The 72089-nt window shown below is 37.5% G+C and overlaps 1 long non-coding RNA gene across 1 annotated transcript; it reads left to right on the top strand.

The window, feature by feature from the left end:
* The first annotated feature begins 47200 nt into the window (after positions 1-47200).
* LOC146545706 (uncharacterized) lies at positions 47201-50337 on the top strand. The gene is made up of 3 exons (XR_014881274.1): positions 47201-47283; positions 48939-49013; positions 49848-50337. It is a non-coding gene; the product is annotated as an uncharacterized LOC146545706 (long non-coding RNA).
* The last annotated feature ends 21752 nt before the right edge of the window (positions 50338-72089 follow it).

Here is a 72089-nt window from a genome sequence, read left to right as displayed (position 1 = left end):
AGTAGAAGCAGCTGCAGAGTGAATAGGAGCTCTGAGAAGCTCATCAGCACAGCTGTTCCCCTACATTTGTTTCCAAAGCAAAAAGTCTTTTGTGTTTGTATTAGGCAAGGAAGTGTACTATTTGTGCCTATGAGAATTTTCATTAAAACTTCTGAAAGGTAAAGAAGGCAAAAGATGTGCTTAAGGGGTGGAATTGCATAGGAGTATTAGACATTTTATTAACTCTGGATAAGGAGTTAATACATATCAATTAAATTTTGATGAAATAAAAATATTTTGATGAAATCAGAGTTAATTTAGCTAGCATATTAATATTGTTGAAGATTTTAGTACCATACTGTTTGTAAGGTGAATCATGGCCTGTCAGTCAAACTACCTCGTCTCCCTCTCCCTCTCCCTCTCCCTCTCCCTCTCCCTCTCCCTCTCCCTCTCTCTCTTTCTCTTTCTCTTCCTTCCTTCCTTCCCTCCTTCCTCCCTTCCTTCCTTCCTTCTTTCCTTCCTTCCTTCCTTCCTTCCTTCCTTCCTTCCTTCCTTCCTTCCCTCCTTCCTCATAGAATTGCAGAATGCTTTGCGTTGGCACCTTAAAGATCACCTAATTCCATGCCCCCTGCCATAGTCAGGATTGCCAACCTTTAAATCAAATACTCTTTCCTTCTTCCCTTTCTTAGATCTTCTGTCCTTCCCCTCTCACTCTCTCTCTCTTCCATTCTTTTTTTCTTTCTCAGGAAAAATTACACCACATAACTACATTTAGAGAGATAACACCTATACTTATCAATTAACCTATAAATGCACAGAAATCATGGTTTGGTTCTCTTCATGTGAGAATAACATTTGTCTTAAAAAAAGATAAATCACTATTATTTTTCCCAAAGTTATGAGGCATCCTTCTTCCTAATTGACTTCGCTATCTTTATTAAAAGACTCTTGATTTATGAAGAGGAACATTAAGACTTACTTCTGCAGGCAAAAGATTCATCTGATGCTGCAAAATAAAGATCATTCTCTAATTTTTAGTTGTACCAAAAAGATTACAATTTGTCTTGATCTTATTGCTTTTGCTCACATAAATTTTGCATTGATTTTCTGATGAGATTATATCTAGTGGAGTCTGTGATTTGCACTGTTTTATAGATAGATTTTGACACAGAAAGACCAGCAAGTACATGCTGCCCACCATGGATGTCCAAGAAGCTTCATGTTAAAGTACATGAAAAATCACTATTTTTATTAAAAAAAAAAAATACGTACACAGGTCAGCAGTTTTCTTTTTGTCTTCATACGTACAGATCCAGCAGTTCTTAAAAGGTCTGACCCCAAGCCACTGAAATCAATGAAAGTTTCTGTTGACTTCCAAAGGATTTGGAGTAAAATCAGTTTACACATTCATGGCTTCAAAGTAGGAGACCCATTTAAAAATGTGGTGCTTGGTGTCTAATGCTACAGTCTTTTGTGTTTTCATTACAACAATTGCAATACAAAATCTTTGTGCCAGATGTGCCAGGGTCACTCACAAGAAACATCTGTTACCAGCACACAAAACCTGGCTGGATCAGGGCCATTAAGAAAAATAAACAAAAATACTTTCTTTGTTTTCTTTACAAGAATTATTGTAATTCTCTCAAGAACATGATCTTTCCCCACAGGACTGAGATATACACAAAAAACTGAACACACTGGATCAATGCCAGCAAGAGTGTTCCTGAAAACACTCATTTGGATCTATTCTGAATCAAAGCAGAGGATCACCTTCCCTTTTCTCTGACATAATACATTTATTTTTTCCCTTCTGTCTCAAGTAAGATACCACTTTCAATGTAAGTTGTGCACAGGATAAGAGTAGGCACAATTCCTTTTCCTTCTTCCAATTTTTCTTTCTTTGCAGGGCATTTGAACTGGGGTAATGCAAGCTGTTTAGATAGTTAATTGTCTAATGAGGTGTTCAGTTTGTCTTTTAGGAAAAAACTGTGTGTCAAGTCTATTTTCAAAACCTAGCAGTCAAAGTTCACACGAGGTAGTCATACAGCCTAGAGGACAGGAAAAAGTCCCAGTGGACTTGCTTTTGGCAGAACTTATTTAATACTGCTTTGTGCTAGCAGGAGAGCTGTGGCCTGGGACACAGACCAGTGGTCTTCTCTCTGGGAAGGGTCATGTGCTATGTTGAAAACCTGGGGCTCTGCACAGCCATTCTTAGTAGCTGAGCTCTCATTTGCAGAAGACCTCTGAAAAGAACCCCCACAAGTACACAGACCAAACAAGGGAGAAAGATTAGCTTGCCTGCAAAGGATTATAGCTATTGTGCTACCAAAATATCTTTAGATATTGTTCAGGGAAGATGGGAAGTTCAAAATCAAAGGTGGTTGCACAGATACTTGATTTCAGGAACTAAAAATAGTGCCTAAGATAAAATCCACTGGAAGCAAGCAGTGGTGATGGTGGAACATGGCCAAGGGCTCCAGCCGGGTAGCGTGGGTGGGATTAGCCCTGTTGAGGAAGAAAAAGAATGGAAAGTCCTCTGCAGAAATTTTCATATAAAATATCAGGTGCAGAGAGAGGAACATGACAAAAGAAAAAATTTCTCAAAATGCATATATATATATATATATAGTTAAGATAATGGTTTTATTTCAGTGGAAAGTGTAGACTTACAGATCAGTGGTTATTCTCAGATCATAGGTGAAATTTGTAGTCATACAATTAAAGAAATGTTAAAACCTTGGAAGAGTCAATAGTTTACTGACTGCCTTATTTTACCCTATCTATATTTAGTCATAACATTTTTCTACTTGTTCCTTCCATGCTCTCCCTCCCACCCCTTTTGGGTTTGTTCTGGCACATAGAAAGGAAAGCTGGCTTCACATGTACTAACTGCCTGCTATAGTCTTGATCTTGGTCCTGTACTCACAGGTACCAGATGGATGGAAGTGCTGTTCAGAACAATATAACAGAGGAAGTTTTAGGGGGTTGTCAACCCATTCTTCTTTGGATGTGCATTTGCCTGTGGAACACAAAGCACACACTACTCACAAGGGAGGTTGCAGATATCAAACCAATATTTTTTGTGACCTTCCTTAGTATTATTCTCTGCAAAGACCTCCATGATGATATCATGAATCCTCTTAGTGAATTTTGCTTTTGCTGGCAGACATGGGCTCAGTACTATTTCCCTGCCTGGAAGGTCCTGGTCATATAAGGGAAGGAAATGCAGACATTCTCAAACTTCATCCTCCTGGAATGAAAGAAAAACATGCCTCCCTGGGAACACCTGTTACTGGTTTAAATGTCTGTTTACGCTTACCCTTAAAACATACCAAAACCCAAAAAAGGGTGGAGTTTGAGAAGGAGAAGACAGCTGAGAAAAATCTGTCCTACACAGGGTAAGGATTTTTTACTTCGGAAAAAAAAAAAAAGAAAAAGAGAGAGAGAATTCAGACGACTCTGCCTGTTGGTATCTTGATGGTGCAATAGGAAGTTGGTGGTAGAATATAACTTTTGTCTAACGTCAAGCCATTTGCTCAACAGGTGTAAATTCCTGTACATCACTGGAGATTTCTTTCTTTGTGTTAAGTTGCTTTGTGTTGTGAGGTTTACAGTCAACTCCCTGGCTGTATTTTCAAAAGGAAGTTAGAGATTTTTGTATGCCCTGCCTTCTGCTTTGTCTGTCTTGCCATTGCTGCTTCAGACAGAACTGACTCATCTGAATCACTTACTGTAACTTCTTTTGATCGGTCATTACCTCCTGTGTCTCATTCTCATGTCATTCACAGTCCACTGTTGCTCTCCTCTTCCTTCCCACTCATAAATAAGAGCATGAGATACATGCCTGAAGAGAGAAACTGATCTTACATTAGCCTGTAAGTGCAATGGACTGACAGCTGCATAACCAATTTTTTTTTCCTCGCTTCCTGGACTAAACCCGACAAGTTTTCTGCATAACCCCCTTCAAAAAAGAGGCAGATGTGGTGATGCTTGTTGAGTGAAAGCTGTCAAAAGTTAGTAATTCTGATTTTCTTCCTGAGCATTAACTACTCTGCTTGAACTAAGAATTGAAAAAAACTGCTAGCTTTTTTCCACCAAATGAAAGCTACTTGGAATCCCTTGACAGCCTGATATTATCTGTGGAGCTTTTGGAGAGGGTTCAGAGGAGGGCCACAGCAATGATCAGAGAGCTGGAGCACTTCTCCTGTGAAGACAGGCTGAGGGAGTTGGGTTTGTTCAGTCTGGAGAAAAGAAGGCTCTGGGGAGACCTCATTACAGCGTACCAATATTTAAAGGGAGATTATAAACAAGAGGGAGATCAACTTTTTTACATGGGCAGATAGCAACAACTGACAGTTTTTTTACTGAGATGGTGAGGCACTGGCACAGGCTGCTCAGAGAAACCTCATCACTGGAAGTGTTCAAGGCCAGGTTGGATGGGACCTTGGGCAGCCTGATGTAGTCCTCAATCTAGCTGTTGGCAAATCCTGCCCGTGGCAGAGGGGCTGGAATTAGATGATCTTTGAAGTCCTTTCCAACCCAAGCAATTCTATACTTCTATATGTGGAAGAGTTGAGCAGAACTTAACTTTTTTTCCTTACACATGCCTAAAGGTAATAGAGAGAACTAAATATAAAGATGGAACACTTGATCATGATAATTTTAAGATTTAATTTTACTTTGTAAGACTTGTAAAACATCTATATGACACTGTACTTCCCAAATAACAGTTTAAAACTTACTGATTCTCTAAATTATAAGGGATAGAAGCAGAGCATAATTCAAGCTCATCACTATGGCACACTCATTTATTTTTCAGTGAACAACACTTAGCCAGTGAATTATTTTAATTTCTCTTTTCAGCCTAGGTTAAGTAAAAAAGAATTCAAGCAGTTGAAATCTGATTTATTGCATGCTGAGCTCTAATAGCAGTCAAAACTTAAATTCTTGTTACCAGCTAGCTCAAACTAGCAAATGCATGGCTCCAGCTCAAGCAGGGTATGGAAATCAACTTTCAGGAAGATGTTACAAATTTAGTGTTACAAAATAAACAAATTACTTTTCTTCTTTTACCTGAAAAACTATACCTTTCATTGTAAGGCTGTTGTGTTGTAAAATCACAGAATCACAGATTGGTTTGGGTTGAAAGGGACCCTAAGGATCATCAAGTTCCAACCCGCCTGCCACAGGCAGGGCCACCAACCTCCAGATCTGCTATTAGACCAGGCCACCCAGAGCCCCATCCAATCTGGCCTTGAACAACTCCAGGGATGGAACATCCATAACTTCACTGGTCAGTCAGTTCCAGCACCTCACCATTTTCTCTGTAAAGAACTTCCCTCTAACATCCAATCTAAACTTTCCCTCCTTGAGCTTAAAACCATTCCCTCTTGTCCTATCACTATCCACCTGAGTAAAAAAGTTGATTCCTCTCCTTCTTATAATCCCCCTTAAATACTGGAAGGCTTCAATGAGGTCACCCTGCAGCCTTCTCTTCTCCAGGGTGAACAAGCCCAGTTCTCTAAGCGTGTCTTTGTAGGGGAGGTGCTCCAGCACTCTGATCATCTTCATGGACCTTCTCCAACAGCTCCTTCTCTTTCTTGTGCTGGGGGCCCCAGACCTGGACTCTGTATTCTAGATGGAGCCTCATGAGGGCAGAGTAGAGGGGGACAATCACCTCCCTGTCCCTGCTGGTCACCCCTCTTCTGATGGAGCCCAGGGTAGCATTGGCTTTCTGAGCTGTAAAAGCATGCTGCTGGCTCTTGTTTAGTTCATCCACCAGGACTCTCTGGTCCCTCTCCATTATGTTTTTATGATACATAGAAGTGTTCTCAGATGTTAGCAAGATGAAAACACTTGTTCCCTTTGGCCTGACACAATATTTGCTGAATTCAGGAGAAAACCTTCCATTGATTTCAATTCATCATCATTATATGTAGAATTTTCAGCACTTTGAATGGTGGTATTTAATTATTGCACAGTTATTGCTACCCCATTCTAACGCCAAGACAGAAAGTGATGTGTAGAGCTTTTCAGTGGTCAGTCATTAAGCACCATAATCATTTTTAGGGTTACCAGTTAGGAGAAACATGCACATTGCTGGCTAAGTAGCATGTTTTGGCAATGTTGATCAGATAAATATTTTATTTAAAAGTATAACAAGTTTACTAGCAGTAAAAAGGTTGAAAGAGGCTTTAGATTAATTGGGGTATTAAATATTGCTGAGGTGATGACTCATTACACCCTTTCTGGCACAAAGTATGCATCAGGAAAACATATGCTCATGTTTTGAAAGTCTTGCAAAAGCCTCGCTGGAATGTCAGGCCTCTTTTGATGAGATCATTTTCTTCATGCTAAGTATGTAGAACTAGTAAGCACAAGAGAAAAGGGCAAATATCAGTCCTGTAGAGGATTTAGTCAGGGCACAGCTGGCAAGAAGAACTATTTGGTGTAGTCTGATTAAACTTTGGTTTTAATTTTGGGATGAGTTCAGGAACAGGGCTACAAAAGATGATGAAAGAAAACCATATTCTGGGTCTGAGTTCCGGACTGTTGAACAGTGTAGATAAACATGTTGCCTTACAAAAAAAAAAAAAAAAAGGATTGCTCTTTAATTCTGCACAACAACAGTACCTGGAAATGGTGTTCAAAGTTAAAAACTGTATTCAGGTTTATGGTAGCCATGAGACTACTTTAGGTTTGGGACTATGAAAAATGATGGATTCTCAGCCAGAAAGAGCATTATTAGATGAGCTCTTTTTTAATATCTGTAAAATTATGCAAAGAAAAGCATAGAGAAAAGCTCATATCAACAGATACAAAACATTTTTCAAGCTATTTGTTTTAGCCTATTTCTATAGATGTTGATAAATAAATATGCCAAAATCTCCACACAGTACCATAACCTTTGATCTTCCCAAATAGCTTCCCACATACTAGAGATGCATTATAATAACAGCTGTTATCCACACAGTCTAACAGCTTCTAATTGGCGTTTGTAATCATAGATGGCGATATTATATGAGTTCAGAGTCTGTTTTTTTTGTACCTCATTGTCCTTAGCGTTGATGATCTTGATTATCTGTTGCATGTTATAAGAATTCTGTGATTAAGAGACTGGAATTATCTACTAAGTATTGTGCAAAGCATGACAGGATAAAAATGGAAAGATGTGTTTCAAATAAACTCTGATGAATAGTTTACTGAAGTATGAATAAGTGTCAACTAATAAGAACACAGACATGGTTTCCTTATGAATATGAACTAGTTAAATGAGTAAGTTTATATTTGGCAAGGCTCGTTCATTAGTCCGCAAGCAACTTCTTTTCTGCATTCAATGTAGAAGATCTGATGAGTTAATGAAATGGGGGAAAATAAAAATACCACAGAGCAATTCAAGCAGTGAAAACTAAATTATACTCTTGTATCTTCTGAGACCAAAATTTTTACTCGGTCACTTGCATTTTTTTCCCATTGACGTCAATAGGCATAGCTAAAATGTACTAAAGCACAATTTAGCAGCGGAAGTTATATTACAATATGCTGCACTGATGTTTCAGAACTGTTGATAAAAACACAACAAAGTGCGTATTAACATATTTGTCTTTAAACAGTAAGACAGGTCAGACACTGCAAATGCGTGTTATTGTCACAGCAAAAGATTATAGTCAGTGTTAACTTTTTAGCAAAATAAGCTGTAGTTCATGAGAGAGATTTCATGTTTATTATACCTTTGAGACATTACTATATTTAATCTTTTATCAAAACCATTGTGAAATACTAATCCAACTGAAATCTCTGTGAGATTTTGTACCAAATGAAGTTGAGAAACTACTCGAGATCTGCTGAGCTCAACACAGTTGGGTTATACGCCACAGTTTATTTGACTGTCGTGAAAACCTAATTCTAATTAGTTTGTATTCAAGTTCTCCAAAACACAATAGCAGAAGGATACATTTTCATGTCACATACAAGTAACGTGAGATCTTTTCCATACAGTATGGATGCTGGACTAAGGGCAATGTAAAATGTGAATGTAAACTCAGAACTTTATATATATATATTTATATATCCTCTTGAAGATTAAAGAAAATACCAACACAATACCATTAGTGACAGCTCCCAAGCTCTTGTTGAACTTTATCTCATTGGCATCAACCCATTGATCCAGCCAGTCCAGATCCCTCTGTAGGGCCTTCCTGGCATCAGACAGACCTACACTTCCTCCCAGCTTGGTGTCAACTGTTACCTTACTGAAGATGTACTCAATTTTCTCATCCAGATCATCAATACAGATATTGAATAGAATGGGCCCTAATACTGAGCCCTGGGGATCCTACTTGTGACCAGTTGCCAGCTGGATCTAACTCCATTTACCAGTACTCTCTGGTCCCATCCCTCCAGCCAGTTCTTTACCCAGCAAAGAGTGTACCTGTCAAAGCCACAGGCTGACAGCTTCTCCATGGGCATACTGTGGGAGACAGTGTTGAACACTTTGCTGAAGTCCAGGTAGACTACATCAACAGCCTTTCCCTCATTCAACAGGTGGGTCATGAGGTCATAAGAGATTAGGTTTGTCAGCCAGGACTTGCCTTTTATGAACCCATGCTTGTTTGCCCTTATCCCCTGATTGTCCAGCACATGCTGTATGACCTCACTCAGGATGGTCTTTTCTATAACCTTCCCTAGAATCAACGAACAGGTTGGCAGGCCTATTGTTTTCTGGGTCCTCTTCCTTCTTGTGGATGGGAGAGAGCCTCATTGACAAGCCTTCAATCCTCTGGAACATCTCCAGTTGACCAGAAACGCTGATGATGGAAAGCAGATTGGCAATCATGTCCACCAGCTCCCTTAGCACTCTCAGGTGGATCCCATCCAGCTCCATGGACTTGTGACAGTCCAGGTAGAGTAGTAGGTCTCTACCTGTTTTCATCTGAATCCTGAAGGTTTTTTTCTGCTTCCCATTTGAGACCTCCAGGTCAGGGAGAAGAGTACCCTGAGGATAACTCCTTTAACTATTAAAGACACATGTAAAGAAGGCGTGAAAGTCCTCAGCCTTTTCCTTGTCCTCAGTGGTCACATTCTCCACTGCATCCAGTAAATGATGGAGATCCTCCGTAGCCCTCTTCTTACCATTAATATATTTGTAAAGAACTTTTTGGTTGTCTTTTACTACAGTGGCCACGTTGAATTTCTGCTGGGCTTTTACCTTTCTAATTTTCTCCTTGCATATCCTAGCAACTTCTTTGTACTCTCCCTGAGATGCTTGTCCCTTCTTTCACAGGAGGCAGGCTCTCTTTTTCTCCTGGAGCCTCAGCAAAAGTTTCCTGTTTGTCCACGCCAGTCCTTCCCCGCTGGCTCATCTTACGGCAGCCTGCTCCTGCACCTCTAAGACTTCCTTCTTGAGGAGTATCCAGCCTTTCTGGACTGAATGCCAGGAACTTCAAGACTGAATCCCAAGGGACCCTCCCTACCATCATCCTGAATAGTTATATATCTACCATCCAAAAATCCAAGGTATCAGTTTTGCTGACTCTCCTCCTGATTTCACCAAGTATTGAGAACTCTACCATTTCGTGGTCACTCTGTCCTAGACAGCTCCCAACCTCCTCATCTCACACTAGTCCTTCCTGTGAACAGCAGCTCTAGGGGGGCACCTCCCCCGGTAGCCTCACTTACCAATTATGTCAGGAAGTTGTCTTTCACACACAATTTCTTACAAAGATTCTTCCCCTAAAAGAGAAGAGAGATTTTTCTCCACTTATTTTAAATCTCTTTCAAAATGACAAATATTAAGATGGAAAAAGATCACCTTAATCCAGAATATAGTATTGATATTTTTGAGACAGTGACAGTTTCTATTCACAATCGTTTGCAATTTTACTTCTGCAGACAGATTAAAAAATATTTTTAAATGTTCTAACTAAACGTTCACCTGCTAATTCAGGTCATCTCTACATTTTCCATGAGACAATGAATAGTATTTGTGTTTCTAGTGTGGAGCCATCTAGAAATAAGATCTCTGAAATACAGCAAAATTTGAAATAAAAAGAAAAATCAACTGTAAAATATACCCTGTTGCATTTTTGTAGTCCAAACTGCATATATTTTGGTGGACTTCAGTCTTTAGTTATCTTTGCCAACACATTTTCATTTCACAAATTCATTTTCCTTAGGAAAATATCAAAAGTGATTTCAAAGAAAGCTTATGGCATTCAGAATTGGTTGTAAGAACAGAAAACCTATGCAATACTTTTGCAATAGATCTGCATACAAATTTTGATTGTAGTGTAAAGGGACATGATATCATCACTAAGTTCAACACTGCCATTGTTCAGACATTACTACAGACAAAATTATAGAAAAGATGTGTGGCAGTTTTTCTCTGCTTGACTGGGATTACTTGCAGTAAGAAATATTCCTTTATAATTTACATAGCTAAATAAGAATAGTAATAACTGCTCGTGATCTTTTCAGTTCAGTGTGAATGGTTTTTTCATGTGAGGGATTTAACACAAGAGAAACAATATTCATTGATCATTTAGCACTGATTAGTCTGACCAGTGCTGAAGGAAGTTAGGGTAAGCTATTTATGTCTTTTTCAAGCAATGAATTTAGATGTTCTTTAGATGAAAAAAATCTTGGAGTACATATCACTAATATAGGAAGTTATAACACTTCAGACTCTTGTAATGTTTCTGAGTGCAAAGTTAGAGAATGGCAGGGATATGGATTAGCAGAGCCAAATTTACAGCTTTGTTTCTTCATGGGCATTCTACTCTCCCATTTTAAATCATGGTTGCTGTTACACACACACAAAAAACGCTTTTGTTTTTCATGCAGTAAGATTTCATTAGCCAAGATTAATGAACTAAGTGACAAAAAATACAAATGTACTTTTGGAAAATAGAACTCTTATCCCATAATCTTCTCTCTGGGCTGACTGAAGTTTGAGGAGTTTGTTTGTTTATTTGTTTCATTTGTTTGTCATGTGGTTGGTTAGTTGTTTTTTTTTATTGTTTATAGAACTATTAATTTTATAATTAATTTTATTGTTTTATTGATCTCCCACTCTTTCATCCACCTAAATTTTATTTCTAGCCATTTCTTATTTTTCCATGTTTCACACTTATGTGTTGGCTCTCTCACCTCTTAGCTTTATCACTGCTCTTTGTAGCGAAATTTCTTTTCCTGTTCTCTTCAGTGTGAGTGGCCAACATGCTCAAAGTTTCCTATGAGCTGTTTTACTTTTGGTCATTGATGATCTACCAACAAAAACATCTCAGTTTCTAAATACAGCTCATAGAAGTTTCCTGAGCTGGTGTGGTAGTGGTGAAGGACAGTACTTTACAATTATCCTTCTTACCATCAATGGTTTCCCTCAAGCTTTAGTAAATGAATCATGGGAATGTTCTAGTAGTGACTCAGAAATTATCCCACTTCATTACACAATTAATTTATATTTGATGTACACTGATGTATATTTGAGATACAAATATGAGATATTCTTTACAAAACAAAACAAGCAAGCAAACAAACAAAAAAGCCAACTTTATAAAAAATGCGAGAAAAGCTGAAAAAACTGCTTAGATCACTTGATAGAAATATTACATTCCTGATGTTTGATATTTTATCTCAAATTATTCTTTTTACAACTTTAAAACAGGAGCTGTATGAACAATATGCACAGGAACAATAGATTCAACTAAACAAGAAACTGTCATGTAAAAATGTCTTTTTGGTAGTCTATTTCACATGAATTAAAGGATCATAGAATAGCTGAGGTTGGAAGGGATCTCTGGAGGTCATTTGGTCCAAAACCCTGACATCTAGATGACCCTGTGGACATCTAAAGCATGTTGCCCAGGATCGTGTCCAGGCAGCTTTTGAAGATACCGAAGGAGGGAGAGTCTACAACATCTCGTGTTCAGTTGGAACTTCCTGTCTTTCAGTCTGTGCCTGCTGCCTTTCTTGCTACTGCTGAGCACCATGGAGAAGAGTCTGACCCAATCCTCTTGACACTTTCACTTCAGCTATTTATGCACACTGAGATCGCCTCTAAGCCATGCCTTCTCTGGGCAGAACAAGTCCAACTCTATCAAGCTTTCCTTGTAGGAGTTGTGATACAGTTGCCAAATCACTTTTGCTGACCTTCATTGGACTTCCTCCAGGAGCTCGGTGTCCCTTCTTCTACTGGGGGGCTCAGAGCTGGACACAGTACTCCAGAAATGGCCTCATCAGCGCAGAGTAGAGGAGGAGGACCATCTACATTTGACCTGCTGGCCACTGTATTTTTAATGCACTTCAGGATACCTTTGGCCTTCTTGGTCATCAGGGCACACTGCTGGCTTACGACCAAACTGTTGTCCTCCAGGACACCCAGGTCCTCTTCTGCAGAGCTCCTTTCCAGCAGGAAAGCCCTTAGCCTGTATTGGTGCATGGCGTTATGCCAGGTGCAGGACTCTGCACTTGCTGTTGTTGAATTTCAAGAGATTCCTCTCTACCCATCTTTCCAGCCTCGTCAGACCCTTCTGAATGGCAGCACAGCACTCTTCAATGTATAGATAATGGTATTTCCAAAGCAAATATTTTGAAGAAATTAATATGTTTCTTCCTTTTAAGTATACAGACCCTTCAGAAGCAAATGTGCAGGCAGTAAATATAAATTTTGTGATCAGTTTTTACTCTGTGGCATTGCCGTCTCTTTCCAACAAGAAAGATTGCATACAGAAATAAAAAGGCCACAGTGTTCACTCTTAAAAGGACGTGAAATGGAAGAGCACTCTTACTTAAATTTAGTACGACAGTCGAAGAAATTCTGTATGCAGTTGATCTAAGACTTTGTTACTCCTTGTAATTTTAAGCATTAGAGTACTCTGTACTTAAACCAGAGATAATTTCCTGACTACTATTTAACTTATAAAATCTTAACCTATTCCAAACCCAGTAATTTGAAGGCATTCAAATTCCTGGAAGTTATTATCCTTCTTCCCATAAAAAGTACAAAACAGCAACAGAAGTGAAGCTAATGATTTTTAGAAAAATGCATAAAGAAACCACCTTTCCTCACATATCAAGCTGCAGTGAAAGTTTATAGTTCAATTCAACATTTTTGCAGCACATAAAGGATGACATGGTCATATATTTTCTTTTCAAACAAACAAACAAACAAAAAAGGGCATCCATATGTACAAGAAGATTTGACTAGGAATGAACAAGACCTGAGTTCCTCAGAAGGAGCATTTGGAGACTAGTCCAGATGCTTTGGAGTGCATAAGACGGTAATAGATGCAAGCTCAGGTAATTGAAACTCATTCCTAGTTTCAGCAATGAGAGCAAAATTTCCAAATGATTCTCCAGCTTACAATAAAAAAAGTAAGGAGTCAGTCAGACTTGTACAAACACCATTTTTTCTTCTCAGTGTTCAGAGACTAAATGTCTAACCAGAACAAAATTATTTTATTTTACTGTTATCTTTCAGTATAACAAATGTTATAATAAGCTTGCCAAAATTAAAAAAAAAAAAAAGCAACCAAAAGCAACAATAAACTTTGCTTGTTTCTGTTTACAAAGAGAGAATTTCTGTAGTCACTAGTAATAGACTGCAAAATCCATTAAAAGTAAAATAATAAGCAGAGTAATGGTTTGTTTTGAACTATTGTAAACAGAAAGGCCTATATTGTCTATAAGAACAATGACATTTCATAGAGATTGAATCAAGTGATAGAAATCATAATGATTAGAATATGTCTGAATATAGTTTAACATCTATTTTAGATGGCTGTAGTGGCTACTGGTACAATTATATTTGTGAAGACAATCCACATTTGTAAAAATTTGCCAAGAATCTGTAAATAAAGAAATACAGAGGGCTGTGAGTATAGGAACTACACTAAGTTAATATCCTGTATTACACTGATAGCCAAAGTTGTTCAGAGAAAGTGTTCCAGGTAAATAATGCCAGTGCTTGGGATATGTTACTGTGAGCCTACCTGAAAAACCTGAAACATTTTCTTAGTCATCCAAAACTAAGTTTTTTTTCTTTTTTTTTTTTGTTTTCAAAAATAATATGTGACAACAATGAGACCAAGCTGTCTTTAAACATGCGAAGCAAAGAGATAGTTATTTGAAATTTGCAAATATTTAAAATACTAGTGAAGAAGAAGTATTTGAACATGAGCATTAGTTTGGGACATCAATCTCAAGTTAAAACTTTCAGAAAAGCTCAGACTAAATCCAGATTGCTTTTACTGCTAAATTAGTTTAGATTGACGTACTTGAATTAGTCACATTTTGAGTTTAAGCAGTGCAGACATACCCTTAATGGGTACAATTTTGCAACCTTTTCTCTCACATAAGCAATCCATATTCCTTTAAATAGCCTTAATTTGCTTACTTGATCCTTATGGGTTAAAAAAGCTCATAGAATCAAGACCCCTCTGCTAACACATCATAAGTATAGAAATGTTAAGGACTAATCATATTGGAGATGAGAGGCATGACAGACATTACAGTGTCAAGTAAACAAAATTCTCAGAATGAAAATGTGACATCATTTTAACAAAAGTACTGCCAGCCGTAATTACAGATCCATGTTAGGAAGTTGCTTTAAAAACATGTACTTAATGACAGGTGGTTATCCATGCAGACATGTATCAGCACTTGTATCTATTTTTGTGTACGAAAAATGTTTTGTTTATGTAAAATCTATCTGTACTTCCGTAGTATTAAAATGGTAAAGTAGGCCAGTATGGCACACTGCTCATTAGACTTTCTGCAGTAAGGGAGTTTGTTGCATATTTTTAAAGATGGCAGGTATGGTAAAAATAAAAACGTGTAGATCAGCAGCATCTGTGTATCCTAAAAAAATGTTGTTTTTTTTCCTCAAACAAATTGCACCTCAGTGCTATAAGAGCAAAGGGATAGTGTGATAGCCAAATTAAAAGTCACCGTATCACTCATTTTATTGAAGTGGCCAAAAGATGCTCTATCAAACATGTCTTTTTCTAAGTACAGAGTTTACACACAGCCATAAGTAAGTAACAAGTAATCTTGAAGAATTACTCTGTTATTATACGGAGTCAGCACTGAAAAACTAATTTTTGTCTTTCTTGGGAATTTTAAGCAAATGAGATATGGTAGAAATCTAAATCTAAATTAAATAGATAAATCAGAATCTAATTTATATTCCCATTGATCTCAAAAGGAATAGAGCACATTCAGTGCTTCCAGAATTGATTTCCCACTTAGACACTGCCTAGCATGATAAATATCACATTTTCTGTGAGCCTTTAAACTGAGCTCCAGTTTATGCACAAACTATAGAACTTCAGTTCCTGAGGTGTAACCAACCCTTCATTATACTTCTATATTAGGCAAACCATTAAACACCTTTTCATTTTAGACTTTTCTGCAGTCATTGCAGCTATTAATGTTTTGTTATGTGTTTAAATGGTCTTCTAGTTGAATGTCATACTGAGCTTGGTTGTTCTCAAAATTATTTTCGACAATGAGAACAAATGTACTGTACCCAGACTGTTTTTCACCAGCTGCAGAGAAACCTGAAGAGCATCAGATTTCCTCTAAAGACGTGGTTTCCAGATGTTTTTCAGACAGTTCTTTTGCCGCTTTCTCCTCCTCTTCGTCTTTATCCCAATTTCCACTGACAAACCCCAAACTACTGCACCTTTTCTCCTCTCTCATCCAGGCCACCAAATTTCTTGCAGCTTTATCCTTGTGGCAGCACAAACTCTAGAATGAAGCACAAGCTATTAAATCCCTTATGCTGGATTGTGTCAATAGTGAGAAATTGGTTCAAAACTGAAACCTGTTGCCAGAGTCTCACCAAGGAGTGTTTTTCCATGCTCAGACTCCAGTCTTGGCACAAATTCTTCTCACTGCCAAGCTTATTACTAATGGATAGCAATGAACGTCACCCAGTTAATCTCATCTTTACACATGTAAGACTTTTGATGAATTATTACACATTGTCATCTATTACAGGTTTTGTCCATGACAATGTATTTATCTCAAAAGATGCAAATGTAGGAGCGAGACTGGATTGATTTCACAGACTATTCTTGGTGTATATAAGCTTAGTTGTCTGATAACTAGAGGTCCCATGTAGCTTGCTACATATTGACAGGAAAAATAGTCCCTGTTGTAGCTTTTCCCACAACAAAAAGGGCATCTCTGTTTTACTTACCAAAGAGAGAAACTAATGAGCTATTTATTCTCTGTACACTTATTTAAATGTAGGTGCAAGGATATCTATCCCTTCTTCCCGAACAAAAGGACAGACAACCTCAGGACAGAGCTATATCACTTCTTTTGATGCAATTGAAGTGGAAACGTTCATCTGCTTACATTTTTAACAGGCACCCAATATCACATTTCACAGAACAGTCAATAAGATCTACACAGGACAGCGTGTAGCTTAAGGGTAAAAGCTATCATTATGCAATGTTCAGGAAAGGTCACCTCTATTAATTAATGGATTTGTAATTTGAAATCAGAAGTTGGCCTTGCAGCCCACTCCTGCAACAGTATTTGATTACTGTTTATTCCTTTTTAACAGCAAGTATCTTTCCCAAACATCTATTTACCCATGTAGAATGATACCATCTCTCTAAAATCAGGGAGCTGAAAGAAACTGGGAATAGCTCCTGCTCTAGGCTTCTTGATATAAGTATTTCAGAGTAAGTGGTGTAAGTGTAACATAAACTGCTTCCAAGCTAGTCTTCAATTACACAAGTGTAATTAAGGAAAGGAATCTTACCTTGTGAGTATATTCTGATTACACTTCATTACTCTTCAATACACTGTTCTTTCTATACTTGCAAGTATGATTTCTTGTATATATTATGTGTCATTAAAAAATTACTATATACAATGGAGTGAAACAGTCTTATTTAATTTGCAGAAGTTTATATATAAAAAATAAAGTTGCTTGTGTAACTTTTGATTCTTCTTGAATTAGTACATCATATTTCCACCTCATAGCTCACATCATCTTCACTTGAAACTGGGTGAGAATAATGAGTTGCTTTAATTCTAGTTGAGTTTGGATTTAAGCATTAAATCCAGTTTTTTTCTTTCCTGAGTATTCCTAAGTATTACAGTGAACCTTACAATGATCACTGAGCTACTGTGCTACAGTGAAAATGAGTCAGATGTAGACAACCTTTGGCAGTAGGCAGGCTGACTTAGTAAGGCAGGTTTTAAACATAAAGATGTAGAGGGCAAGGTGCAAAATAACAACCAAGTGGGCAATAGACCAGGCCAACCAGAACAGTGACAAACATTCCTTAGAGCTAGCCACTTCAGAGTGTGCGTAGCTGTGGTGGATCCTCTTGCACTCTTCTAGGGAAACTTGCATTCTATGCTCCCTTTTCGTCTCCGAAGTGCCTGTGTACCAATGCACAGCATGGGGAATAAACAGAAACAACCAGAGATCTGTGTGCATTCACAGAGCCATGATCTCCTTGTGATCATAGAGATATGGTGGGGCAGCTCACATGACTGGAATACAGTTATGGATGGCTGTGGTCTTTTGAGGAAAGACAGACCAACAAGGTGAGGTGGTGGAGTTGCTCTTCATGTGAGAGAACAACATGAATTTATTGAATTCTGCCTAGAGATGAATGATGAATGAGTGAAGAGTTTATGTATTAAAGGGCAGGCTAATATGAGTGATACTGTTGTGGCATGTACAGTCCAGGATCTTCCTGCAGTGCACGGAAAATAGCTTTCTGATGCAGGTGATGGTGAATCCAATGAGAAGTGTGCTGCTGGACCTTGTTCTTATTAAAAAAAAAAAAAAAAAAAAAAAAAAAAAAGATCTGGTTAGTTATGTGAAAACTGGGGGCAGCCTGGGATGCAGTGACCACGAGATAGTGGTGTTCAGGATCTTGCATGAAAGAAACAGCGCAACAAGTAGCATTGCAACCCCAAACTTCAGGAGAAACAAGGGTCTATTTGGAGGTACCTCATGGGTTAGAGCATTGTAAAGTAAAGGAATCCAAGAGAATTAGTTGATATTCAAGCATCATTCTCTCCTAGTTCAAGATCAGCATAAGCTTAAGAGTAAGAAACCAGGCAAATGTGGCAGCAGATCTGCACAGATAAGCAAGGAGCTCACGGAAAAATTAAAATGGAAAAAAATCTATAGAATGCAGATAAGAGATCTGACCACTTGATAAGAATATAGGAATATTGTCAGGGCACGTGGGGATGAAGCAATGAAGGCCCACTTGGAATTAAATTTCTAGATGGTAGGATGCATTGAAAAGAGTGTTGACAGCAGGTTGAGGGAGGTGATTCTCCCTCTCCGCTCTGCCCTGGCGAGGCCACATCTGGAGTATTGTGTCCAACTCTGGTCTCCCCAGTTAAAGAAAGACAGAGAACTTCTAGAGAGAGCACGCTGAGGTCTGCAAAGATTATTAGGGTCCTAGACCATTTAAAAGAGATGGTAAAGGCTGAAAGACCTGAGACTGTTTAGCCTGGAGAAGAGATGACTCAGAGGGGATCTTACCAATGCTTTTAAGTATCTAAATTGCAGGTGTCAAGTGGATGAGGCCAGGTTCTTTTCAGAGGTGCCAGGACAAGGGGCAATGGACACAAACAGGAATTCCATATGAACATGAAAAACTTATTGCTGTGAGGGTGACAGAGCACTGGAACAGGCTGCCCAGAAAGGTTGTGGAGTCTCCTTTGGAGATATTCAGGGCTCTCCTGGACACTTTAGAGAATGGAATCTCCGTAGGTCCCTTCTAACTCCTGTGATTTTGTGATTCCGTGTACACATTTCTTAAGTTTTACTGTAAATATTTTCCACTCTCCTTGGTGGGCCAAAAGTATTCTGAATTTAACTTCACCAAAGTCCATGAAGTTCTACCAAGAAATAAATTTTCTTGTTAATTTTTAACAGGGTGCTAAAGGAAACTGATGGGATTTTAAAACTCCAGCTCTTGTCTCTCAAAAAGAAATATATATATATATATATATTTATGGAGAAAGAATACTGAAGCATCACTTCGTTAGTAAATTGAATACTGGTGTGACATTGGGTATATTTGCTAGTACAGTTTGAAGTGTTTGGAGAATGTATACATTTTACTGAAGGCTTTTTGGCACTGTCACTTGAAATCTGGATTGCAACAAGCACTTTTTTTTATTACTGACAAATAGAAAGCATGTGTTTGGCATTATTTATTGTTTTCTGTGTAGCATGTGTCAAGATTTCAAAGCGTATGTCTCACTAGTCACGTACTAAGTTTGGTTATTATAATTAAGTTGCTAATATCTGGCACAGTAAGCAGTCACCGGGATTTGATTTCACAGTTTAACAGACTGACTTGACACCTCTGGAAGTTGAGGGGGAGACGCTCAGCAGCATACTAAGAGAAATACCATCACTTTCTTAATGATTCAGACCACATAATCCAAAACAGTCATTAATTCTGATCCTTCCATATCTGAGTGAAGAAACGGAAACTGTCCACCTCACTTGGCTATAACAGTGTTCCAAACATCCAAAATTAGGGTATGTTTTGGAAAAAGCTCTTTGTGTGTGCATTACTATTATTAAGATATTTGTTTGTTTGTTTTAAAGAATATGAACAAGATTTCCAAAGTTAATACACATTTTCAACATTTTTTCCCTCTGATTCTAAAATTCCTTGAAGAGCTGAGCAAACCTGAGCACTTTTATGCCATGAGAAATCCTCACAATTAAAAATTACTTCACCTTTGCATTGGATTAAAATCCACCCATGCCCACTAAACTATGTCCCTCAATGTCAGTTCTACACATTTCTTGAACACTTCCAGGGATGGTTATTCCACTATCTTCCTGAGCAGCCTGTTCCAATGCTTGACCACGATTTCAGAAAATAATTTTTTTATAACATCCAACCTTAACCTCTCCTGGTGCAACATTCCCCCTAGTCCTATCACTATTTACCTGGGAGAAGGGGCCGAGCCCCACCTTGCCACAACTTCTTTTCAGGTAGTTGTAGAGAGCCTTCCCTCAGCCTTCTCCAGACTGAACAATTCCAGTTCCCTCACTTGCTCCTCATAAGACTTGTGCTCCAGAGCCCTCACCAACTTCACTGCCCTTCTCTGAACACACTCCAGTGAGGCACACCCAAAACAGTACACAGTACTCAACGTACAGCCTTACCAGAGCTGAGTACAGGAGGATGATCACCTCCATGTTCCTGCTGGCTACACTATTTCTGATACAAACTAGGATGCCATTGGCCTTCTTTGCCACCTGCGCGCACTGCTGGCTCATGTTCAGTTGAGCGTCAGCTAGAACCCCTAGATCCACTTCCACCACACGTTTTGCCAGCCACTCTGCCCCAAACCTGTAGCACTGTAACCGCAGTGCAGGACGAGTCGCTTGGTCTTACTAAACCTCATGCAATTGTCCTCAGACTGTTCAGATCCCTCAGTAGGGCGTTTCTACCCTCAAGCAGATCAACAACTGTTCCTACTTTGGTGTCACCTACTATCTTACTGAAGGTGCACTCATTGCCCTCATCTAGGTCATTATTACTATTGAAGAAGACAGGCCTCTAGGGAACATCACACATGATGGGTTACCAGTTGGATTTAACTCCATTCACCACAACTCTCTGGGACCAGCCATCCAGACAGTTCTTTACCCAGCAAAGAGTGTATCTGTCCAAGACATGGGCTGACAGCTTCGCTAGGAGAGTACTAAGGGAGACAGTGTTGAAGGGTTTGCTGAAGTCCAGGTAGACTACATCAACAGTTTTTTCCTCATCCAGCAGGCTGGTCACATGGTCATAGAAGAAAATGAGGTTGGTCAAGCAGGATCTGCCTTTCACAAACTCATGCTGGCTAGGCCCGATCCTCTGGTTGTCCAGCACATACCATGTGATCTCACTCAAGATCATGGGATCGTATAATCATAGAATGGTTTAGATTGGAAGGGACCTTAAGTATCATCAAGCTCTTACCCAGCTGCCATGGTTATGGTTGCCACCCATCAGATCAGGCTGCCCAGGCCCCTTTCCTTTAGGACCTCCATTGATGAGGAATCTGTAACTTCTCTGGGCAACCTGTTCTAGTACCTCACCACCCACTTGGGTTAAGAATGTTTTCTTAAAATCTAACCTAAATTTCTCCTCTTTCTTTTTAAATTAATTCTCCCTTGTCTTATCACTATTAATCTGTATAAAAAGTTGTTCTCCCTCAGTATTAGAAACACCCTTTGTGTACTGGCTGGCTTCCAGGTGTTCCTGGAACTTTTTCTTCTCCAAACTGAAGAAACTCAACTCACCTGACCTTTCTTCATAGGAGAGGTGCTCCAGCCCTCTGATAATCTGGGTAAACTTCTTCCACACCTGCTCCAACAGCTCCACATCTTTCTTTTGTTGGGAGCCCTGGATCTGAATGCAGTATTCCATCAGATGGGACCTCATGAACGAAGAGTAGATGGAGAAAATCACCTCCCTTGTGCCACCCTTCTTTTGATGAAGCCCAGGGTACACTTGGTCTTCTGGTCTGTAAGTGCACACTACTGGCTCATGTCCACCTTTTAGTTCACCAGGCCCCTCAAGTTCTTCTGTGCATGGCTGCTCTCAGTTAGCTCTTCTCCCGGTCTGTACACATATCTGGGATTGACCTGACCCAAAGTGCAAATACCTTGCACTTGACCTTGTTGAACTTCATTAGGTTCTTATGGCCCTACTTTTCAAGCCTGTATGGATCCCTCTAGATGACATTCCTTCTTCCTTTTATTGGTTCAGCTGCATCACTCAGCTTAATGTCACCAGCAAACTTGCTGAGGGTGCCCTTTAGCCTGCTATCTATGTTTTTGGTAAAGATGTCAAAGAGCTCTGGTTCCAAGACTCACCTTCACCCAGCCGTAGAGCCAGTGAGAACAACCTTCTGGTTGTGACCATCTATCAAATTCTTTATTGACGAAATAGTCCAGCCTTCAAAACCATATGTTTCCAATTCAGAGATAAAAATGTGGTGCAGGACCATGTCAAAGGCCTTTCACAAGTCCAGGTAAATGATAATAGTTTCCTTCCCTTTGTCCACTGATGCTGTCACTCCATCACAGAAAGCCACCAGAAAGCACAATCTGTCCTTGATGAAATTTATCTGCTCCATAGCCTTTCCAATAGTAAGATCAGCCTGAGAGGTCTAGGAACTGTGACAGGTAGTTCCTAGATCCTCCCTTCAAGACTTCTTGTAGATGGGTATAATACCAGCAGACCTCTAGTCACCTGGGATCTTCCTATTTGAGCAGGACTGATGAGAAATGATAGAAAGTGGCTTGTTATTCTTTGTCTCTAAATAGTTATGAGCCAAAGTTGCTCAAGGAGCTGTATGGATTATCACAAACCAGTACTAAAGCCTGTGCCCTAAATCTGCATTATTGACTACTGGAGATATAGCCTGAACAACATTTGAAAATATTCCTCTCCTCATGTATATTGGTATAGCAACCTATATATAGTCAGACAGAATTTTGATGATTTTTGTTAAAAGGAGCAGCAACAAGAACTCAAGTTTCAAAAGAACTAGAACTCTTTTAGTATCATGAAGCAAAAATCAAGAACATGTTAATAAAGACATTGAAGTCATAACACTTTCTGTAAAGAAGTTATTGATTTTTGTATTTTTGAGTGATTTTCAACATACAAAAGAATAGACTTGTGGCTTTTGTCTTTCAAAACATAGTAAGAATATATGTCTGCAGCCTACACTTTACCAGGAAATACTCCGGAAATATGAATAAACTATGCTATATTGTTGTGCAATGGGTAAGTAACAAGCAATGTCTTTCCAAATCAAAATATGGAGATATGGAGATATGTATTGAAAACTAACTATTTAACTGAAACTGGTGACCATGAAGTTATGCAGCAGAGCACTCTCGTTTTTCTAAGAAGTGCACTGAGAGAGTGGCCACGTGACTGAAGAGACCAGTAATGTGATAAAATCCTCTCTCCTTACCTCTCACTTCCAATTGCAAAACATTTTGAAGCATAAGTGAGTTTTGCTCACTTGTGGCCGTTTTTGCCAATGATAGTCATGGCATGATTTTTTTCTCTGTGTGATTCTTAATTCTGCCAATGCATAGGTTTTCTATGAAAAAAAAAAAAAAAAAAAAAAAAAGTAGGGATTCTGACAGCAAAACATTAAATGGTTAATTTTTCTCAGGAAAAAAAAAAGAAAAATGAATGGCGTTTCTGAGTGGTACATGCTCAAGTAGAATTAAAGGGCTGTAGCAAAAGTTTTGTGAAAGAATGGGTCACATTACTTCCACCACAATGTTATTCAGAAGAAACCATTTCATACATACATCCAAGGCTGAGAAACTTTGCTTCTTTTCCAAGGCAAGCTGAGGAAACATGTGCAAGCAGATGATGTCGTACTAAACAGTGTTCACCAGACCTGGACATTACATGCAGCTGGTACTACATAACACTTTGAGGAAGCCCTGAATGGATTACAAAACTTTGTACTTCTTTCCATTACTGTTGCTGACCACTGATATTTGGCAAATTTTATTTCCTTGTGCATCCACTAGGGTCTTTCAAAAGGTGGAAGAAAAAACTCAAAATTCTTGAGCACTCCAGACAGGGGACTTTCCTTTTAAATATTTATATTCCTATCAGATGAGTTAACATTTTCCAGCCACATTCGCTCCTGGTACCTCTGGTTTAAGGTGTTCAGCTATCTGAATTAGCAGGGCTTGCACAGGTGTGAGTGAGGGCAATAATTAGCCCATTCATTCCACAATCTGTGCTTCTTTTGAGGATCCCTGGGGAACGTATTACTGGCAGCAAGTATTTGTAGCACTTAGTAGTTTCATGTCCAAAGCTGAATACAATATCTCACTGTGTAAATCTCCTAGGATTAACACTTTGATTAAATCTGAGGCTGGACATACTTGCCCCGGAAGAGTGGGGACGAGTTTCCTTTGTGTCTGCCTGCACTTTATAAGCTGAAGGAAGAATGGTTTTCTGAGGCTGCGGGTTGATCTGACGGATACAGTGATAGCCCCTTTCCCAGCAACATGCCACTGGATTCATCTAAGAGTTATAACTCTTAGAGAGTTATATAACACTTAAAAAAAAAAAGACAAATATCACACAGAATTTAACAAAATGTCAATAAATCCTTTATTTCTCACTTTTGCTTTTCTCCGAGTTGCTTTTCGTATGAAGGGAGATCTGCCTGAGGAAAGACAGCAGAATTTCATGTTCTGTTTGCTGCCAAAGCAGAGATGTTGGGGAGAAATATACTGGCTAGTAGATTGCTCATCACAATACAAAAGTTGTATTGTGATACAAAAGTGAAATTGTGACTGTTAGACAGAGTCAGACTCTCCAAATTGACATTGTGAGGCCACCATTCCAATGTTTAAAAATTCCTGTCATACATAGTCTTATCAGATGGCCTTATTTACTTTCAGCTACAGTTATCTTTATTCATACTGCATGACTAAGATCAGTGGAGAATCTACAGAAAAGAGCAATACACAAGCTGGGAAAAGTAGTCTAGTCTGGCATTTCAGAAGCATTTAACACAGATTCTATTGATCTTACTGAAGTTCTTAGGAATTTTCTAACATTCTGAACTCTTGAAAATCCTATTGCATTTGTTCTTTTGATATTTGACACTTAAATTTGCTCATTTTCTTCAAAATTCTTCTATTTCAGCTAGCTTCCAGACAAGACATATTTCTCTGGGTACAAAAATTTTGTATGCTTCCTTTCTTATGAGTTTGTCTTGTCCTCAGATTCTTCTATGCTGAGATGCAAGTCCCAATGAAGATTTAATCATACAGTGTTCCCATGTATGGATTCCCTCGTGTCTAATAAAGGTTGTCCTGTAGAATCTGACATGTTTTCATGGAGGCTTCAGCTTCAAGGAGCACCATATTTCAACCAGTATCTTCAAAAGTTATAGACAGAAGAAAGGAAAAACATATTCCTTATAGACAATGAGGAAAGCATGCCTGGAAGTTAGACTAAGAAAAAGTATTTAGGGAAAATACATTCAGCGTGTTAGGCAAGATTTCTGAGATAATCCATCTCTTTTTAATTGCATGTAGACGAAGGAGTGCATATGGTTTATATGTAGTGGTAGATACCTACACAAAAGGATAACAGGAGTGATAAGGCAAAAAGTGATGTCCTGCATCCTGCCAATGAGTCATTTTTCCTCCAGGCCCTCTCCTTTAGTCCCTGTAAAACTCTATTACTTGTGTTTTCCATTGCTGACCCAGGCACCAGTTTTTATAAATCCTGAATGTTTCCTTTCAGTGAAGCAGAATCATAGCAAATTTCAGAATGAATGATACTCTCTGTAAGTAGGAAAAAATAGAATAGAAACATCTAATTAAGTTAAACACTTGTCCATTGAATCTGTAATAACTGATTTCATATACAGACCATTGGTCTCATTCCCCTTTCTGTTTCCTAGGTGTGCTCAGAGTTGGCCTCTAACATTTCCTGTGATCAGTTTTGGTGAATTCAGTTCATGGCTTAAACTGCCACTGTCAGTTTGTTTGCTGATTTTTTATTATTATTTTTTTTTATGGTTTTATGTGAGTTATTACTCATCAGTATGACTAGTCAAGTGATTTAACAAATGAAGTATCATCCAATGAGCACGTACTTGTACTTCAGCCTGACTAACCCAGCTGTCAGGGACAACAGCTGCTGATTCATGAAAGGAATGGAAATATTTCTTTGTTAAATCGGAGCATATCCACCAAAATCTGTCCTAAATGAAAATGACTGACTACGGTCACGCATCGAATAACCCAAGGGGAAATCTAGGGGTTGGGAGGAGCTTAGCAATTACAGAAATCTGCTCTAAAAAGCAAGTTGTAAAGAAAGAGAACATTGATTCTATTTGATTTCATTTTCCAAGATTCATGTATTGTTCAAGGAATTTAAAACACATTGTAGCATAATAGTTGAAAAATTCCATATACAGATTCGCATTGTATTCTACATCTGAGAGTTTTCATCGTAGTCCTCTGCGCCTCATCTCTTGAGATGTTGCTGTCCTCCTCTTCTTAATCATAATCATACATATCCTCACATACCCTCATTTTCACAGCCCTAATCATTAGATAGTTGCAGTCTATACAGTTTTAAGATAGCAAATGCTATTACAGAAAATGTAGAGATGAAATAAAACAGTTGTCTTAGAATTAATTTATTCAAGCACTCTGTAAAGAATGGGAACAAGCAGCCCCCCAAAAGAGGATTTATTCCAAAAAATTCCATCTCTAATGGCTCAGTCATGAACTTCATGAGTGGAAACTCATAGAATATTTTCATGTAATTAGTAAAATCTTACTTAAACTTTTCCAACTAATGGCTTCATGGATTTGAAGTATAATTTCTTTGCATAATAGATGCCAATATGTTTTTTTTTCTCACACAGATGGTTGATTAAAACAGTTACTTCTACTTATTTATTTGTTGCAACACAAATTTGAATTATTCATCCTGAAACTACATTTACCATTGGAATTTACTTTTCCTTCCTAAAATTGTAGGTTTGTCTGAAAGTTTCTGTTTCTCTTCCAGTTCTTTCAGTTAGAATTACAAAACATGTTATTTATCCTTATTCTATATTTAAAAAAAAGCATCATGGCTTAGGATATAGTAACACTAAACAAGTTCAGTTATTTATTTTTCTCTTGGTAATATTGTAAAATAACTTACGAATATCCCTTGCCAGAAAAGAGATGTTTCTTGCTCTTGATCTATTGTTTCTAGACATCATAAAAGAGATTATGTCAGGACAACACCATGAAGAATCTGGGAGCTTTTCCTGTAATTATATATATTCTCTGCCAGAATATAAGTTTTTAGGACTGTTTTGATTTTGCAAGGCATTCCCTTTAGTAGGCTAATTAATCTGTCCTACACAAAATGGAAACAATTCTAGGATTCTACTAAGGTTGTTCTTTTATGTAGAGTAGTAGTAGAAAATTTGTAGTATCAGCATTTGAAGGAAGTTATCCTGTACCTTTAAAGATCAGTCCAGCTTTCAACTGTTCTTCAACTGGAGGAAATGTAGTACTTTTGTCTAAAGGGAAAAAAATAAGTCCTAGATAATAATAAGAAACATATATTGAATATAATAGATAAGTCTTTTAATAGAAGCAAGGAGGAAAGAATATTCCAGGGATTTGATCTTGCTCTGTAATGTCAAAGTGTAACTTCTCACTGACTCCTACAGACATAAAGTCAGGATTTCATTAAAAACAAAAACTCAGGTAATCTAGTTATATTTTACTCTATAACAGTCTCACAAACTAGCTCAAGGTTTACAGATTATGTGACTGTGACATGTGAGCTGGTAGGTTAAATATAACGAGAAACCAACAACTCAGCACTAATTACTAGCAAAGCATGCACCACTGCTTATTATGGATTTCATGTCAAGAAACAAACAAGACTTGTCTCACAAAGTTGAAAATCAAGATATCTTGATAAGATTTGGGATGTCTAAGCCAAAAGTATGGTTACTGTCTCTGAAAAGATGTCATTTAAAAGAAACAAAGAAAAAAAATCCCCTTTTAATTTTGGCTTTATAATTGTGTTGCTGTCCTATTGTGCAATATACACTCTAGTAGGTCTCTAGTAGGTAACTATTGATACCTCCCTAAACACCATCATAACCAATCTTTTTCCCATCAGCAGGACTAATGAGCAGAGATGGCTGAATGCAGAAGAAAATTGAATTATTTCTTCCCCACAGAAAAACAAAACAAACAAATGAAAAGCAGCCAGTTAGAATTCTTTTCAGTTTAATTTATGATGCTTTGTAGGAAAGGCTCCTCACTTTCATGGAAATTATCTGGGTGATTTGATGTACTTCAAAGTATCATCATAAAAAGTAAGACACATGGTATCAGATCCCAGTTGAAATTATTACTTTTCCTGTTTCATATTTAAAATAAAATTCATTCATTAAGACAGAATTGTCTTGCTCACAACTTTTTTTCAGTAACTTCATCTTCTCTAAATCTGTTCTTAACTTCATTGATTAAGAAAATTTGATTTATTTTTTACTCCTTTCCCCTCCTTTCTTTATTCATTTAATATTATTTTTCCGTTCTAATCTATAACAATCTTTCTTTTTTTTTTCTTTTCTTTTTTTTTTTAATAGCAGAATTGTAATGACAGCCATCAGAGGCAGAAAAATATAAATCCTTCTACTTAACATCTAACAAGCTGTTAGTCTTCCAGAATGATTGCATTCAACAAAGTAGAAAATCATTAGTATCATATTCCATAATATGTGCCATGCATAACAAAATGTTTTCCAAATACAGTGTTACTAACAGTGTTAGTAAATGTAGGAAGAGAAAATAAAAATGTCTATTGCATGAAAGGTGGAAAAGAGATGGAAAAATCAATAAATAATTTGGAAACACTTAAAAAAGGATTCAGACTGATGTAAATCATTCATCCAGACATACACCAAATATCCTCCAGGTATTGTGAAATCTATCTTCACACCCACTTATCCTCTGAGGATTATATTAGCTCATTACTGGGTGCTTATTAATTACCATTTGCATCACACAGTACATAGCAGCCCAAAATGCATTAAAGATAAACAAATAGAAAAAGTCCTGTAAAATTACATAATGCGTTAAAAAAAAAAAAAACACCCAAAGACTAACAGACAGGTATATTCTCAAAAAAAGAAACATTTCAGTTTTAAGAAAATAATAGGAAAAAAATAACAAAATAGTGGGAGATCACATTTTATCTGAGAAGATATATTGCAGACGATCTGTTACATTGTGGCTGATGTTTATACTGGTTACATGAAGGAATCTCTTCATTATCCTTCAGTAGTGCAGAGTGGGTTCACATATATTTTTCAACATCATTGAATATGTCAGTTACAAGCTAAAATAGACAGTAATTTAATGTACTTCTTTTGCACATATTCATGGATTTATACTGATTAGCCAAGTAATTATGTATTGACTATGAAAATTTTATTCAAAACTGTTCCTTGATAAATAGAAAGCTCTCTTACATTCACTGCAAAGTAAGTAAATGGAGAAGATCAAAGCTTCCTAACGGCAGTTCACAAAATACTCTTTCCTGGACCCTCCTCTTAAATTTATTATTTCTTTTTATATCTGTAACTTATTTGTTGAGGGAAATATTTATTTTCTGTCACTACACTGAGAAGTATATGTTGATACAAGCGACTCCAGGCAACTAACAATTCTACAGCAAAAAATGGTTTCCTCAACATTCCCAGATATTAAGCTGTTAAATGAAAACTTTTCTCCAGCAAAAATGGACATTACTGTGAGCTACAACCAAAACAATATTTCTAGGTTTGTTTGTAAGATGTAAAAAAGCAACCTTTCATTCTTGTTCACTGAGAAAACCTTCCTGCAGAAGTGGCTTCTCTCACAAGGTTCAATGATCTGTGCATCTCCACATAGTATGACCCGCAAAGGCTGTCAGGAAAGTAGTAAATTTATGTCTTTAGTCTGAATGTTTTTTGATGACAGTAACAGAACTCCTCATGCTGTACACACATTCTCAGATAGTGATGTATGTTGTTGCTAGTGTTCCATGCACAGCTCCCTTCCTTCATTTGATGCCTATAGGCTTTCATACAAATGCAAAAGCTCAGTGGCAAAGTAATCGCTGTGGGAACATTCCTTTTAATTTAAGATGTCCTTTTTAAAAATAACTGCAGAGGCTCAGAAGGAAGGAAAAAAATGAGCTGCTTCCTTTCAGGAAGCCAAATGGAAACGTGCTGGAAAGCTTTGATTATTGTGTAGTTCAATAGAAGGGAAAAATATAGCAAAAACTCAGCTCACAACACCAGAAAACCTGAAGAGCTTGAAATATTTTTTTTCTAGAACTCTTACTGTATGTAAATATTAACTTTATTAAGATTCTTAAAGATAATTTAAAGAGTTTAGTCCTGTAATCCCAGAGCCAACAGTGAAAGAAATGGGCCCTGACATTCATAGAGCTTTTTGGTAGCATTACTTAAGATTTAATATGAATAAGTTGCCATGTTAAGTATTTGAATTTAACTTGAAGGTTTCGCTTGAGTGTTCACAAGTTACTGTATAGCTACTGTATTTTGAATTCTTTCAATAAAAAAGTGTGGTATAAATGTAGGGAAGAAAGCAGATTGTTCATCCTGTCTTGAGTTTATAGTTAGTTCGAGACGGCACAAGTCATTACTCTTAGATGGAGCTGTTACTGCAAAAAACAAACTTTGCGGGAATTTAATATGTGAAGTCAGCATTATCACAGACAGATAGATGACCACACAAACATTTTTTGTTTGTTGTAACAAGTTGAAAATGTTTGTTTTCATGATTATGAACATTTGCAAAATAGAAAAACAGAGAAGTACTGGAGATTGCTTGTTGAGTGCTTGCAGAGTTTATCAAATGTGTCTCTGGTCTCAAGATCTTACAATTAATATTGTGAAAATGTTAAATTTACAAAATAAGTGGAAAATATTCCTAAATTTTTAGAGAAGTTTGGGCATTTTTAGCACATCTATTAAGAACCAGATAAAACATCAGAACTGTTCCCTGATGTTTGAATGTTTACATTCCTTTATAGAGGTAAATTACAATGGATAATGAAGTGCTGGTAAACCCACATATGGCTCAGGTACTTCTTGTGATCTTGCGTTTTGTTTGCTGGTGTGATGATGAGCTTTTTTCAAAACTTAGGAAATTCACTGTTCTGAGACATCGTTTATGCATTGTACCTATCCTTTCAATGTCTTATCACATATTTCTTTATCTTAAGGAAATCAGGAAAAAAAAAAATGTATCAAGATCATAATGTCCTTAAAATAGAGCATTTTGAATTTAAATTTTACAAGAGGGAAAACAAATATTTTTGAGAATTAATAGCTCATTATCCGTTATTTTCCTATAATTATATTCTTCTGCAGCAGTGTTTTGCTTATAGCCACTTGGAAAATTGAAGTATTTTGTAGCAGAGTTGGTTAAATTTATCTGATGATACAAATCCTGTAAGCTTAAATTCTGTGGAATTTGGTGGGACCAGAATGAATGTTAGCAAAATCAGAAGTAGTTATTTTGTAGGAACATTTACATTTACACTACATGTTAAAATAATTTATTTTCCTTGAGAGAACTGTTTTATGTATATTCTACAAGAACTTGCTGGCTATATTTTATTCAGTTTGATGCTGATGATTTTGGCCATTTTTAGACTTGTGCTGGAAGGACCTTCCCACCAGAATGCCAACTCAAGTTTCTCAGCAGAGCTCAATAGCACTGTTCTGTGAAATCATTTATATCATAGACCATCTCTGTATATGCTGGCAAGAGATACATCCTGCTAGTGAGAACACAGTTTAAAAGAGTTCCTTTTTAAAAGTTTCCAGGACAAGAATAGACAAAGCATTTTTTTTTTTTTTCCAATTCCACTTGTTCAAATTACAGCTAAAATTATTTCTTTAAGGCACAATAAGGAAGTCATTTTGTTTTCAGAATGTTGTTCCCACCAAGATCAGAATATAACAAAATGAGAAAATATCTTGCCACAGTGGATGATCAGACTTGAGAGGCAGAAGTTAATGGGTTGTACTCTGTCTGAGGCCAGTAACAAGTGCATTGAGGCTGGTCTCAGTTTCATTTAATGTCACTTTCAATTATGTGGAAGAGCTGACAGATAGACCTGCATAGAGTTTGCAGATGACATCAAATTGAGGGGATCAGTCACTATAGTGGGGGAAAATTATGCCTTTCAGAGGGAATTAAGCATGCTGAATGAATGGTCCAACAGGAACAAGGCTCTTCACAGAGCTGTTTTGTGGTAGGATGAGAAGTAACAAAACAAAGCAAAATAAACTGGACATAAGAAACTTTTTTCCCAATTAGAATAGTAAGACTGTTGCCTAGAGAGGTTGAACCATCCTTAGAGGTTTTCAAGACCCGACTGGAAAAAAGCCCTGAACAACCTTGCCTGACTTCAAAGTTATTTTTGTTTAGAACAGAAGGTTGGACTGGAGATCTCCTGAAGTAGCTTCCCACCTTAACTACCCTGCAACTTGTGATTATATCTTGCATATCTTGTCTCTTCTATTTCTTCATATTGTTAATTTCCCCATTATAGTATTTAGGATAAAGTTTCTTACAAATATTATACATATTATAGTTTTATTTTTCTACCTCAATCTGGGAGTAGTGAAGGTGAGAAAACAACAAATAAAACAGCAAAACAGGAGGCATCTGTTTCTTATATATCAGTTTCAAACTTAAACATTTCATCTCATTAGTAATGTCCAAAATGTCAACGACTCACTGAATGTTCATCACGTCAGCAATTTTCAACTTCATTTGAATGTCCTTGTGCATTAATAGATTATTTAGATTTCTTTTTTGTGTATTAGTTCTTTATGACACTCATGATTTCATTTTGACAAAGTTTCTCTTCCAGTATTTGAAGTAAATGTCATATCAGTCTAATCAGCCTTTTCTTAAAATATCCAAGGTATTTCATTTCACACTTGTAGATGAGACTTTTCTTCATTTGGACTGGGAGACTTATCTCTTCTCTCTCTGTCATTGTGTATAATTTCCTGTGCTCATTTTATTTATTACCAAACTAATTGGGCTCATTTACTTCATCCTCTCTGTTATAGCTAAAACATAAACAAGGTCTAAAAAATTCATAAGAAAGCTTGATAGGTAGATAGATAGACAGATCAATACAGATAGGTTAAAATCAACCCTATTGCTTTTAGTTCATACCTTTGGGTTGTTGGGGTTGTTTTTTATTTTTTATTTTTATTTTTTTTCTATTCTCCATTGGCATATTAATTTTCCTGGTTACTCTCTTTCTGTAAATGACTTATGACTAGTATCCTATTACCTTCTAAAAGTTCATCTCCTAACTACTGTATTTCTTATTTCAGTATGAAGTAACACATTTTGATGCTTGTTTCATAGAGTTCCTCAGCTGCTGTCTCTGCTTTTCAGTTACACTATACTCTCTGGGTGCTAAACCCAGGTAAATTAAACATGATGTCAGTGAACAGGTATACAACTTGTTCCAAGAAATAAAAAGAGGAAAACAGTCTCACTGCATTCTATTGATATCAAAGACCATACTCATAAAGTGAAACAGTGATCTTTCAATAAGACTTTCAATATATTCAGCTGAACCCAATTCAGATTTCCTTTTGCCCTTTGACTGCTTATTGCAGTTGTGTGTAAAAAGCCTCAGTCTTGTACTGTCAGTTAGAATGCATATTCTTAAATTCTCCCTTTTTGACATAGCTCCACTTAGGAAAGTAATACTCAGTGAGGGTATTGCTTCCCCCTTCCAAAGACTGAGCAAAGCCAATGAAGCAATTCACTGTGATAGTAAGCATTCACATGCTGCATTTTTCGATCCAAGATGTCAATTGACATACACTCAATAAACTTTTCATGAAACAGATTGGCAATAATCTGGGAGGTCCAGTGTTGGCTATGTTGGCTATGCCATGTTGGCACCAAGGTTCTTTTTTTTTATTTTTCTGTAGCTCTATTTATAATTTACAATACTTATTTTCATTACATTTTTTTTTAAGTTTCAATTTAAACATATCCTTTTTATTATTATTATTATTAGAATTGGCAAAAAGATTTATTCTTAATGATGTACACTAAGATGTGTTGGAGAAATGCTGAGTTTCAGCTGAAAAGGTGGCACAAGGAGCACAGCAAGAGGGACAGAAATAGAGATTAACTCTGTGGCTGGTCAGTAAGAATACTAACATGAGACACGAAAGAGCCCCATTACAGCTCTTGATTTCTGGATCTGGATTTGAACTGGAAAATATTACTCTGAGTTTGTCAGGGACTGATTGGCATTAAAAAGTTCAAAAGGTTTTCTTTTTGTGCCAAGGTGGAACAAAAACAAAATTCTGGAACAACGTAATGAGTATGGAAGAGCACTGTCATCCCCAGGTCAGCTGTCCCTGATTAGAGCTTCTTCCTGTCAACTCATAACAGAGGGTTTTAGCCAATAGCTGGATTTCCCCATGTGCTGCCAAACATTTCCTCATGGAATAGGCTTTATAGAGGACTGATTGTCAACTGAATAGCAAAATCTAACTTCAGTGTGAAAAGAATTATCCTGCAACAGGAGTATAATCCTAAGTGTCACATATACATGACAGTAACACTGAAGTACTTCTAAAGAAAGAGGGGAAAAAATGTGATTGACAAATCTTTTAGTCACTTAATGATTAGAAGTCACAACTGACAGAAAGAAAAGAAGGGAGGGAGGGAGGGAGGAAGGGAGGGAGGAAGGAAGGAAAAGAAATGAAAGAAAAAGGGGAAGGGGAAGGCAGGAAAGGAAAAGGAAAAGGAAAAGGAAAAGGAAAAGGAAAAGGAAAAGGAAAAGGAAAAGGAAAAGGAAAAGGAAAAGGAAAAGAAAGGAAAAAGGAAAAGGAAAAGGAAAAGGAGACTACTGTTGAGATTTATAAATGCCACAGCATTGTGGGATCTCAAATTGAAGCTACATGCAAATCTCATTATAGGCATCTATTCCATTTCTTATATTTTGCCTTACTAATTTGACAATGAGTCCCAGTCACTTTTTACACAATGCTGTGTAAAAAGTCTTTTGTCTTCTCCTTTTTTCCTTCTTTACGCCAGTGAAGTAGTACCATCAGACTGGGGCATTCTTCAACAAACTTAAGGATCTCACTACCTTTAACAGGGTAAAGTATTGAACCAAGATAATTCATGCGGTCTCTCAATAAAATGTTTAAAGTGTTTTCCTTTAATAAAAATTTTGAGACTAGTGATTCAAATCCTAAAACACAAACTGAGATAATGTATGTATGTTGTATAGTGTTGTACTGCTTTGGAGTGGCATTAGCTTAGACCTTGATAACAGTATGTCATACCAGTATTACCATGCAGCCCTGTGATCTCAACTCAGCCAGTCATCACAGAGTCTGTGCAAGAGTCGACACACTCACTTTGCTTCACAGGCAAAGTACACACACTGTACAATTTTGCTACACAATGTAGAGATCCCCTCAAATTTTCAATAACGTGGGATTAATCATATAAAATACCTTTTTGCACACATATAATGGCTGCGTATTGAAGACTGCAAACTCGGATACAAATTTCCATGCAGTAGGATCACTGCTAACTAAAAAAAAAAAAATAAAAAATAAAAAAATTAAAAAAAAAATTAAAAAAAAAAAATCCTGTCAAATATGGGTGAATACCTTCAATTAGACTGATCTGTTCCATCATATGTCTGAGATTCTTGTTGGCTTTGTAAACTAGTGTTTTCTAACCTGTGATAAAACTTTGAAGCCTCTGCTACATTCAACACTCCATAGCAAATAGAAATTAGCAGTAGATAGAATGGATAGATCTACATCTCAAAGCCTCTGGCATGAGTGATGCTACTCCCAGTTACTTTCCCAGGCAGCTCTCCTCTCTATCTTCCAGTTACCCTATATTGCGGGAAGGAGGTAAGTCAAATAAGATGACTTTCTACGGACACCTCATCTTAGCCCGTTTTGTTGCAAGTTTGTCTCAACTGGAAAAAGAGGTCTCTCTGTTGAACTATACTCTCTCCCAGCTAGCTGTCTCAATTTTTTTAATTACTATTTTTATTTCAAACAAATAAACAAACAGCACCAAAAGAAAAGTAATCACAGTTGCCTGAAACAAGATATGGTCTTTCATGCATCTTGTTTTGTTTGGCAAAAGCCCTTTTAAATATTTCTGCAACTTTAAGCAAGCATAAACCACAGTAAAATCTCAGGTTTAGCATATACATTTAGAATTACAGTTTTTTAGAGCCAATTTGAGAACACAGAAGTTTCACCTTTTTTTCAGTCTATATCATTACCACTGACAGCATCAGTCCTCTTCTCCTTTACAAGTGTAAATCTGCAGCTATGCTGAAATTCATGTCTCACTTCTGTGCACTGCAAGAATCTGATAGTCTGCAAGAATCGGATTCTTGATATGTACAGTAATAAAACTTTCAAGGCTACAGAAAGCATCATTACCACTTCAGACTCCTGACTTCTAGAACGCAAATCAAAGGATTCACTGACATAAGATATGCCAGCTAAGGTAGGCTGTAAGAAAGCAGAGAGTAAGAGCACACCCTGGTAGCTGGCAAGTTTGCCATATGCTAGTTCATGTTATTTAAGGGAATTCAGATATTACATATTCATTTTTTTGTTAAAGATAAGGAGAAAAATGATGGCCAGCAAGAACCATACGTTTTCTTAATTATACTGTGAATTTCCTTTCTAATGATATCCTGCTAGTAAATGCCATGCAAAGCTGATGACATGAGATTCAAGATGATGCACAGATGCACTTTTATAGAACAGTGGTACATGTGTAGCCTTACATATAGAAAACATGTGCATTTGACTTTGTAACTATCTGTAATGCCAGAGGCAATCACTATTTTTTTGTTGTTTTTGTTTTAACTTACAGAATTAGAGAAGTAGCATCTATTTTGAAGTATTCTGGCATTACTGTTCCTAGCTAATCTGAAATTAATGTGCTAGATGCTACATGCGAGCTGCTGGATAGATATTCATACTACCACTAAGACTGCACTCAGCAAAGCTAACCACTACATTCTCCACCACCCATAAATCTACTTCTCTTTACTGCAAGTTTAGACAGTAAACATGGGTGTAGAACTGGACTCGTTCAGTAGATTGTCATCTTGCTCTCCCAGCAGACACTCTGCATTAAGGACACGAACTGATCTGCTTCAAATTGTTTAAGCATTGTCCCAAAAGAAAATAAGAGTATAAACAGGAATACACCAAGAAAGTCTGTTTCCTTCCATTTTCCTTCTCTTCAACAATAAACAAGAGGCATCAAAGGTCCCCTCTTGACCAACTTCAAAAGCCCAACCTTTTACTAAAAGAATCTTAAATTAAAACAGTTTCTATTTGTGGTCAGTAGAAAAAAGCTTTTTTTTTTAAAGCATTTAATAAGTTTTCTCCACTTAAAAAAAAAAAAAAATTACACAATAGCAAAGGCTTTAATTCTCTGTTGCAGTTATCTCTATTCATCTTAAAAAGAGAAAAATAAAATAGAATCATAATAACCACAGCAAAGAAAAAGAAAGAGAAAACCATCACAACCCTGAGACTGTTTCCAACCCTTTGTCTCTGCTTTTTTAGTGGCTTTAGCTGCAGATAAGGCATAGAATTATTTTTTTAGCTACCAGGAACCAAGAGGAAAAAATTTTGAAAGTATCAGATACAGAGCATGTTAAGCAAGTTCAAGCAGCAAGTCAGTGGAGAAAAAAAAAAAAAAAAAAAAAAGACAGAAAAATATGATCTTTAAAGATGAAGCACCAAATGACTCTTCGAATCAGGTTCCAGTACTGCATGTTTCAGAGAGTGCAGCACCTATTCTCCAGATGATAAATGACACAATAATTGGTGCTTACAAGGCTACTTTTAGCAGAAAACAATTGTGGTAGGAACAAAACAAGAGGATTTTTGCCCAGGAAAACTCTGTGTTTGCTGTAAAAGAGACCTATTTTCTACTATTTTAGAGTTAAAAGAGATTTAAAAGGGCTGGAGAAGTCTGAGGGAGGTATTCCTTATATCAAAGCAGCTGTTAGTGAAATAATGCATTATTCATAGCATTATGTTCCTATTATGTTTAGGTGCTTATGCTCTCTAAGGACCCTAAGAAACCTTTACGCTTATTCTATAATACTGCAACCAGTATTGATCTTTCCTGTGACCTCAGGTGCATGTTACCATCCACAGATCACCAGAGTCAACAAAGAGGTCGGTGCAAGGGCTTACCAGATCCCACTGCCAAGAACTCCTGGAGGTATGCCCTCAAGAGTTCTGTCTCCGAATCCTAGGGGGTAACAGAACAGAGAGCCTAATAACACTTTTCATTAGTAAAAACCTTGAAACACAATATCTCAAGTTGAAAGGAATCATAGAATCATAGAATGGCTTAGGATGGAGGGGACCTTAAATATCACCTAGTTCCAACCCCCCTGCCATAAGCAAAACTGCCACCCACTAAACCAGGCTGCCTTGGATCACATTGTCAGTGGTTTACGGGCTGGTTCGGTCCGGTTCCGTGACTAGAAGGGCGGAGGGATCCGCAGATCCATGCCCCTGGAAAAGGAAAATAATTGAAAACAGCGGCAACAATCTGAGGTGAAACAAACTAATTTACTAAATATAGTATCAGCAGAATATAATGAGAGAGTGTGTGTCTGGAAGGTGGATCGGCCTCACCACAATGCTGAGATGAGAAGTGCAGTCCAGTTGAGCCGATGAAGAAGTGCAGGCAGAGAAGCGCAGGCAGAGAAGCACAGGCAGAGAAGCACAGGCAGAGAAGCGCAGACGGAGAAGCGCAGGCAAAGAAGAGAGCATCAGGTGACCTTGCCGGGAGTTATATCTCCTCGCTGACCGCAAAGCCCCCTGGGGAAATGTAGTTGTTCTTCTCCTCCGGACAGGCACCCGGAACTTGAGCATCAGCAGTCAAACCCCCAGTGCATTACATGATGTTATGATGTGGAATACTGATAACCAAAACCATGAAACCATGACACACATCCACCTAAGTCTTGAATACTCCAAAGGAAAACCCTTGCACAGGAAAGATCCCAAGGAGATGCTAATCTTTCTTCAACATTGCCACCTGGGCATGGCCAAGATTATCATAATGCCCCTGGGGACCCCACAGGATCCTAGACAGTGGAATGGTGCCTAGAGCCCATCCCTCCATCTTGGGCCAGGAACAGTGCGGTGCAAAAGGTTTTTCCTAAAATACAGGCTTAGACCCTTGGCAGTGCTTTCTAGACTAAGCCATTGGACCTGGTTGGGGAGAGGGATGGAATTATAGGCAAAATAAAAAAAGGGTCATCATATAGCAGAAAAAATAAGAGACTGAAATTATTAAATCTAAAGGTGAGGGTAGGGGGAGCAGGAGAATTGGTGAAACTGCCAGGAAAGCCAGCATGATTGTATGGAGATACAGAGTTCTCCTATATCCAAACAAGCAATCTTTATTCACCAAAGAACCAGCTTGAGGTGTCTGTGAGTCCACATCTCAGCTGGCACATCCCACCAATAGCAGAAGGCAAGATAGCAAAAAGGAAGTTAGTGGGGAACGTTTTGCATCATTTGCTAAATCTTGCATGATGCTGTGTCACAGCAGTTCATCACTGCCCTGATTTACAGTCATCTGATAAATGGAAATGAAACCTCTTAGGATATCCTAGCCATGTTTTTAAGTGGCTTATTGTAAGTTTTCAAGGCAGCAAATCTGAAATTAGAGATTCCCATGTTTTTCTTCCTTCACCAGCTTTCTGTTGGGATGTGAAAGTTAAACCATATGGTTCTACCTCTTGAACCGTGGGGAGGTAGTAGCCGTGTGGTGAGGACATCACTCATGAAACAGCAGCTTTTTTGTGTCTTTTATAATTACAACTGCTGTTACTACTAGCACTGAAGATCTGTTCTCTGCTGCTGAGCGAGAATTATCTGCAAATGGTTCCTTGTGAAATTTGTTATCTTATAGACTTTCAAGTATTTCCATATATTGTAACTGACTTGAGGGGACTGGGAAGCAACACTTTTTTTCTGTGACATATACTATGAAGAAACTATATTCACAATGTACTGCTGATCCTGTACCAAAGTATTATTAAATAGAGTAATGTGGCACTTGAAAACATGCTATTTTGTAACTACTCAGTACTACACATATGTACATGCTCATCCACTAGTGTAAATAATGCCAGAAGTTTTCTTACGTGCAAGGAACTATCTGCTACTAAGACCTCAGCTCTTGAGAATCAGCTGCTATTCTGACATCCTCTTACAACACTGAAATCCCAGTTTTCTGAAGTGAAACTTTCTAAGCATTTCTCCAAGTGGTTGTTGCATGAGACAAGACAAGAGGATGAGCTAACTGAAGTAGAAAAGAACAAAGCAATGCACCTACAACCAGGCACCTGGCAAAGCTAGAAGTAGACTAAATATTTCTGGAGTACTAGTATAGCACTCTGCTTGTTAGCAAGGCAGTCTACTTTCCCATCAGGCATCTCACAATTACCCTATCACTACTGTTTAGTTTTAACTCCTCCCTTGGATAGGTCATGAGGACAAGTAACTTGGGTTGCGCCAAGACCTGAAATGGGAGACTGGTGTAAATGGCAGATAGCCAGCAGCAATGTGACATCTGGGATAAGACAAGGCACTAAGGTGTGTTGTACATTGTTATGAAACTATTCTACCTTTGTTTTCTGTGTAACATTATATTTTTAAGAACTATGCCTGCCTGAGGAGACAGTAGTTGTTTTGTTCTCTGAATTGCTACAGCCTCAGGGTGTCGAAGTCATTTAGCACAGAGGGTTGAATTCCATGTTAAATTATGGTTCATGGGTCACTGTATAAATATACGAATTGCATACTTTCTAGCACAACCGTATCCCAGTGATGTCAGTGGAAGTTCACAGAGAGATCAGCATCACTCAGCTGAACAATTTGCTCCCTTTTAAGATCACAGCTGTCTCATCTCTGAATTTCCTTCTTTCTGCCAATTCCAGTTCCTTGAGAGAGACATTTCTGCCTCTTCTCCACTGTTTGCTGAAAACTAGTAGTGCCTTAAAAATGTTTTGAGGGATCAGTCTGTGAGCAGTTTGGGTGGATATAAGACATGGGTATGTATCTTCTATCAGCCGAGTACAGTCATGTTTGGAAGTTCTTTGTAAGTAGGAAGTTTGAAAAATGGAAGAAGGATTTGATATCCTTTTCCCTTGGATATGGCATACAGGCTATGTTTTCATCTCAGTCAGTGTGTACGGAAACAAAATTAATGTTCTTAGTAACTGAATGTTTTTCTTCGTCTAGTGCTACATCTGTTTGAACCAAGTGTGTGTACATAGAAAACTAATTCCACAAACACTGAAACCCATTTTCTTATAGATTTGTGCAGAAAATTCAGACTTTACCTACTCCTTTCTGACTGAAACTTTCTTCAGTCAGAATCCTCATGTGGGTTCTCTGGTGGCTAACAGTGTGTCCATATTCAGCTTGATCACTTTCCTCTATGGCTGCTTATTTCCATAAATCTGGATATAATCATTTTGAGTGCTTTCCTCTACATTCCTTCTTCAGAAGATAAACTGAAATATGAGGGGGAGGAAGGAAACAAAAAGAAAGATGTATCTCTGTGATATGTCTACTTAATGTTCATGCTATTCTTAAGACATTTAAACACTAAGATTGGGCTGCTGTTCCCCAGCACAGAGCATGACTTGCCTTGCATACAAAAGCATGGCTCACTTTCCACACTGGGATGCGTACTTCCATAAATCTCCGTATATTTATGCTCTTAAATCTCAGCTTCAGCCCTCCTGTCTTGTCTGCTCATCCCATCACCTCCTCCCTTTCCTCATGTGAGATGCGGATGTTGTGAGCAGATGTTGAGATTGGAACATCGATTTTCTATTCTCCCTCACAAAAGAGCAGGAGATTGCTTTTAAAGGTATTAAATGGACACAGGTGGGACTGTAAACTTAAGTACCTCCACATACAACATCTGCTGCGTGTTCTCCAGTCCCTGTTATCTTTATAGCAGAACTTGATCTCTTAACCCCTTCACAACTGCCCCCCTCAGTATTTGTGCAAAGATGTGCAATGGTTTTTCTTTGATATTCAGAGAAGTCACAATGGATCACTGTGATGTGATTGGCATATGGCACAGTGCTTTGAAAAGCAATGTGCTGAGCAATTTGCACAGGTGGGTGGGGAAAAAGACAAGTGTTGTCCAGGTGTTCTCAGTCTTGCTAGAGATAAGAGGATTCCAGATGTACTGCAAAATAGCGAATATCACTATTCTCCCTTCTTTTCCCCTCCCTCTTTCACTCCTCAGAAATGTCTTCAGGAAAAATCATATTTCTAAGGATATTCCAAACCATTTGACGTCTATAAGAAATGACTTCTAAACATTTGCCCTGGAAGAGCAAGTGACTTTTCCTTTCATCTCCCAGATCCATCCCTCCTCTTTTTCCTGCTTCTTACATTTCTTCTTGCTTTCAAGTTTAGGTAAAAAATAGAATCTTGGCCCACATTAATATATATTTAACCTCTTCACTGCTGCCTCTCAGCACTCTCTAGCATTTGTTCAACAGAACTGTAGCATTTCCCTTTGAAGTCCAAATGAAGTCACAGTGGTTCCTTGTGCTGGATCTTCAAGCTGGCTGCCAGGTGAAGCATTCACATAACTTTTCTGAGTGTTCTGCCGTGTGTTCAGAAAAGGAAAAATTGGATTAAGGTACACAAAACATGTAGTTCTAAACTGATTTCTATGTAGAATTAAATTGAATGCTGTAGACTCAAGATTAATGTTAATATCATTTGCTGAGTGTATCTAAAATCTAAAACTGTCGATGCCTTGTGCATGAGTTCATCCACAGCTGGATTGGTTAAGAGAGACAACATGACACAAAGTAAGAAAGAGCTGTTTCCATGGAAATCACAATTTCTTTTAAAGCTTGTAGTCATACTGTATGGGAGGAAGCCCGACAACCAACCTCATGCAGAGTTCAGCATCCAGCAAGAGGGAAATGGAAAGCAGACCTAATTCAATCTATCTGTGTGTACTTAGAGCATGTAAAATACGACTGTTCTGATGAGCAGTTGTACATCCAGTTTTTATAGTGCAGCAACTGAACAAAGTGAACAATAATGACCCAACACAAACTTCCAAGTGAAAAAAGAAAGATCTTAACTGTCTTCAGTAATTTGAAAACCCATGATAGTGCCCCTCCTTCTGCTCTTTCTTCACTAGGACATGTATCATATGTTGTTCTGTTTGAGTATATCCAATGTTATGGCAAGTACCTGTCTTATTCTTGTAGTTTTTAGGAATGGATTGACTTTCTAGGGTAGTGATTGGAAAAGCTTAAGTGCATACAGTTTCTAAAAAATGTCAGCTGGCCTATATGTTCCCTCTGCGATTTGAACAAGAACAGGTGAAACTCTAGTCAGGAAGCAGTGGCAGTTTGAGCCTTTTAGCCATGCAAATTCGAACCAACCTGTCAGTTTTCTTCAATATCTGATGGTTTTGTTTTCCAACTGAGTGGTTCCAATGAGATAAATAATTAAATAAAAAAAAAAAACGACATGTGCAAGTTTTAAGGCATTTATAAAAGGTGTTGGGACAAGTCCAGAGTCTGACATCAAAACTGTCCACTCAGTTCTTTTTTCTCACAGCTCTTGACTGCTATCAGATCTTTTTAACCACATCCTAATGGTCTTGGCATACTTTGCAGTGCTGTTTGGGTTTTGCATGAGCATTCTGTAGTCTCTTCCTGTGTGCACACTTTGCTCTCATTGCATTCCACTTCTGTTCCAGGCTTCTTCCTCTTGTTTGATTCCTTTCTATCCTTTGTCTTTCAGTTTAGTAACACCATCTAACAAATCTCCGCCCCTGGAGTTTAAGAAAGTGATGCTTTCTTTTAGAGGAAAATGAACAAACGAAGAAACAAATGTCCTTATACTAAGGAGACTTATGCAAAACATCACTCAGCTCAGTATGTATTCCATCATTTCTCTCCAGCCCATTGTCCAACTTGTTTACTTAGATTACAACTCTCTTTTGGATAATAAATCTCCTGCTATGGCTGTACTTACCAGTAAGTGCACACTGTGCACTCTAAGGGCCCATGTGAAGCCCATGACTAATGTTTTGTAGAGCAGTCCCACCTTTCACCTGGAGGACCTCCCCAAACTGGAGATCACTGGGCAATGAGGACACATCCACTGCCTTCTCCCAGAGATGAGACTTGGAAGAGCTCCTGAGTTCTGCAGCCTAGATGTCTCCTCTGCTACTCTTTGTGTGCAGTGCTCAGAACAATGGTATTTTTCTTAACTGTTCTTGCTTGGCCCCTTGGCAATCTTGTAATTTAAGTAAATAATTTTCTAAGAACATATGCTTGGCTGTCATTTAAAGGATAAACACTGCTCATGAACACTATACATTTCTAACAACTACATCTGTGTTTTTGGTTTGGTGTTAGAAAAAAATAGTTTTCATGACTTAAGGAATAGTTATGTGTGAAAACAACTGCTGGTACTGAGGTAATAATTGAACAATATTTTCAGAACTATATTTCAGACATCAAGAAATGACTGTGGCTATCGTGAGAGAGGGCATTCCCAGAGAGAGAATTAATTCAGCATTGTTTTGAGTGATACTTTGTAAAGAAGCAAATGTTGGGAAGTAGAGAAGTACCTCCCTTACCACAAACCCTGTGAGAGATGGCAAAGCTTCCTGTTCTTTGGAGTAAATGCCTTAGGTCAAAAAGGCTTAGTATGTACAGAGAAGCATAATTTCTGTTATCCTCCTGTCCTGAGTCTGGCCCTTTTAGCCGTAACAAAAATTCTAAGCCACCCCATACTTTTTGGATTACTTTAAACCCCACCACAGTGCTTTTCTTAAAGTACTTTATTTTGAATACAAATGACTCCATGAAAGGATTCTGATATGGGCTGAAACTGAATCAGTTTCAAGGAAATGCAGCTGGAAGCACACTAATCTAAATGCTTCCCAAGCAAAGCAGTACAGGCATCTATTCTACAGAATGTCTCCGCCCCTAGCTAAAGTGCACCACGACTTTCTGAGCTCCTTTAACACTTGCACTGCGGCACTGCTTCACAGGCAATATTCATGAGGGAAAAAAAATACTGTGTTTTCTTTCAATGTTTTCTCTGTCTAGCACACTGTTTTCATCTATTCAGCTGGCTAGAGGATGGGTAGTTTTGTTTTGGTCTTATTCTTTTAATGTTCCCAGACCTTTTGACTTGAATTGTACTAGTGGTTCAATGCCTGGGATGCAAGTTAGGGCTATATCTCTCACAGGCCAGGCCTTTCTTTCCCAGTAGAAATGGCAGTGTTTACATTACATGTTATAGCATATCTCATTCCCATATTTTCTATACATGGAACCTTTGTTCATGTGTATATGCAGCCTGGACTGACAAGTATCAGGTCAAAACATGACAGTTTAAACAAGCAAAGCCAGCTCATGGTGTAGAAACACCAATAAACCTATAGAGTAGTTCATCCTTCCATTCACATTCTTTTATTGTAACTAAGAAGGTAAGCAAGGTGCTCTGTGTAGAACAATCTATGCCAGACTAGGGTATCAGGTGGCATGGTTTTGTTTTATTTTTGCCATGTTATTATCGCATCTGCTTTGTGTGTATCAAATTCTGCATTCTCTTTTTTTACTACCTTCCAGTGAATTATAACCTACATAGCTATCAAGACTACTGCTCTCTGTGGGTTATTTCAGTGCATAAGCTGTTGGTCTGTCTGTGTTGAAGACCACAGACCATAGAATCACAGTGTCAGAGTTTCTTTTTGCTTTCATGACTCTAAGGCTTTAAAATTGCATGGGAGTATAACTGCCACAGCCGAGATATTTCCCATGAAAAACATCCATCCATTTGCGTTACTGGAGGAGCACATATCTGTCCCATTAGGACAGATAAACCTCTGCTGTTTCTGTTCCTAGCCTGGTCCTTTAACGTTCAATGGTACTTCTGAAGAGGTACTGTGATCTTCATTGGGCAGCTCCTGTCAAAAGCAGCAACCCTGAGCATCAGAGTGAGACAGGCAGCTGGAAATACCCACTGATGCAACTGCCCCTGCAAAATCCACCTGAGGAAAGGAGCAAGAGCCTTCAGATATTACTCAAGTCCTGGCAGCTACAGCAGTGCTAACAGAATATCTTTTGACAGCAGCACATTGAAAATGCATCCCTTTTGCCCCTGGAAGCCACAGCCTACACTAATGAATTCACTGAAGTATATTACTGGTATGATTCAAAACTCTTTTAAAAGGCACTGAAGTCTGTTTTTCCCTAAAAACAGCAAAAGTAGAGGAGACAATAGCTAATCAGAAGATGCACTTACATTTACTTCCAGAAGTATTTGCGTATTTGTAATTCAACTAGCAAAGTAGAGATAAGCCCACCTTAACATCAGGGTGCTAATGGACTTTTTCACTCAGTATCATAATTAAGAGCTACACCAAAGATAATAGTTATGTCAGCAAAGTTGGCTTCAGAAACAATGCAGCCACATAATCTGTTTTGGATCTGCTTTTCTACCTACATATTTTTATTTATATTTCTACATCTATATACACCCGCATTTATGAAGATAGAAGGAGGATTATTGATATAAAATATAAAAATCTGAAAAACAGGAAAATACAGACTCAAAAAACAGCATGTCTGATTTTCTGTTTTCCTAATACCATGCTTTTTAACTTTTCAATGCTTTCTGAAACAAGACTATCAGTCTTTATCATCTTCTGCAAATGTTTTTCACAACTTAGACAGAAGCAAGCAGAGATTAAAATTGTGGTGTACATAATTAGTATATCATGAATAGCGTGGTAAATAAGAGCCATGTCAGGACTGAAAAACAAAGAGAAGAAAAATTCATTACCAACACCCATCATGACATTTTGCTGTTTATCAGGGGCAGAAAATGAATGAAGATATGAATGAGTTTACAGTGAGTTCACATACTCTTACTACCGACAAAATTGGAGTGCAGGCTGGAAGTAACACTACAGGTTCCCCACTGTCACAAGGATAACCCTGCCTTCTTCCCCAGTGTCTTGTGTTGCTGTAAGTGCTCCTGCAGATGTGGGGTCATGTCCCTGGGGCAGCAGCTGCTGGGAAGGGATGGGAGCTCATGGTCTGGCCCCTGGCAGCACCCCGTGCTCCCATGCTGCTCACCCTGCTAACCACCCCATGTTCCCATGCTGCTCACCCTGCTAACCTCCCTGTAACACCACGCACAGCCCGCAGCATGCTGCAATCCGTTCTGCTTCACTTCCCCCCCATCTCTTACTTTCTAGCTTTTTTATTTTGCATAACGTTTGGGAAGAAAGTCTTTTCCTGTTTACAAAAAATACTGTTTCTGCACTCCGCAGGATTAGGTGCTGCAAAAAGAAAAAGCAGCACTGAGATATCTTCCAGAAAGAAGCTGGCCTCCAAAATGTGTTTTGCTGGGTCTGCCCCAGCCCAGATGCAAACTTAACAGTGGACGCTGTGGCTTTAAGGCTATCGTTCCAGATCCACATCACACCCACATATTTGTCCTCTCTTTACACAGCAAGTGCCAAGCGGTGACATCTACTATAGTCTCTAGGACATGCTGGTCTCTTCGTGAGGAAAAAGGGTGAGAGGGGGAGGGGGACAAGCCAGAGAAAGCACAAATCCTGCTGTGTTCCAGAAGGATGAGTCACTTCCTTGCAGTAACTCTGAGATGCCTTATTTATGGCCGCTCTGCTGATATGAAGCCCATCTCGGTTCCTCAGCGGCGTCCCCGGGCTCGGCCTCTCTCCTGGCTGCCCATTAATCATGCGGCACTGCTATGGAGTGCACACAGAGTGGGAGTTCTGCCTGCCAGTGGCCTTTAGCTGTCTCCAGTTCAATGAAATTACCTTGTGTGAAGACTTGTTTTATGAGAGATTGGTTTATTTGTAACTAAACTACTTCCTCCGTTATTTGATAAGCTCAAATATTTGCTACTGATAGTCAGAGAGTGTCACATTTATTATCCCATTTCAGGCATTGCTTAACTCCTTTGTATTAGGCTTCCTTAACCCCTTTGAGGGCAGCAAGGAAAAAAAAAAAGACTGGAAAAATCTGATTTCTGTTACTCACGCTTTGAAAAAAAACAAACGGGTTTTATCCTATAAGGGAAGTACCTCAATGAGGTTCAGCTACTCCACAGTGATTTTTTAAATGCATTTAACATAGCATTTAGAAGGACTCACGTTGTTTATGGATCAGGATAAAGAGAAAAACTGAAGTAAACTTCTATTTTTTCTTTTATATTTTGTCAATCATCCTGTTTTAAAGGAATATGAACATATGAACATGAAGCACCATTGTGCCAAGGACAAGGCACATATATCATCTTTGACATTCCTAAGTCCTATTTTCGGTCTTGCCCCTGGTGGCTATGTCACCTGTGACCTATTTGTGCCTCTGTTTGTGTGTTACTAACCCTGGCTAAGACACAGAGTTGCTTGGCTTTTAAAAGACATCTGATGACTTTCTTTGGAAAGCTAAAACACCCGCAACATCAGAGCTAAGTAATACATTTACAATAACCTACTTCCTAACCACTCCCGGATTTTCCCTAGACCATTTTTCTTGGAGAAACCAAGGAGTTATTACTAATTATCTGCTTCTGAGGACTCCAGCTACAAATCACAGTCCAAATACAAAAGCTACTTGTATATGTTAGGAAGAAGAAAAGTGCCTAACTGTATCAGAGCAATCTTTAGGAGTCCTATCTTCCTACTCAGGCTTCACTGTACTTATTACAAAGCTTTCCTGGGCACTGGGTGTTCCAGTAGTGTACATGCTGTAAGCAATGCATTTCAGCTCCTGTCTGCTAACACCAAGGATTTCTAAATCATTACAGCCCAGGGTATGCTCAAATGAGAGCATGGAAGGGAAATGAGGAAACCTCTCTTTGACTAACAGGAGTAGGAACTCTGGGTCTGATGTTGTGGGATAGAAAGAGTCTTCAGTTCTGTTTTGTGTATTCAGAGCACCCCAGCACTAAAATCTTGAGATACCTCAGGCTAGAGAGAGAATCCACAGGAGAAAGCCTCTGCCTGCTGTAACTGGGAGGGGGCGGGGGGAGAATGGGGGGGGCATGGTTGGGCATGGTCATATTTCTCTAATGAACGTAAGGGAATGGTCATTATTCACTATTAGCATATGGTCATTATTTTGTAGTGGGAATGGTGTAGTTCCAGGACTGACCATACATTTTGCTTTGAGGCAAGCAGGCATTTTTTTTGTTATGGTCTACAGGCGCTGGGGAAGGGCTCTGGACTGGGGAAACAGCTTTGTGCCCAGAACTGTGTTTGAACACAGGAACAGCTCTTGGTATGTATGCTTGTCAGAGACTGCAGTGAGCCAGTCCTGCTGCTCACAATACAGTACACTAAATCCTGTCTGAAATTAATGGGACTGCTTTTATTTAAAAAAGGGAAAGGGCTGATGTGCTGAGAACAGAACGAGACCAGTTAGAAATCTCCCTCATGTGGAGGAGACAGGAAAAAAAGATGTCTGAAAAAAGCTTAAAAAGAAGCCGGATAAAAATAGCTTCTCATCTTTTCATCACAACTATTATTTACCTGAATATGACTATATTCTACCTGAATTTTGTTTTGTGAAATTATTCTTCAGTACAACCATAAGTGAGTTTATTAAAAAATCTGAGATGTGAATATTCAAGTGGAGCTTTTGGTCTTGCTGAAACACTGTAGTCCCTCAAAGTTCAGGGAAATTATTTTTGTTCCTCTCTGAATTAACAGAGATGGAGGGGAAATACATGCTCAATGTGTTAGGTAGGAAGGAAGCAACGGTTGACTCTTTCTCTCACAGATGTACACATATATGGAAATATTCACATGTTTACAATCAGATTATAGCAAGCTTGGTGAACATGACCAGGTGTCTGGTGTGAAAGGAAATATTAGGCCTGAAACTGTAAGGATACTAACACTTAGGACTGCTGCTTTCCCTGGGGGAGACTTGGCCTTATGCAGGTGGCTGAATTGATTTCTAACCAAGATCCTGCTGGGGAGAGGCCAAATTGGCTGCTTCAGCTGAAGTCTGCCCTGGAAGACAGGGACTGAAAGCTGAGCCTGGGGAGACCGAAGGTTCATTAAGTGTGTGTTTGTCTTGGACTCTGACACGAAGATGCTGCTGTTCCAGATGGGGCTGAACTCTTAAGACTGAGGACTTCTTTGCTGATATAGAAGAACAAAAGCTTCTGCTGTGTATTCTGCTTCCCAACAGGAGTTCTCACAGACAACATTATCGTTTGACATATTTTTTTAATCAATGTATTGCAAAATCACAATAAATTGGATATTTACAAGAGTATACTGCTTAGCTAACTGCAATTATAAACATAGACATATTCTGGATTTTTCTATGCCCTCAGTGAGAACACAGGCTCACATAATTTCTTTTTGGTACAAGTCCGAAGGCACAGAAATGTAACAGTGCAAAGGTGTGAATATCTTATTCTATTAGTTGTTTCAATCCAAAACTGATATGCAAATGTAAGTGCTCAACCCAGTGTGTTCTGCAGCGGGTCACAGAAAAGTTGTTTCTCTCTTTAAACATTTAGATTCCTCAGGCAACACATACATTCTGTTCAGATGTTTAATTCAATCAGAACAGCATCTGGGGAGGATTTCCAAAATCATATCTCCTGAAAGAATTAGGTATTTATTTGTTATTCTCTCAAATTAAAATTTCTTTGATGGCAGCAACTAAATATCTGTTTTATTCATAACAGTGAACTGTATCTATTGCTGCAATGATTAAAATAATTTTCTGCACGCTCCTTCCAAATATCAGTTATATTTAGAATTTATTGGTTGGGAATTGATCTATACTTTTGTTCTATTTCATAGTACTAATGACTGCCAAAAAAGTATTTAGCATCATATTCCTCTGATGATTATAAATCTCCTAATTTCTCTTCTAACTCAGATAATAGACTATATTTATTTTTAACTGTGCCATCATTATCTGTTAGTTAAAAAACAAACAAACAAAAAAAAAAACACTTTAACATCTGTGGTGTTTATCTGTTTCCTATTTCCTTTAATGTTGTCTGGATCTGTACAGCCTTAGCCTTTCATTTGGTTTTCTAGACATCACCAAGTTCTTCTAGCTGCATCCAGTTCTCACGGGGAAGTGTGGATGCCCCACTCTGTTCAGCAGACCTGTGGCCTTGCAGGCATAAATACATTTTCCCTTTCTTACCTTTGCTCACTGCCTTGGAGCTATTTACTGTAAAAAAATATGACAAGCAGCGATGCAGAGCTTCCTCTGTAAATGGTAGAGACAGGCTACAGCCAAGAAAACATGGTCTAAGGTCTTATCTGCTCATTGCCATCACCTGTGTAGAAGCAAGTATTTTGCTTCTCTGCAAGATGCAACCAGTCAAACTTAAATATTTTGCTATAGGACTCAAGTGCCTTCAGCTCCTGCTGTTGCCCAATTTCAGTTTTGAGTTATGAAGCAAACCAATATTTTATGCTGTTCTCAGTTCCTAGCACATGAGTACTGTCTATCACAAATTCTCTCTAACGAAATACAGTGCTTCTCAAAGTTGTGCTTTGCATTCTGCTTCTTCTTACACCGATGGATTAACTGCTGGAGGGTCATTCGTTGTTCCTTACCTCTGTTTAAATCTAAATGTCTTTTTTTGTTTTTAGGATTAAGCAGCATAATAGAGTCTGTATACAATAACTCTATGCCCTATTGATTAAATTTACAAAATACAATTCTATTATGCTTTCATATTATCAAAATAACTATATTTGTCACAAAACCGCAAAGGAGACTATATTGTTAATAGCTTTTAATCTACTATATGAGATTATCTGGGACTTCAGAGTCCACACAGTGCCATGTGCTCTGCTAAAATTGTCTTAAATATCACTGAGATAAATTTTTAGCAATCTAATACTGCAAATATCCTACCAAAGAAGGAGTCATAATCTTCAAGTTCTTTGTGACACCAAGTGCACTGACAGCTAAAAGTAAATATTATAAAACAAATGGAAAGAAAGAGTACAATGGGCTTATTATCTGTGCCAGCAATCATAGAAGAAAAGATTATTTAAAAAGATAATGAAAAAAAAAAAAGGATGAAAAAGAAGATGTCATGACTTAGGAGCTAAAATAAATAATATCTAAACTGCTAATTTCTGAATGTAGCTTCCTAAACAAAACATCTTTAAAGACCACTTGGCATCTCTAAAGCCTACTTGGATACACTTGCTTTGGAGAAATTGGTAAAGTGAAAGCAGTAGTAAGATCCTAATTTTGTGCAAGGATGCAAGGGCAGAGTAATCTAATCTCAGTATAAATCTCATATGTGTGTATATATGTGTGTATATATGTTAAGGATAATGTTTTATCCATGACTCCTCCATGCTTTCTTTCAATGGTTTGTTTTTTTCTTGTATATGAATTGTGGTAAATTTTAAAGAACTTAAATCTTTATTTTGATTTATTTTGATTTCATGAGATTTATTTTGATATCATGAGATGCTAGAGTATGTTTTACCATCCACTGTCCATAGTGGAAATCCTTTGTGTTCCTTTTAACACTGCCTAGGGGAAAATGTTTACACCTTTTAATACGGCACTTATTGCAGTGAATGTTTTTGTACAAGGTCAGTACAATAATGAAATTGATTTTATCTTCATTGTTTTAAAATTATTTATGAATACACATCTTCTCAACTGATACCTTTGTTGCAAATTGCACATGAACTAATCTGCCAGGAATTTAAAGCAAAAAAAAAAAAAAAAAAATCATCAGTCCTGTTAGGGCTTGTTTCTTCTTCCATTGGAGTCAATGGGAATTTTGCCATTCACTTAAGTGGGAGTAGGATCAGGCCCTTAACGCTGTGTATTTATTCTATTTAGGCCAAAAGACACACAGACACAGAGAGGAGACTGTTCAATGGCTGCAGTTTTATTCAGTAAGCTCATTGCTTGCTGGCAGTATGGCACCTCTAATGGAGCAAAATATTACAGCGTTAGGGATTGCTTTTGGCAGTGTGTGTGTTATAGCATGATTCAAAACAGTTACGGTTAAGTTTTCAAAGATGTAATGAAATTTTAGCTGCTGGACTCAGAAGCCAATTGGAAATGTTAGATTGAAATTCTGCATAAGTCTTGTTGGGAAGTAGCTGTTTTTTCATTTTTATTTTTACTTTTAATCTCTATAAATTAAATCTGTCTTGGCAATGGACAGGCAAATGCACCTTGAGATCTGGATTCAGTTCTAGGGCTTTGCCCCGGACTTCCTGTGTGACCCTGAGCCAATCACTTTAGCTGTCTCTCTAAAATGCCGCTCTCTCTAAAATGTGGATAACAATTCTTCCTTTCTTCTGTCCTCTGTCCTGTCTGCTCAACCTGTAAGCACTTCAGGGAACAGACTGTCCCTTACCGTGTGTGTCCATGAGCTGGGAACATGGCCTTGGCTTTGACTATGACTAGAATAATTATAATAACAAAATAATACATTATATGTCTTTCAAGAAAATGCCTTCTTTTACTTGCAAATGACCTTTAATACAGTTGATTTTAAACTGATTTTTTCTTTTCATTTGGATGAAGCTATTAATGTTTGCTTGACTGACTCACCTCTGTACTATGAGAGCATGTAGGGATACAAGCTCTAAGCTGTCTTTCACAGCTTGTGCTTTCTGCTCTAGACTCTCTTCTACTCTGACAGGGTTGCTATCAACCCCTATTACCCTCACATAACAATTGTTTTTTATGTATAAATAATGTGAAGTATCTCAAATATATCTAGAGCACATGAGACCTGCTCTACACATGTGAACTGATTTATGCACGTCCAGTAAGATTGGTTTCTGCTGGATGTTGTGAAGGCACCGTATATCAATACAGTAAATGCAAGGTGCATAACACGAGGGTCTGGCACTATCTCCCCAGGATCTGATACTTAGGCACCATTAATCTGTAGGCAAGCATGAATCCAGTTTATCCAGGATGCACTGAATTTCCTGCATCTGAGTAACTCAACAGATAGCAGCAAGCCAGAAGCTGGTACTTGGCAAGTTTATAAAACTGACAACTCTAAATCTGATCCCTGAATGTATCTATCGTCATACTTCATATATGTATATGAAACACCTTATTAAAATCAGTGAGATATTCATGCATAAGATTTAAGTTGTAGCTTGGGGTCAGTAGGAGCTCATGGGTGTGTTAAATTTACTCTGAAAATGCTTCCTGGACAAATACTCTAAGGGTTTTTAGGAAGACAAGATCCCTTTTTTTCTAGAATCTGACCTATGCTCCTGAGAAGCTGGGTGCTAAGCTCCTATGTCATGCCAGAAATAGTGTTGTTCTGGGCATGTGCTAAGGTACAGCTCTGCATTGCCAAGGGAAGGAGTATACAAATTTAAAGTGCTCTTGTTGAATGGCAATTTTTTAATGACTTAGGCTATTTGGTTTCATGTTACCCTTTTGGGAACCTGAGTTGTTTTTTTGGATATGGCCCATAATGTTTTCCTCAAACATATATGCAGGGAAAAGAAATAGATCTAATGTCTCTGAGATAAAAGTCCTGTTCCTGCCAGAGTCTTTGGGGAGCACTGAGGTCATATTCAGATATGCTTTGATTCATAAAAGTATGCAACAGTCATTTTTATGACCCTCTCCATATCTTATGCTGTCACATCTGTTGGCAGAACTGGAAGGTCCTGTTGTTTATTTTTAGGTCACTCAACTCCTGAATAGAGAGAATGAGAATATTTTTTAGGAATTCATCTGCCGTTGAACCAAGCAAAATGGTCCTTAGCTCAGATGCCATCTGGGGATAATGGAGAGAGCTCACAGAGGTTCCAATTCAACGCAGGAGGTTGGTACCAGAAAGCAAAATAGCACAATAACCACAGGCTGCAACACAATGATTTTACTGATGTATTTGAGCACTGTGCCTTCCATGGATTATTGCCTTGACCTGGTGCAAAAGTCAATTTGCCTAATATATTTTACAGAAAAACAAAACCAGTCTTTCTTGGGGGAGAAAACAAACAAACAAACAAAACAAAACAAAACAAAACAAAACAAAAACAAAGAAACCAACTAAACAAAAAACTAACTCTTTTTGATGGTTTCCTTGTCTCTCCATGCATGCCTGATGGGAGCTAGGTGAACACCATGGACTTACATGTCAGAAATAACACTAAATAGATGGGATCTTGTGCTCTGTGATTTTTCGGCTTGCTATAAATTAGTTCAGAAAGTTGGGAACAACTTTGTTAGCTCAAAGACTGTGTTCTGTGGTGTCATTTAGTGTCAAGGACATGGACATGGATACATTTAGCAGGACTCAGTAACTTACATACTGAATATCTTATTAGCTTTTCCAGTGTTCTAAGAAACACACCAAAATAGGAAGAAAAGAGCAATGATAGTGCTCTCTTTCTCGACTGAGAAAATAATAGTTTTTCAAACTCTGTAACACACCACAAAATCTTCATATTTCTCTGTATCATCATGGAAGTATCCTGTTGTAAAAATCCAGAGTGCATAGGCACAGAATGCATGTCAGGATGTTCAGCAGTTAGATAAACATTTGCATAGGTCATGAAAAGAAGTTGATTTATTGATTTGTTTTGTAAATAAAAGTATTTTATATGTTTGATACATTTAGAAAAAAAATAAGCACTGAACATCTCCAAACAGTAGATTGTTCCTTAGGACAATAAATTGTTATTTGTCATGTAATGGTTCATATGACACACACTTAGAATTTCATTATACATTTTGATTTTTCTAATAAAATTAGTTTAATGACCTTCCACTCCAATCTTTGAAGCTGGAAGCTTTCTCTGAAACAAGGATTTGTACTTTGAATTGTGATAAGTACTCCTCTCTCATAGATTTGTTTGCAAAATATATACCAGAATTGTTCTTATATCAGTAGGTACAAGACATTGAGGTGCCATTAACACTATAAAGAAAAATTATGCTTCAGATGCTGAGACCAGCCTAATGACTCTCTCTGTGATCACTAGTATATAAATACACCAAGGTCATAAAATAGGCCGTTCTTATGGTTTAACTTGACAAGTATCTCAGCACCACACAGCTGTTTGTTCACTCATCCCTTTCCCAGTGAAATAGATGAGAGAACTGAAAAAGAAAACCAACAAAATAGAACTTGTTGGTTGAAATAATAACTATTTGCTAAGATAGAGAAAAGGGAGTGGAAAAAAAGGATAAGAGTTATGATAATCATATATATATGTATATATATAACAAGTATGCACTGACTGATGTCTAGCCAGCCCCTGAGCAGTGGAAGGAAGCCCAGTGAACTTCCCTCCTTATTCAAACTTCCCTTCCTCATGTCATATGGTATGGAATATCCCTTTGGCGACTTTAGGTCAGCTGTCCTGGTTCTGTCCCCTCTCAGTTCACCTTGCCGGCAGGGCAGTAGGAGACCCTGAGAAGACTGAAACATCCTTATCTCTCTACAGCATTTTTTAGCAATAACTAAAACATCAGTGTGTTATCAACACTGTTTTTCTCCTCAAACCAAAACAACATCATACCAGATGCTATGAAGAAAAACAACTGACCCATTTGAAACTACGATAGCCATATATTCTATAATCACCACCGATAGCGAGCTGTTGTTTTGCGAGCAGACTTCACTTCTTCTAGTCAACCTCACTGACAGTGTAGTCACTGTGCATTACCAAAATTTTATGAGTAATAAAGCTGAGGCCTTTCTGGTGGAAAACATGTTGCTGTGAAGTACCTTATGCTAAACCCATTTTCACAGAATCACAGAATCACAAAAACACCAAGGATGGAAAATACCTACAAGATCACCCAGTCCAACCATCCACCAATCACCAATAGTTCTCACTAAACAACATCCCTAAACACAAAATCCAAACTCTATCATCTCCCTGGGCAGCCCATTCCAGTGTCTGACCACTCTTTCAGAAAAGTAGTGCTTCCTAACGTCCAGCCTGAATCTTCACTGGCACAGCTTGAAGCCATTCCCTCTAGTTCTATCACTAGTTACACGAGAGAAGAGGCTGACCCCCAGTTCACTACAACCTCCCTTCAGGTGGTTATAGAGAGAGATAAGGTCTTCCCTGAGCCTCCTCTTCTCCAGACTGAACAATCCCAGCTCCTTCAGCCACTCCTCAAAAGGCCTGTCCTCGAGATCCTTCATCAGCTTTGTTGCCCTTCTGTGGACCCGCTCCAGGGCCTCAATGTCTTTCTTTCAGTGAGGGGCCTTCCCTGTCCTTACATTAATCAATATTCAAAGATGTGTCTGTATTTCTAAATAATTATTTTCTATAACTATTAAAGTTATATATATATATATATATATGTAATTATATATATATAATTCTTTTCTGTAATTCTATAATGAAACACCTTTCAGACATTTGTATACTTAAGTCTCCATATTTAAGAGTCCTGGTCCTACAGGCAAGATTTTCTGGTTTAGCTACAGAAATTCAGTGAAGCAAAACCTGGCAACTTTGCACAAATCCGTACATGTATAGTACTGTAGGTCTTCTGTAGTGCAACTGTAGGTTATGTCATGTACAATATCTTAACTTTCATAGTAATATTCATTCCTTTTGGCATATTCATATTTAACAGCCTTCACAAATGATCTAGGTTACTAGGGAATACATTGTGGGACAAGCTACATTTTCAATTGCATTTCTTCCTATAAACATGTCAAATATTAACTTTTTTAAATACTGTCCCTCTATAAAATCATAACATAAATTACAGTTATCAGTTTTCCTGGATTGTTTTTACTGTCTTTAGAGATAAGAATAGAAGGAGAATAAACCTTCTTTTATTCCAGCAAATCATTCCTCAAAATAGTATTTTAGCACTCACTTTCCAAAAAAATTGTGCTTCTGTAACAGAACTCACAGACAGTGTTGGAGAGGTTTATAGCCCTACAGTTTACTCATCTGAACACCCTGGGTTTCAATGCGTGCCAATCTGGTTTGTAGTTCCATTTTTTATGGCATACTGGATTTCTGGACCAAGATGAAACTTGTTCACTGGTGTCACAGTATTGGTGCAGCCATGTTTCAGCTGTGACAGGGGAATTTTGTATCTAACCTAAGTTTTCATAGGGACTGATAGAAAAAAAAAAAAAATTATCTAATTCTGAACTTGTGTGAAAGAAATATTTTACTCAGACACCATTGGAACTCTTTTTTCCTTATTATTTATCCAAGTGAGCCTATTCTTCTCTTTGAAAAGTCAAAAAAATTAAAGCTACTCACAAAATTGTACCACATTAGACAATTCCTTCCTTGATATCAGCTGTGCCTTTCTCGCAGAAGAAATATTCCCTGGAGTACCTCCTGGAGTGCAGAACATGGTTCTGAGTTTTACTGTTTCCTGAGAACCTGGGAATCACCTCTTCAACTCTCTGATGGTGTTGGGGCAGCCAATGTGGCAGATACTACAGCAGACTTGATGTGCATTTTCATAGCTTCGATGCTGCACCAGTGAGTGCAGGGAGACAGACAGCTGGACAAAGACGTGTTTTTGATTTTAAATTGGATATAAATGTTGGAGTCCATAAGAAATTGTGAGAGACAGAGTTCATTCTCACTCTTCATGGAATCATAGAATGTCTTGGGTTGGAAGGGACCTCAAGGATCCCCAGGCTCCAAAATCTCTGCCACAGGCAGGGCCAGCAACTACCATATCTAATACTAGACCAGGCTACCCAGGGTTCCATCCAACCTGACCTTGACCTCCAGGGACAAAATATCCACAACTCTCTGGACAGCCTGTTCCAGTACCTCACCCTTCTCATAGCAAAGAATTTCCCCTTAATATCTAACCTAAATCTTCCCTCCTTCAACTTAAAACTATTTCCTCTCATCCTACTATTATCTACACTTTCAAAGAGTTGACTCCCCTCCTGTGTGAAGTCTCCCTTTAGGTACTGAAAGGCTGTAATCTGGTCACCCCTCATCCTTCTATTCTCCAGGCTGAAGGCTCTTCAGATACTTATTCCCAAGTTCATCCCATTTTCTCTCTACTAATAATTTATTTTACCTCTGACAAATGTAATCCTAACTAATGTGCTTGAATTATGTGGTTAAAGTTGGATAAGTTGACTTGAGATCATAATAAGTGATAAAAATGCATCAAGATTTTTCAGAGTGAAAAATGCTATTAATCAGGATTTCAATAAATTAATGTTGTATTTAAAAACAGAAAAGGAGATAAGAGGGAAAAGCACTCTCTATAATATGAGGGTTTTATGATCATTTTTTGGATATCTAAATTGTATCAAGTTCACTGTTTCTTTAAAACATTGTTTTGCAGACATTGTAACAACTTCACTTCATGAGATCTCATTTTCTCAAGAATTTTCATCAGTTAATTTTCTTAAATTATGAAAATCCTTCTTATGTCTCAATATAACCAAGGTATAATTCTCCTAACATGACTTATCTCAGTTGTAAACTCATACGGTACACAGATTATCCTTAATAAGGGGTATGGACTTCTCTCTGAAGTCCATAAACTTGAATACCAAAGAAATTGTCTTGTACTATTATCATTCACAGATGAATATACAGGAAACTCACAGCAGACAGCTATGGAATAACTAGCCTGTAGAGGGAAGGTATTCTGAAGCTTTTACGAAGGCAGGGATATCTTATGTTTTTCACTAAGACAATTTATATCCCATTCAGGTTGGCTAAAGCTCTGTTCCTTGATCCTTTTATGAGCAATACTGAGGTCTTGGTAATCACAATATCTTGTGCCAATAAAGTCAACAGCTTAATTAAGCCTTAGTTGAAAAGGAATTTCCTTTTCTTAATTTCATTTTCCATTTAATGAGCACTTGCTTTTGTGTTATTACAAGGAATGAAAATAAATGATTCATATAATTTCACTCTACTACTTATTTGTGTGCCTTCATCATGTCACTTCTCATACATCCCTGTTATGTTCAGTCTTTCCAAAGAATTTTTGTTTTTATGACCCTTATGACAAACTTGGGTTTTTCAGGATTATGAAAAATCACTCATATTTTAAATGAATGTTTTCTACATTTTTTCAAGCAAGGATAATAGAAAATGTCATTTGCTGTTTTGAATAACAGAGGTTAGCTGAGCATCTTCAGAAAATTCTACGATTCTATGATAAAAAATTCTATAGCTTTCAGGGAGCTTCTTTTTCAGTTTCTTTTTTCAGTAGCATAAGCTGACTAACTGTTAAAATTTTAACTTTTACACTTGCTATACTGACTATTTAGGTAACCATGTAAAATGAGTAATACACATACAGTGTAAGCTGTCACTGACAAATGGATGTGGAAACAAACTCTTTGCTTTCTTACCAATTCTTGAGGGTGTCAAGGTGCTTCAGATTAGCTTTCATTTTTTTGGTGCCTAAGCATGTGTAAGTTAAGTGTGTATTCAGTCTCTCATTGTGATTTTCACATTTAATTATTCATTCATGTACTCCAAAATACTAGTAAGGAATTACAAATTTTCTCAGTGTGTAAAACTTGTTCACGATGTGGGCAATGTGTGTACAACCACATGTGCACACTTGGATGCATTTTTAAGGCATAGGAGTACTACTGTATGATGCAAAAACAAGATTGCTGTGCAAAGACCGTACTACCACTTACATATGTTGAGCAGTGATTCAATGCTTAATGGTAGCTGATGCTCCGATTCATCAAACTGATGCAGGAAAATAGGCTTTTTCTCCTTTAGAATGGGAAATTGTCAACTGTGGGTCAGACTACTTCCCTACTTCCTTCTCAGGAATATACGCATCATCGGTTTGCAAAAGGGTATAGCAATTCTTCCTGGGAGCTTCATATGTGGGACAGGAAATTGTGGAAAGGCTTAAGAGAACATCCATCACTATGCTATGATTAGGTTGTCTGTAAGATGCAGGGGCACACCATAATTAGGCTGGCAAGAGTTTAAATTGCTTCATCCAGATTCCCATTTATATCTATTTTCTTTGCCTCCACCTGCCTTTTTGTGGGGTTTGTTTTTCTTGTTTCTTATGGCTAAGTTTCCCACTCTGTGTTGGATTTCAGCCAAAGCATGTTTTTATAAGCTGGAAAGAATTTTTCCCACATTACAGACTGGCATCTAGTGGGTGCACATATTTTGCCATCCTAAGAGCACACAGGAAATCTGTCTAAAGAAAGGATGTTACCTTATGGGAAATTCTTTATAGCAGTCATATTCATAAGAAGCTAACTGAAGTAGCTCAATTAATGATTCTTCCCCTCCCTCATAAGCATTTTGACTCTCTTTATGTACAATGACTGTGTTCATTTAGGTTTTGTTTTTGTTCTGCTTTCTGACAGCTCCTGGCTATCAACTTTTATTTCATTTAGGTATTTCAAAATTACAGCTGTCAGCTCCTTTCATCACCTCATGGCTTTTGTTACTGAAGCCAGTTTTATACTGTTCTAGAAAATTCCTGTTATGGTTTATATCACCTTCTATAAAGATGCTCTTAAATTCTTGACTTTCTGATGGCACTTTGAAAGGCCTTTTCTAAGGGCTCTTTTACTCCTACCCAAACTGAATCTGCTACCTTGGCTTACTCAGTTCCTCTTGACTTTTAATGAGCCTGAGCTTTTGTCCCATTGCTAAAACCCCAAAGTGAAGTGCAAGTGGACTTCTTTGTACTTGGTCACCATGCTTTGACCCTTTTGGTCCAAGTAACTCTACCATGAGTTAAAATTTCCTAAGAGCACAATTCCTGAGGTTGTTAGTATACAAAAATCTGCCCACTGTGTGAAAGCATTCTCTTTATACAGAAATGTGAGTAAAAGCAAGAAGTTTCTCCACCATGAAGGGTTAATCCTCTCAGGATACATTTCAAAAAGTTTTAAAAATGTTTAGCAATCATTAGCTGTTTACTGGTGTTTTTGTTGTTGCCACTGTGGTTCTGCATCAGGTAAAAAGAAGAAAAGCAACCAAAAGATATTGATAAAAAAAAACAAATTAGGTGCCCATGCTGGACACTTGAAAGTCCTAGGATGCTTTTTTTCTTGTACAGAAGGTGATAGTATTATAATGGTCAAAACTGCCTTTGCCTACGCACTGATTTTTTTTTTTTATACTGCTGATTTCAGGGGGATATTTTTTATATTACTATAAAAGATTTGGATACAGAATCTTCTCAATTGCATCTTTTGATTGAGGAACTATATTGCATGAGCTATAAGCTACAGTGTTTACAAGTCAGATTTGCACAGTTTAATGCACATCTGTAACTAACAGGCTCTGTAAGAATTCTGCTTTTGTTATCCAGAACTCTTAGTTTTAAGTTGCTGAGATCATTAAGTTTATAACATGAATTCCATATGTTGGAAATGTTGGCAGAAAATATGCTACATTAGAGTTGATAGAAAAAAATGTGATACAGTTAATCCATGGAACTCTTTTACTTTCATTATCCATGCAGAGGAAAAGTAAAGTCCAATAACACTCAAAAGTGATTTTGCCAGACTCTATTTTTATTGTTATTCATTCTTCTGCTCCAGGGAACTAGTACATATTTCCAGGAAATACTCATTACTAGTTTCAAAGAGACATTCTTTAGAAAACTTCTAAAGATACGGGTATTCACTCTATAAAGAAAAAAAACAAAACAAACAAACAAACAAAAAAAAAAACCCACAATATCCAGTGTAATTAATGTGTTGTCTCTGACAGATGATAAATTTTATGCTAGCAAACAGTTTTATCTCCATCCTTCCTTATGCAAATGATTTTGTTCTTCTAAGTTATGCTTTGTCTTAAGAACATTTTTTAACTCTTTCCCAGGTGTAAATGATGAAAAGTCACTACCATTCATACTTCAAACATTTTTTGTGGAAGAGCTTATTAAAATTTGATCTTCTTTGCATACTGGATATTTCTTGTCACTTTATCTGAATGTTCATGAATTCGTATACTGCTAGCATTGGTGTTTATTGATAAAAGGATGCAAAGGCTTTCAAGCATTCTCCTGATGAAGTCAGCATGTGGAATGTTATACTGAGTAAAATACACACTACTATGTCCAAACAGTGTAGACTGACTCAACGATGTACCTGCATCTTCCTTTTTGTAGCCCAGCCTTGGTCAGGGAAGTGGAAGGTCAGCTTCCACAGTCTTTCTTCTGGAGAAAGGCCTACTTGGCACTCTGCACAGACAATGCCTGTTCTGTTTCAATCAATGGAGATTCGCATCCTTTCACCATGGCTGCTTATTTCCTTTGCTCCTTTGACTACATGCCAAATACAATTTTCCACCAGCACATGGGATAGAGCTGTAGAGAAGAATGAGCATGATTCCTGTTTCTGTTCTGATGAGGTCAGATGCCTACACTTTTATCCTCACCTTTTTTAAAATATATAACTTCCCTTTTTACTTGTTTCAATACAGTGGCCTTATGCAGCAGCATTTCAAATTGCAGAGATTTTTGAAAACTGGAAAGGTTTTGTAGGACATTGGGGGAATCTGTGTGTGGAAAATATATAGGTTTATACTTTTTCAGTTAAATTTCTTAAGAAAAAAAAAAAGAGAGAGAGGCAGAGAGAGAGAGAGAAAATGTACAAAGCACAGATTCTGAGAGTTTTTAAACTCACTGTGAAAATTTTGCACAGCCCTGTGTAATAGTAACTTTAACTTGACACAGTCCAGTTGTTCTGGTTCTTTATTTCAGGCTTCTTTATTACATGCACCTGTTTCAACTAACTTGTAGCTGTTTCAGAAACTCCTGATTGGCCCACAGCCAGGAAGCACTGTGTGTTCCCACAGTTAATATGATCTAGGTCTTTAGAGGGTTCATGGGGATGTGTGTAATATGAAAGTCCAGGCAGATAAAAGCTTTCTCCCTACTTCTGTTCAACAATAGCCTTGCCTGTTTGCTTGTTCTGGTCTCACCACCAAAAATTTGGGAGAAGACGTTTTTTTTTCCAAACATCTCCTGCATAGACTGCACGTCAAGTTCACAACAAGTTCAGGGGTGTTTTGTACGGTTTTGGATTTCATTATGACCAGTTCATGCAACTCTGGACTAATCCTGTCTGTCCAGTTCCATAGTGAAAATGTGGGCCTCCAGTGACTTCAACAAGTAGGAATAACCAGCTAATTTAACAATAAGTGCATTATGCAGTTGAATGTAAATGCAGAGATGCATTTTCTATTTGTACATTCATGTTGGTTCTGGTACTTTTAGGTAAAGTAAAGCTGTTTGTAACACAGTCACCTTGTCACCTTATTTTTGGGAAAATGAGGCTTTTTGTGAGCACTGCTTGGGTTTGAAGTGAAAAGTATGTTAATAAGGTCTCAGGTGAAAGATTTGCCCATTGAGTTCCAAGGTGCTTGATACTAGTTTCAAAGAGACATTCTTTAGAAAACTTCTAAAGATATGGGTATTCACTCTATAAAGAAAAAAACAAAACTGATTATCATGTTTTTGTTTTCAGTATCCACATGCAAAAACATGCCTCCTTTACAAGCAGCAAACCTAATGATTTTTACATCTCAAAATCTGAAAAATGGGACAAATCTGTGCCAATTTCTTCATTAAATTTTCTTCACACTGTTTCATTTTTGACAGAAAAATATCATTAAGAATCTGTTTCACTATTTCCTAGACTTTTTTTTCATAGAGGCATGAAGGACATATTTTCGTATATGTAAGGATTGTGAGAGAACTCTCCTTACAAGAAATTAGCTGCACATAGGATGACTTTTCTTTTTTTTTTTGGGGGGGAGGGTGGGGGGGTTGGGTTGGGGGAGAATATTTTTTTGTTTTTTATCTATGAAGATATTAGTAAAGAGGAATAGACGGACTTTAACTGTAAGCATGAAGAGAAACACTTAGCAGGGTATTTTTCCATTCTGCAGCTCTGTGGTTGCAGGAAAGCAGAATGTGATACTTGGTGAGATCAGAAAATCAGAACCTGAATCAATAATACTGCAGTTCTTTTGGGTAGTGTCAATTTAAAGGAACAGGAGAAAAATGTGATTTAATGGAACTAAACAAAAAACACCACACTGTATTTATGAGAAGAGCATATTTTTATGTGACAAAGCATACATTACAATCATTTAGGAAAAAAAGAGATTATACCTAACCTTAAATGCTGAAACATTTCTAAATGTTATAAAACATTTATTGTGATAGATTTCCCTAAAGTCTGTTGAATAAATTTGCTTACTAAATTCTACAATTAATGGAGAACAAATACAACTGAAAAAAAATGAGGAGGTGGAGAGAGGAAAAGAAAAAAATTTCCAGAGGTGAAATTCCAGTTTATTTTTACATTAAAAGCCTTACTACCTAATTCTTTGCCCAGTTCTATACAGAAATCAGACTGGTTTTGAATAGTAAGAGTGATTTTGACCCTGACAAACTATACTTTCCCATACTTTCTAGCAGTGGATTATATAGCTGGAATTTTCAAAACAAGAATAATGACAAAATAAATTCAAAACAGGCAACATTCAAATAAGTCTTTTACAGTAGACCAAAGTGGATACCTAACGTATTTGCAACTCACTGAGTTTTTTGGTGTTTTTTTGTTTGCTCATTTGTTTGCTTGTTTTGTTGTGTTGTTTTTTTTAGCAGAAGACAAAGTAATCAAGAACAATTGTGAAAAGTCTTGACTATGTGATATAGCAAACTTATGGTAGGCTGATTAAGCTACAAGTTCTGAACCTTCCAGGCTGGAAGATGTAGATGCTTGATTTTTCCCTGTGACTTATAAATATCTGGAAAGTATACTAATTATGATTCTGCTTACTGCACATATTATTCTTCCGAAAATATGTACTGAGCTTTACCATTGGTCCTCATTCTTTTTGGTGCATTTTGTGGGACAGAATCTTGGGTAGATCAAGTCTGTTCAGAGATGAATAGTTGGCCCCTTCCAGGTCTGTCCATGGCATAAATGAACAAGGCAGATATAACAGCATGTGTAAAACTTCTTCTTCTTCTTCTTCTTATTATTATTATTATTATTATTATTATTATTATTATTTTTATTATTATTATTATTTTGAGTTAGCTGCTGTTGTCCTAAATGGAATTTCCTCATGTCTAGCACTGTTGAAGTCAATTTCCTACACACACACACACAAAAAAAAAATAAAAAATAAAAAATTTCTGGGAGCTTCTGGAAGAAATTACATTTTTCTTTACTTTCTAACTACTTTCGATTACTGAAGTTTTAGTAGCAGTACCTGTTCCTGCCTTGGCTTTAGTGCTTGTAACTGCTGAATAATACTTTCAGGTTTCTTTCTTTCTTGAAAAGAATAGAATAAATTCAGGGCTAAATGTTGAAATCTAGTTTGTATTTCCAAGTCCACTTTGGAGGCTGCCTACTACCAAATTAGCAGGTGTACTGTCATCTGATCTGGAAGTCTAGGCTCATTAAGAAGTGTTAGATTGCGAAGAACTGATTGTTCTCACTTCTTCACGTGGAATCTAGAACATTAAAAGTCTGTTCATCTCTGCCAGATCTACATAACACTGTACATATCTAAGATCATCTTGAAAAACTTACTGGTGTTTTTATCTGTATTTTCAAAGCAGTTATCTTACATGGAAGGCTGAAGAAATGCAGATTTATTTATTTATTTATTTAGTATTTCAGGGCTTCATAAGGAAGGGAAATGTGAATGTTTCTCACCTGCATTTATGCCTAAGCCAGGCATGATTACCTCAATACTTTCACTCAAAAACATGATAATTCAAGACTTCTCCTAAGCTTCATTTCTCCAGGAAAATGGTGTTCTAGAGTCAAGCTCTTTCCTACCTGCTTTGTTTCTGGCTTCATGACTTGTATGTTCCTGGGAAAAGAGAACAGATTTAGGAGGAGAGGTTGCTATCAGATAAAATCCCATTAGTCTGGATTCTCTAGGGACCTGATGCACAGCTCTATTCAAACACCCCTGCCTGTAGATTTCTCCTTTTGTCTTATTTCTTTTTCAGATAGAAAAATGTCTGTTGCAATTTTTGTTTGAGCAAACTCAAACAAAGCAGAGAAAATCAGAAACAATATATCTTCTATCATCAGCCCTCTGATGTACTCAGAGATCTTGGTGACATGGAGTATACATAATTAATCAACAACCACTCTCTAGTACACTTCCAACATGTTTGCCAATGGAAGTCTGCAACCTGCTACTAAGCAATTTCTCATAGCAAGGTCAGGGATCAAATAGCAGGCTGCTTAAACGATCCAACAGACAGATGAGATAAAAAATGGCAGATGTTCCCCAAAAGGACTTGTTACCTATTCTCACTGAATACCTCGTTTTATTGATAAAGTAGTTTCTTATTTCATTAAGAAATGCTAATAAAAACAGTACAAAATGAAATTTCTAAGAAATATACAGGACAGGTTATTTATTGAGGAAAAAAGTACATTTAATCTAGTATATTCCTTCAATAGCAACCAGTAGGTGGAACTTTTACTGACCTTCTAGGAGATCCTTCTCCAGATAAGTCACTTATGCCTTTCTTTCAGCTTGAAGTTGGTAGGAGGAGGAGTTCCATGGCAGCGCAGATATTCAGTCAAGTCTATGGAGAGGCCATTCCAGAAAAGATGAAAAATAAGGTAGGGAAGGAGCAGCAGAGGGAAACTACTATGTACAGTATAGCTTGACATGAGTAAAAGAGTGTCAAGGACTGTAGCTGAGTGTGGGAGATGAGGAAAAGTATTGTATTAATATTTTATATTAATATTAGTAATGTCAATAGCAAAAATAATATATTAATATTTCTCACTACACAAATCCATTTTAATTAACAATAAATTAAATTAATTTTCCCAAGTCAAGTCTGTTTTGTCCACAATAGTAATCAGTAAATAATCCATGAACTTACTCATTCTATTTTCTTCCCGGGTGCTGTAGAGTGAATGAGTGACTGGGTAGGGTCTTGGCTGGTAACCAAGGCAAATCCACCATAAGGTACTATCTGCATAGTCCACTGTAGAAACTCAGGGCTCTTGTGGGATTCTTTCATATGCTTTGCAACCATGCCACTGAATATTTGAGTCTGTGGACAGCTGTGATAGCCCCCTCAGAAAAGGAAACAAAAGACAGTTTGGAGAGCTGATAGCCAATACCTGCTCAACTGGAAAGAAAACAGTTTTGGAAAAGCAGTCTTGTAGTAAGTGAGTCCATGCTGGAGGACAGATAGGCTATCCAATCATGAGCCAGAACTTTTAGTAATTTCTGTGATGTTTAAGAATTTCTGTATTCGGCTCACAGATATAGGCAGGGCACTGGCCTGAAGCAATGAAAGTCTTATGTACAAAAGGAGACTCAATAGCAACAATTTTTTTTCTAAAAATTGTAAATGTTGTTAAAACAAGGGAAAAGCAATGTGCCTTCAGCCCTTTACTGGGAACAGCATTATACCATACTGCAGACAGAAATTGGAGTAAAGATCATTCAGTGGTGGCTGGGCCACCTTCTAGCAGATTATAGACTCATTTCTTCAACGTATGCTTTAGCATATTACTGAAGTCAGAGTTTCTAATTTTTGGAAGCTGGCATAAGCAAGTTTCTGCCATTCACCCCTCACAGAGCAGGAGATGCAAGAATTAGTGAAAGATATTTTTTATCATGTCAAATTAAAGCCATTGTCTTCCTGGAAAACTATCAGAGTATAGCGCATTCTTCCCAGAATGTATGCACCGGAAGTCGTTTTTCCTGAAGGGGTACGTTCAACAATAATTACCAAAAGCGTAATTCTCTGCTTTCTTGGAACAAGACAGTGCTGGAAAGAAATCAGTTAATGTATTTAGATATTTTACACGCAGTGCAAGTCTGATTTTTCTGTTTATTTTAAGTACATACATTTTTATTAATGCTGGACACTTACTTGAGAGAAGGCAAGAACCTTCCCTGCCTTTTACAATTTAATGAAAGTTGGGACTGCTCAGCAATTTGCAGATTTGGATTCCAGTTATATAGGGTATTACATAGCCAGCTATTGAGCTGAAAAGACTTGTTTAGTTGAAAGACTGAGCTGAAAGAAAAGGCTTGTTTAGTGTATGCCAAAGAGGTAAAATGAGGAGAGGCTTTTGGGAAGAGATTATGGATGGGTATAATTAGGTGAAATATCAGGAAAACACTTTCTAATCATGAGGATTATTAACCTACAGAGAAGTGTCTCAAGGGAACTATTTCAGAAACAAAGGAATCTACTAGCTGTAATAAAAGCCTTGGTCTTTGCCTTATTTGTATCCTTTACCCTTTCATTATACACTATTCGCAGAAGCTGTATTTTCTATCTAAATACATATTTTTCTCTCCTTTTCAGCCCCCATTCCTTGTCAGATGTAGCAGCTAAAACATTTAATTTTTACTCATTGTTCCTGGGGTAAATACACCGGTCATGCAAACATTTCACAGTGTAATTTATCTGACTTTTAGACCTAGTTCATGTTGAAATCAGCAATACGCATGGAAGGAAAGTCATACATGGTGGTGACTGTTAAAAAGATCAGTCTCTGGTGCTGTACTTGTAGTAATAAATTCAGGAATGTGGAAGCTCACAAATGCAGTCAGTGATACTGCAACGCTGGTAGAACTATCCTGGTTATAGTGTTGTTTTGTTCCAGACAGCATCCTGCAGCATAGCATCTCTTAACAGCTTGAGAGTTAGCAAACTCCCAGTAGGTGAGACATTGATATTTAAAGACTAAGAGAGTGCGTCTTAAAGGATTAGAGAGTTTAATGATACATCTTTGTGCTCTTTTTTCTTGCCAGCTGGTCTCAGAGACACAGAACAATCCTGGTGCATCCCATTTTCATTCTGAAAATTTATGTAGTTAGTTAGATTATACAGCTTCTTAGTATACATAAATGCTTATTTGCAACCTGTTGTCAATAAAATAAGTCAAGCACTCCTTTCACACGGTACATCTTGTTCTAGAGAAGATATCCAAAGCAGGACAAATGAACTGAGTCCCAAAAGTGATTATTTCTCTCATTATAGATGTCAGCAGCTGGAAGTAGGTGATGCCATTCTTGCTCCTTACTTTCACAACTCTGAACTTCTGTTTTCCGTGGTAAGAGAAAAGCTGAGTGAAGCGTTCTTGTCTAGCTTTAATATTAATCATGATGGGATAAGTTACCCTGTAGAGATACTTGTTTCTGTCCATTCATTGTCAATCAAAACCAGTAAATCAACCAAGACAGCTAAAGTTAATGGAGTGTTTGAGGCTCTTATCCTGTGCTCAGAATGTGGTGTTCACTTTTTCCTTGGGAAGAAACAAGAAACTCCACAGAGGAGTCTCAATCCTTTGGTTTCGGCACAGACTATTCCTTTGAGCACATCCATTTAAGTAAGATAGCTAGAATGGGCTAACAGCCTGTTGTGATCATCTGATCAGTGCTGTCTAACTGGAGCCATGAGGTTTTTTTTATTTGCTATCTGCTTCAAGCCCAATAACTGTGTTAGAAAAACCATTAAATTTGGAGTTACATATGTTGCATATTGCAAGCATTAGTGAGCTAATAATCATTGATGTTAAAAACGATGCTTTACTTCGAGGCTATCTCTTGTCTTTCTCTTTCATGCAGTGTTTGAATGCTACACTCTGCTATACGTGTTCTCATTAAATGTTCAATAATAATATACATTTCCCAAGTCTTCTCTGCTTAGTATTTGTTTAGCGACTGGTGCACATTCCCTCTGATGTAACACTTTCTTCAGGTTAGGTACTGTATATAGATTCACCAGTAATAATTGTACCTGAAGTAATAAAATCTCATTACACCTACTTCATATTTCCCTGCTCATAAATGCTAAAATCACTTCACACCTTGTTAGTCACAGAATAATAGTACAAGGTTAATAAGAGCATTTTCTTACTATCATGGTCCTTTTCAAGATGGCAGTGACTCTAAATAGGCCTCATGTCTAAAAATGTGGTCTAGATAACTTGTTCCACTTCAAATGCATATTTTTGCTTAACTTACAAAATGATGCAGATTACTTTTTCAGTGAAATACACTGACATTTACCATTCTGCTCTTTTTGCTTTAGTCACCTACAAATTTTATTAGTAATTGTTTAATGTTTTCTTGTAAATTATCAAAATTTTTAGTGCTAAAATGTAGAGAGCCAAATTCTGTGCAACCTAATTTAAAAAATTCTTAGTTATGATTTTCCGTTAAATTTGTATTTAATTCTGGAAGTATGTTCTCCTATTTTTTCCACAAATATTAAAACTTTTGAAACACTGCAGCTTCAGAAACTTTCACTCTACAAGGAACAAACAATAAGCAATTAACACTAACAAAACAAATAGAATAGGAATCTTTCTTTCTTTCTTTATGCCATTTCTATCTCTAATTTTCCATATGAAAGAGAGATCTGAATATCAGTAGTGTAAGGTGCATTTATTTTCAAAACTTTTCTTGGTAAGTCATCTGACAGTTGATACATGGTTTAGGTTGCCTGAATCTCAGAATAACTTCTCTACAGTAACTACATAAATACAGTGTAAAATTACATGGCAGTCAAATAACAGCGACATCAACTTAGAGATGTTCCTAGTGGGGGCAAGTGTTATGGCAACCATGCAAACACATCTTGAAAAAACTGAGACTGTACAAAAATACTTTTCAACATATACCAAAGTGCTGTCACTAAGCATATGTTTTTTGCAAAAATACTAGCACTTGCTTGATGTTGCTGCATTTTCCCACAAAACTAAGCTGAATTTGTTGCATCTAATTGCAAATGCAAGCTAATTTTTTTACTCTTACTTAAGGTAAATCCTGTTATCATTAAACATGCAAATTCCAAATTTATAGATAGCAAGTTGATGTGCTGAGGGGTTTGTTCGTTTCTGCGTTTGTTCACAGAATTACAATTAGCAAGCAGAGCTGTACTTCAAATTTCACAGACAGTGCTAGCCACAGATCCTGGGAGGGTAGCTATACTGCTATTGATCTTTTTACTTATTCCTATAGATAGGAATTTGTGTGTATTTTGAATTCAAAATCTGGCCCTTTGCCTCATTCCTTGGATAATTTTTTGCCTCTTCAAATATCTAGACATGTTATACACTGTATACCAGATCTTGTATAATATGCACGTTGCTCTGAAATTGATGTTACTTCTGTAACTGTACTTGGAAACAAACTCATCCTCTTGGAAGATTTATTTGATGCCCAGGTTACTCTAGTTATTCTGTATGATCCATTCAAAAAAGAGAATGAACAATTTGAGTGTTCAGAACATGATTCTCCAAGAATGCAAACAAAACAACACAGAAAACAGATCCAATAAACGGAACATAAAAATAATATAACAACTTACTAGAAACTCACATAAATCACTCATTTGGAACCTCCTAAG

This window comes from Meleagris gallopavo, chromosome 1 (assembly GCF_905368555.1).
Source record: "Meleagris gallopavo chromosome 1, MGAL_WU_HG_1.1, whole genome shotgun sequence".
Classification (NCBI taxonomy): Eukaryota; Metazoa; Chordata; class Aves; order Galliformes; family Phasianidae; genus Meleagris; species Meleagris gallopavo.
This window is presented reverse-complemented; position numbering and strand designations above follow the sequence as displayed.